The sequence below is a fragment of the Lethenteron reissneri genome, chromosome 14 (genome assembly GCF_015708825.2).
Source record: "Lethenteron reissneri isolate LAM-NWPU_2019-01 chromosome 14, ASM1570882v1, whole genome shotgun sequence".
Lineage (NCBI taxonomy): Eukaryota > Metazoa > Chordata > Hyperoartia > Petromyzontiformes > Petromyzontidae > Lethenteron > Lethenteron reissneri.
Window position 1 is genome coordinate 6,129,108 of NC_083792.1, and position 67,716 is coordinate 6,196,823.

Consider the following 67,716-nt stretch of genomic DNA (forward strand, 5'->3'; position numbering starts at 1 on the left):
AGGAGAGGGCGCGCGCTGGAGTCAAGAGTTGATACCGCCCCAGCGATCGCGTACCGCGCAGCCTCCTCTTCGCTTCGCGGATCAAAGGGAACGTCTCAGAGTGGGGGGTCACCGCGGTGCGGGGGGGGGAGCGGTGGCGCAGTGGTTAGCGCGCTGCACTGTGGATACGCCGACCTGAGCGGCGAGTAATAACGACCGATGCGGGGGTATGGGCGACTTCGCGCGGATGAATTATTACACGTTAGATTGATAATTAAACAATCTTCTCGGATGCCGCTAATAACATTATCATTATTATGGTAAGAAATATATCGGTGATCCATTTATAGATAGCCCGGTGATTTGTAATTACCCTCAATCTCTGATCGTCACAGTTGGCTACGTACGGAGCGAAAGAAGTTCAGCGTACAGCCGATTGAATCTCGGTGCCGTGCAAGCGACGGCTCCATCCGTTCCAGGGGAGAGTGGCGATGCTGTAATTAGTGTGCTAGGATTGACAGCAGACCCGTAGAAGCTTTCAAATAACGCGTTGTGTTGTTCTCTCCGTCATCCCTTCATCATGTCTATCAGTGGATCGCCCAACAACCGCCATGCACCGCACGGCGTGGTGACATCCATACAGCAGTGGATGTACAGAAAAAGTGCTGCGAATGCCTTCATCCGATTCTTGAGCCGGATTCGGCGTTATTATATTACCATCATCATAATCAGCCGCAGTCAATCCACTGCTGGATGAAGGGCGCCCCAAGCCACCACCACCACCGCGTCCAGCTCTCACCGTCCCTGCGATGTGAAAGTTCATCCACAACAAACAGCACTTGACTGCGGCAAGCGCAAACGCACCATAATATCTCTCTGATCTCGTCAAGGAGTAGAAACCATCACGCGCACTCCGATCATCCTCTCAGCAGCAGCAGCAGGGGCGGCTTTTGGATGGTCATCGAACAAAGACGGCCACTGCATCGCGCGCTTTCAGATGCGCTTCTGCGGCCGTTTGGAACGTTCTTTTTCCGATATTAGGAACACAGCAGGTTCTCATTTGAGGCTGAGTCGGCGTAAGGGAGGCCCAGGATTGATTCAGATAATCGGGACTGGAGTTGGGCAGTGAACGGGAATCGAACTGAGGTGGCCGGGTTCGTAGCGGAGCGCGCTAACCACTGCACTACCGCTCCCCACTACACGCACAGCTAATCTAAACGAGAATCCAGTCTTGTAAATTAGACGCAGCATTTGGTGATACTACTGCTGCTGCTGTGCCCAAGCACACATAACAACGCAGCACATATCAATAACAGTGTGGTCTTCAAAGTGGGGGGGGGGGGGGGGGGGGGGGGGGGGGTAGATATATATGATAGGTGACGTTTCGGGTAATGGCCCTTCTTCGTGGCTCCAAGTGCGCAGCAGCGCAAGTCTGATCCCACGCGTGAGGGCGGGCGAGCGAGCGGGCGGCCACCCAGCCGAGCGCTCGGGACGTGAGGGCGGCCCCCATCACCTTCAACCCATCAGCCGGACTCTCACCCGCGCTGGGTGGCTTTCTTCCAAGTGACCTGCTCCCAACAAAGGAGGGCCTGAAGACTCATTACTTAATCGCTGCCGCTGAGCACGTGGAATGGGCCTAATTAAATCAAAGGCTTATGATTAGGGCTGCCTCGGGGTCTAAATCTGCTCTCTTTAAAACACGCGCTGTGGCCCTGCGTGGCCGGTTGCGGCTGGGCTGAACACGGAGCCGTCGCTAACAGAAAGTTCCTCGTGCCTGTGAACATCATCGTCATCATCATCGTCGTCGTCGGGCAGTTCACCAGCACAAGCGAGCGAGCCTGATGAGACACTGAATGTTGAAGCCGGTCCAGAGTTTGCATGTCCTGAGCCAATGCAGCTGATAATATGCACTCCAGAAGGTGGTGCGGCTGATGGGTTGTGTTAACAAAAAGATGTGTATTCTCGCGGTGGAGACACGAATATGGGAAGGGTTGTTAATTTATTAATTTTGTTATTAAAATTTGCCACCCGCTCTCTGGATTGTATCCTCTCCTAATCCCCCCCCCCCCTCTTCCCGTAGCCACAAGACCGTCCGGTGAAGACCCCCCACCAACTCAAGCTGGTGGAGGGAGGCGAGGGAGGATGGGTGGGGTGTTCGAGACATTTCTGAAGGATTTCAGAGTGAAACTCCCTCCAAGTCTCTAAGACACCGATCGCGGAGCTGTCGTCACGACGACCGCCGCTGTACCGCCCCCGTGGCAATCCACTTGCGCATGAAGGAGGCCTCCCCAAAATGCTCCGTCGGTCACTGAGATTGTTTGACCATACTTCACCGCGCTGGTCAGTGCGGTTTGACAATGTGGGCGCCAGGGGGGTTGGAGACGAGACGACCCAAGACGGGCCGCTGATGTTAGCCCTGGCCGGGAGTTGAACTGGGCACTTGTGCCAGGCTCGGTGCGCTTTGAGGCCACGTTAAGTGCCGAAGCAAAGCTCGCTGGCTGGCAGGAGGTCACGGGGCAGGCCCACGTGCTCTGGGTGCGCTTGGCTGAGATGGCTCACAGATGCACCGCCCGCACTCCCCGCTGTGCCACCTCGTCGATTCGGAGCCACAAACCACAGACACACCGTCAACTAAGTACACAGCAACCACTCCACCAACGCCACGATCACCACCACACACTTACCGCACCATTACCCACGCACCACAACCACGCGACCCACAACCACCACCACCAACACACTTACCCCACCATTAACCACGCACCACAAGCACGGCACCCACCCCACAACCACCACCACCACCACCACACACTTATCCCACAACCACCCCATCAACCCCGGTGGTGACAGGAGTCAAATCGAGGCTGATGGGTTGTCACGAGGTCGCGCAGTGCGAGTGAGAATCTGGGACGCGCGGTGGGAGAGAGCGTGAGAGAGGGTGAGAGCGTGATAGAGGGTGAGAGAGAGAGAGGGGGTGAGAGAGGGTGAGAGAGAGAACGAGAGAGGGTGAGAGGGCGAGTGAATGCGTGCGAGCGTTCTAATCCAGCCGCAATGAGACGTTAATAGCGCGGCGTGGCCGAGACTCGCAGAGACAGCGGCGGTACGAGATTTAGAAGAGCTGCAGCATCTGCTATTCACTTTATTCTTTCTCGTCTTCAAACACGGATCACGCGGGATTTGTGGGAGCTTAAGAGGAGGCATTTGCGTCTGCTTTACCGCCTAATGATGACCGTTCGGGATTCGTGGTAAACAACGACATATTGCAAAGCCGCTCTCGCCGCCGACGAGTGAACGCAGACCGACCTCTGGCCGCTGACTGGATTTGCCAGGAGATTCCGGGGGGGGGGGAGGGCTGCACCTAGCCTGGTACTGACCCCCCCCCCCTCCCTCCACTATAAAGAACACCACCAGATTATACAACCACGTGAGAGTGTGACGGCGCACTGTTAATTGGTTCACGCGCCGCCTGTAGCCAACGCATCCGCAAGGAACCCGGTCTTGTTTCCATCGCGGAAGCTGAGCACGCTTGATACTGGGTGGTGCTTCGATGGGCGACTTACAGTGATGGGGACTTTTAAAAGATGAAGACCTCTCCGTGACGATGACATCTTCAGGATGAACACCTCGGGATGTTCAAAGCCCCCTTCGTGATGAGAACTCCATGCCGAAGACGCCGTCGTGATGAATACACCCTTCGACGTTGAACACTGATCCGTGGTGAAGATCCCTTACCGATGAAAACACCTCCGCGTCGAAGAAGACTTTACAATGTCGAAGACCTCCATCCCTACATGATGAAAACTCTTCAGCGGTGAAGACGCCGCTTCCAGATGCACCTCCGTCATTCCCGGCGCTCATCAGGACGCCGTTCTGCCACAACAACAGACAGCCCGCCCGCCCTCTCTCTCTCTCTCAAACGCCACTAATTGTCCACGCGCGCTGCCACGGAGGAATTACTGCACGCGCATAATTACATCCCCGGACGGCGCGCAATGATTGCAGATTTGGCTTATCTGTATTGAATATCCGGGAATGCCACGCCCGGTCCCTAGAGGGCCGCACAGATGGATTGTTTGGTGGCGAGAACGCCACCAGAAAAAAGATACAAAATGATGAAGGGGAGCGACGGTTAAACGACTACACGAGGGCGATTCCGTGAACAAGAAACAGCCACAGCGCACGCAGAGTACACCAACAGCCACTTGCAGCCCGGCCTGTCGATCCACTGCTGGACGAAGGCTTCCCCACCACCGCGTCGGTCATGCACGTTGCTTCTTGACCATACTTCACCACGCAAGTGGAGGAAGGGGGGCCGCTGGACCGGTTCTAATATCACTTGCGACTGATGCGGCCCGTGACCAGGGATTGAACCCAGGGCATTGGGGCTCACAACGCAGCCGCTGTGCCACGCTCCCTCTGTTGTAGTTGGTAAACGCGGTGAGAACTCGAGACAGCAAGCGTGGCCCGGTGCTCGTTGTCTGCTGCCAGTAGCGGACGACGGTGGCTGCTGTGTCATCCGAATGTGGCAAATGCGAACCCTGACGCTCGAACGCAAAGGGCCTACCCCAACATTGGGGGGTCTTTCACGTCCACATTGAAATGCGACAGTGCCTCATTGTGTTGCTATTACATCAGGGCTGCCTCTTGATTCGAACCGCGTGTGACCACCCGCTGCTTACTAAAGACACAACAGACGCGTACACCTACAGACCACGCGTGTCAATCCACAGCTGGGTTGAGGGCCTTCGCAAGCCGCGCGGGTCGTGGTGGGGGGGGGGGGGTATGTGGCAACGCTTCACCACGCTGGTCAATGCGAGTCGGTGAAGCCAGGGAGCGTAGTCGCTGGAGCAGAGTTCATCAGGACGTTGGATGTTTCTGCACTGCGTGGCATACACTGGAAGCCACGACCTGGACGCGTTCTATCAATAGACAATCGATTAATAATAGATCGATCATTGTACTCGACTTTTCTTTTATGGAAACTTTTACTCAGCTCCCTGTCAAAATAGCGGCCGCCCAACATCCTTCCGCACGAATCCGGGAAACCCCCAACGATCCACGCCCAGGATGACACGGGTGATTATGTGCAGATAACATAAGCACTATCCATCACCTCCCGTCCAGCGGCACGTGTGAGTGGAGCGATCGAAGCTACGTTTGCCTCTTCTCTTTACGAGTGTGCTCACCACATCTACGCCTCTATATGAGGAACGAAACAGGTGGACTTCTCCACAAATCTGGCTGTCGCCTGATGAAGCTAGTTGTAATTACTGGCGAAACGTCGTACTCAGATTGTAAATGTTGTGGCTTGGCTCTCCAACACACCTGTGTGCTGTGCTAGTGACGAATTGGCCACGTTCTGTTTACGTGACAACCCTTACTAGTTGGCTGTGTCGGGTGGTGGCGGGTTTTAACAACACATTTATATATTTACACGATCTAACCCAAAAAAACCCTCTTATGGATGATATTGGTCACGAAAGTCTCCGTGTTAAACTCTTAAGGAGTGTTCAGCAAGGAACGCCTGGCTCAAGACTCGTTTTTTTCGGAGCGTCCTGCCAGTAGGGGGCGAAGTCGCCGCGTATATTCCTGCTCGAGTAATCGTCGGGCAATGTTTCATCATTGGAACGTTTTAGACAATGCCAGTCGCATTGCGTGTGGTTTTGCTGAGCTGTGGGGGAATAAAACTGAAGAACCCGGAGGAAACCCATTCAGAACAGGCTGCCCTATCTGAGAATCGAACCGAGGTTCTTCTTGCTGTGAGTCACAAGGGTGACCACTGCGCCACCCGTATCGGTTGAGTAATCATCGATGACCTAAAGCACTCGCGCAGCCGGTCTCCTCCACTCATGACACCTGTGGGATAACTGCTCCTGATGCTGCTGCTGCTGCTGCTTTCAGATTTTGGCGCTGGTGTTCGGACCCGGCGGGGCCTGGCGGAACCTGGCGGAGATCTGACGGAGCCTGATGGGACCTGGTGGGACTTGGTGGGACCTGGTGGGACTCGGCGGGGACCTGGCGGAACCTGGTGGGACCCGGCGGAACCTGGTGGAACCTGGTGGGACCTGGTGGGTCCTGGTGGGTCCTGGCCGGGCCTGGTGGAACCTGGTGGGACTCGGCGGGACCTGGTGAGACCTGGCAGGAGCGCACACAGGAGGAGGAGGCTGCGCGCGCTCCCCGCATTATCAGGCCCCTTGTGGCGCCACTCTCCACGCGGCCCCCAAGACCTCCCAGGGACCGTCACTCCAACTCACAAAGCACCGCCGCCTAATGCCATAATTCGCAGCGCTCTACCCTACGTGGAGAGACGCCGCGCTCGCTCCAGGCTCGCCCGTGCATTTTAGTAACTAATCAGCCGCGGGCCAGATTTACGCTATCTCATAAACATGTTTTTTTTTTTGCATGGCATTTCCAGTACGAAGGTGAACGGCCCGAATATTGCGGATGTCAGGCAATTCGGGTTGCCCTTTGTGGATTTAGGGATTTAGCGGCGAGCATTCTTCCAGCACTCAGCGAACGATAATAAGGATTGTGCATATATGTCAACTCAAAATAAGAAGGCGAAGCGCCTGGCCATAAACACAGTTAATTCCCTATTTATCTGAATGTTACAATGGCCCAGCTTATCTTAATGTAGCAGGGTAAATGGAAAACATTTTCATTACACATTGTGAAATGAGCACATTTCTCGGACAGGCATGCATACATTACGATTTTAATAACTCTGCAAATGTCAGGCTGACAATAACTGTGTTAGAAACAAAGAGGGAGCCAACTAATGACTGACGTTAGAGTTTGAACAAAAAAAAACTATTCATCCAAATGACAGAGGGCAACACTCATTTGCATGTTTAATTTTAAAAAATGTGATTTCAAAACTTTATTGCCATGCCCAAGGTTGCCAGTTTGTTATTAAAATTGCAGCGATTATTTGAATAAATTCACGAGGGAGGAAGTTGCTCTGTTAATATGACTTCTACGAATTATCTTGACCGTCCGGTCAATGCTTAGATTAATAAATAATTATAATAATTCGCTATTTTAAGGAGACAAATACAAATTCCGCACGTTTTTTTTTCCATCGCAGCCTCGCCGCCATTGCTACGGCTGTGATTAAAAATAGCCGCAAACGTTTGCTTAGACAGAGCATAATCACAAAGTCTAACTGCGCCACCTTCATACAGAGTATAAATTTAGAATGGAAAGAGACTGTCTTTGGTTGTAAAGCAAAGGTTAGGGCACATCCGCTGCCTACCTATAGTGGATGATTTACACAAGAGTTGATCGCCGCTCACCCAGAAAACCGCGAGCCAAAAATAATTCGTGATGAGTCAAAGTTCACCGATCGGTCGGAACAAAAATAACTCCTCCCCTCAGCCCGTCACCGCAAGTCAACTTTGCTGCTCCAGTGCCACACACGCGAACCACTTTACACAAACTAAACATTCATAACCGTTCAGAAAACACGGCCACGGCTCTAATCCAGCAGCATTGAGAGGGAGTCATGTGGGCGGCGCGCGGGTGGCGTGACGTTTGATGGCTTTAAGTCCATTAGACGCGCACACTTTCCATGTTATTGTCTGGCTCCGCGGTCCCCGCAAACGGAGAGCCGGGGCCAGGTGTGTCCCTTTGATATGACGCGACTTCTATTTCAGTAAAAAAAAATAAAGACTGCACCACGGGAGGGAGCATGGCATAATCTCCAAAGTGCGTGTAGTTTTATTATTATTTTCTGTAAAGGTAGTCACGAGGGATTCCCGTTTGAACAATCGGTGGCCTGTCGTCCACCGCTATTGGAATACATCTTGTGTTTCTAATCCAGGAACGGGAATTAAATGTGCTGAAAGACAAAGCGAAAGGAAATCTTTGTTGTTAATTCTCAGAGAAAACACGAGAGGCTCGGGCCTACAGCTCCGTCCAGTCAAGGGCCCCGAGGCCCGGGCTACCGTCTCTGCCTAAACTCACACGGCCCGTCGTGACGGGGGCTGAAGTGGCCGTGGCTCGCAACAGCCTCGGCGCGGGGAATAGAGGGCTGTGTTTGTGCTGATCCCGTGTTTGAGTTTGGAGACTTCCTGCGAGGCTCTGCCAGTGACAACACGAGCGCGGGTCAGACAGGGCCCGTGAGGACACGTCTCCCTCAGCCGTGGCCTTCATCACCACCACCATCAGCAGCAGCAGCAGCTATGGTCAATCCACTGCTGGACGAAGGCCCTCCAAAGACCACCGACATCTCTCACGTCTCGCGATGCAAACGAGAAGATTTTATCGCTCCGTCTCTGCTTGTGGAAGCCCTCCCGGTAGCCTGGCGTGTTCGCTCTTTTGGCCGCCACTCAGTCATTAGTCTCGACCAGCTTGTCATCATCCATTCCATGGACTTGTCCCCTGTCTAAGACACGTACTTGTCTCGACGAACAATGTGATATCTCTCACCTTCACTTGCTCTCTAATCCACGCATTCCTCTTCCTGTTTCTCGGTGTAACTTAAAGCGCCTACTTCTCTATGCTTCTTTGCACATGTATTTACCCTTTGGATACAATGTATTTGTCAATGGCAATGGAGTTGCGCGACTTTAAATTGCAAACTAGGCTGAATCCCACGTGTGGCGGACGTGACGCGGCTTCGCAGATCCAAGACTCAAGACATCAGGGCTGATAATATGAATCCAATTTACGTCGAGCGCATGGTACCAGAGAATAGAGCACTCCGAGGATTTGCCACGCGTCGATGGCCGTGATTTGATTCGACAAGCGATTCGTTGTTGCCTCGTTGCAGGGTGAGTCAAACACGTGAGATCAAATTTTGATTTAAAGCTTTCGTGACTGCAGGGATTCATCTTCTTGGTTCTTTCGGTAAAGTCACGTAGAATGGAAATAATACAAATTAAACATAATAAAATATTTCTCAGAGACGTTTCGGCCACAACGCAAGCAGCCGTCCTCAGGTCTTCTCGACAGACTTGTTCGTCACCTGAGGACGGCTGCTTGCGTTGTGGCCGAAACGTCGTGAGAATTATTTTATTGTTTTATTTTTATTATTTTATTATTTCCATTCTACGTGACTTTACCGAAAAAACCAAAAACATGAGATTCAGTTGCATCAAACCAAGTTGCATGCAACCGGTCGTCCATGTGTGGACGATCGGTTGTGCGCGTCCCACGCGTTACGCGGTGTCGCGCGCAAGAGGCTCGCGGTTCAACCCCGGCCGGCCGCCCTGGTGAACACGGCCACGCAGTGAGTGGGACGTTAAAGATCCCGTGACGTCATCGGAAACGACTCAGGCCGTTTCGTGCCGGCGTCGCGGTTCCTAATTTTCCAGATTTTTTTTTCTCATTAAATTAAAGTGACCTGCAAGTTGGGATGACGCGTATGGCGACGTCACCGCCTCCCGTGGGAGCTACCGCGAGCCGCGTCTGTGTGAGACGCAGCGACACTGCCCTGCGGCAAACGCTACGAAATCCTCGCACTTTAGAAAGGCGCTACCTACAAAACAGTGCGACGTTTTGACTTTAATGGTTCCCCGGCAGTGACATCTGAACGCTTGGAAACTTTATTAACCCGCTCGCCGAGTAATCACTTTGCGAGAGACGTCATCGCACGTTCGGCACAAGCCATCGAGGTTGTGAAGAGCAGGGCGGCGAAGAAGGGTGGAGGGGGGGGGGGGCTTTTAAACCATAAAATATCGCTTGATCTTAGTGGATTCGGGCGGGATAACACGTGGTGTTTAGTCACTAACGCAACTAAATGTTCTCAAATGTGTCCTTTAAGCACCGCATCTCTAAGCGGATGCCGAAGAATTACATGTCCCCCCCACCCCCTCTCTCACCCGCAGACACCGCGATGATCCTGCAGTTAGGAATAGACTCAGATGAAAGCCATTCATCTTCTTCGATAAGCATCGAGAATGTGAAGATGAGCCCCACGGCTTAACATCCTTTCTCTGCAGTAACAACAACGACGCCGCCGCCGTGGCCTCGCGTCTCTCCCCGCACGCCTCGCCACCGCGAGGACATTGGGGGGCCCGGTCGCGTTGGGAGGGACGGGCATGGGGGGGGTGGGGGCGGGGTGGGGGGGCGAGGGGGGCGGTGGGTGGGGGTGGGGGGGCGAGGGGGACGGTTGGGGAGGGAGTGTGGGGGGGGCGAGGGGGGCGATGGGGGTTTGGGTTGGGGGGCGATGGGGGCGGTGGGGAGGTGCAGGGGGGGCGGTGGGGGAGGGGGGGTTGGGGTGAGGCGGCGAGGGGGGGGCGAGGGGGGGTATTAAGTGGATTTCTGGGCCCCCAAAAATAGCGATCGCGGCGGCGATGCGCGCTCGGAGTGCAGTGGCTGCTCCTCCCGCGTGATGCCCCACGGCCCCACGGCCCCGGGCCCTGGGGCATCACGCGGTCTATCTATCTCTGACATCTGGTGTCTATCCGGTATCTATCCCTGGTATCTGTATATACCTCTGGCATCTGGTGTCTATCTGGTATCTATCCCTGGTATCTGTATATATCGCTGGTATCTGGTGTCTATCTGGTATCTATATATATCTCTGCTATCTATCTCTGGCATCTGGTGTCTATCTGGTATCTATCCCTGGTATCTGTATATATCGCTGGTATCTGGTGTCTATCTGGTATCTATATATATCTCTGCTATCTATCTCTGGCATCTGGTGTCTATCTGGTATCTATCCCTGGTATCTGTATATACCTCTGGTATCTGGTGTCTATCTTGTATCTATATATATCTCCGCTATTTATTTCTGGTATCTGTATATATCTGTGGTATTTGGTGTCTATCCGGTATCTATCTCTGGTATCTGTATATATCTCTGGCATCTGGTGTCCCTCTGGTATCTATCCCTGCTATCTATTTCTGGCATCTGTATATATCTCTGGTATCTGGTGTCTATCCGGTATCTATCCCTGGTATGTATCTCTGGTATCTGTATGTATAGTATCAATCTATGGTATCTGTATCTATCTCTGGTATCTGCATCTATCTCTGGTATCAATCTCTGCTATCTATCTCCGGTGTCTGCATCTCTATCTGGCACCTGCTATCCTCTCCATGCCTCTCGGTCTCGAGGTGCCCGCTGTGTGCTCCCCACTGTTCACGGGGGCGTCGAGGCGCCTCTGCCAGGGGCCTCCCTCGCGCCGGGCACGGAGTGAGCCCCGGGGTCACGTGGCCGACTGCCCCGGGGTCACGTGGCCGACTGCCCCGGGGCTCCCCGGGCAGGCAACCACCCCACCTGCTGGCGGGGCAGCGGCAGCAGCGAGCACCGATGATCGATCAGAGCCCGAAATCACAGCGAGCATCGATGATCGATCAGAGCCCGAAATCACAGCGAGCAACGATGATCGATCAGAGCCCGAAATCACAGCGAGCATCGATGATCGATCAGAGCCCGAAATCACAGCGAGCAACGATTATCGATCAGAGCCCGAAATCACAGCGAGCATCGATGATCGATCAGAGCCCGAAATCACAGCGAGCAACGATGATCGATCGAGAGTCATCCGCACACAACGCTCTCGATGACATCGCTGTTGTGAATATTGGTGTTGTTGCCGCTGTTGTTGTTGCATTCATTCCTTCCGCTTGTTTGCCCGGGAAATCCTCACCGAGTCACATGACTCGTTTGCAGGAGGGGTCTTGCCACTCTCATCGCAGGAGGATGAGGAGGCGATGCTGCTGCTGCAATTCATCGCAATTAGTGGTGGGGGGGGGGGGGGGTGGTTCGTGCGCTGCGTTACGAACCCGTTGACCCGAGTTCAATTCCCGCTCACGGCCACCAACACCAGTGACGATTATCTGAACCGATCCTGGGCTTCCCCTAGGTTGACTCGGCTTCAAATTTTTGTACCTGGTGCGTTGTGTGAACATTTCCACTTAAGAAGACAAAGGCGGCCGGGAGTGGTGCTGGCCACCCACCCCCTCGTGTGCCGTTTCGGCCTTCAATAGGTGCTCGCTAACAGCACTTGCCCCTACAGTCTGTTGAGGCGGCTATACGGGGGGATCTTTGTCTTTTGTGAGACCAAACGAGCAAATGGAGGTATTTTGTAAGCACCGCGGCGTTCGGCAAATACCCGTCATTCCACGCGTGCTGTGTGCGTGTTAGCAGTGGGAGGAAACCGGACAACCCAGAGAACGTGCAAACTCCACCGAGAAAAGGCGCCCGTGTCGGGAATGGAACCCAGGTCCTTCTTGCTGTGAGGAGCAAGAGTGATCACTGCGCCAGACTGCGCCCCACTACGTAGGCTCTGTTGGTGTTGCTGGTACAGGGTGGACTGTCTACCCCGCGGCCAGTTCAACAGAGACTCATGGGACGACATTTGCTATGAACACTTCGTGACTTTACTCAATTGAGGCGACAGAACGCGAAACAGAGCATAATTCCGTCACAATTCAAACGGAATAATGGCATTAATTAACTATTTACGTGATAAATAAATGTTGCATTGTATAATTATTATTATGAGCATATGGCATGGTGTACAACCTGTACCACGCGAAGAGGAGTGGAGGCAGCAGCGGGAGCGGCGTCTGTTCTCACAGTGGGCGGGGCCAGGGGAGGGCATTCAGAGTGGGAGTGGCTATAGGAAAGTCACGTGACTTACGGGAGCCTTGTGCTGGTCTAGATAGAGATTCATACCTATCAGAAATAATTATAATCATCATCCATGGTTAATCCACTGCGTCCTATCGGACGCCTTCCATATAATATTTCAATAAGATATATTCGCAAATGCAATTTAAAATAAATAACAATTTTAACGAAAATACATTCCTGGGATAACTGGCGACAGCCTTTGCAGTGACAATCCAACCAAAATATAAAAGCGATGCGCCTACTGTGAGCACGCAGAACAAAGCGTTCCACTCTGAATGACAACAACGCTCGAGACGCGATAAGACCTGACCTGGATACCCCCAGAAAGGTTAAGATGCGTACAATTTTGCGATGTAACAAAAAAAAATCCAACACTAAATAAATAACGGATGAAACTCGCAAGGCCTGATCCTGTCACGGACCAGAGACTTTCACAAAGGAAGCATCGGATCCAATTAGCTGGCTTATCCAGACACCATCCTCCCCAGCCCGGGGTCGCCGGGCGGGTCCAATTAACAAAAGCGCCGGGCTCAGTGCGGCCGTCTGAAATAAATAAAAAATTAAAAGCCAAAAAAAAACCGAGCGGGAAAACACGGAAACACGCACAAGCTCGCGGTCATTATGCACCACGTTTGGCAGAATTCTACTGCGACTACAACAACGGCAACACTCCACCTGCCACTCTCTGCTCTCTCTTTAAGGCGCGGCACCGGCTGTAGCACGCGTACCACACACATGTCGGTGATGTGCACGTCTTCTTCGAACGCTGGGGAGCCGTAAAAGCCCTCTGTACCAGCGTGGACGGCACCCTCGTGTTCACCTTCTGAAGCGCTCGCTCGTCACCGTGGCGTGCGCGATGACCACCTCCACCACGTGACTTTTCTTTCGTGTTGTGCGCGGTGCATTTAGCGCCACAGCGCGTGGATTTATAGCGATTATTTCATTTGTTTGCTGGTGTCTGTGAATTTCATATCGGAATCGCCTCCAGTGCTGTTGCTGCTGGCGGCGGCAATAAAAGTTGTTAAAAAGTCAAAAGTCTCTCTCCACTCCCTCTCCACTCTCCCTTTACACTCTCTCTCGCGTGTCATCGCGCGCGGTACCTCCTCCAGAGCCGGTGGAGACGCGAGCATCAGGCGCGTGCACAGAAGTACCGTACAGTCTTCAGACTCTTTGGTTCTTTCGGTAAAGTCACGTAGGTAGAAAAATAAAATTAAACTAAAAATAATAATTTTTCTACCGACGTGACTTTTACCGAAAGAACCAAAGAGTATGGAATCCTGCAGTCACGAAAGCTTCAACTCAAGATTGTACAGTCTTGGTTTGTGCTGTGCCCAAGTGGCAGCTCCATGGCTCAAGCTCCCTCCTCCACCTCCTCCTCCACCCTGTCACAGCCGGAGCTGTCGTCTGCACTTCTTCGCTCGAGGGTCCGACTCCACCCCTCCCCCCTCTCGGAACGCCGTCCAGCGGCATCGTCCTTGTCTCGCCTCTTTCCCAACGTCCTCCTGCCTTGCAAATATTCCGTCATCGAGATGTCATTTCTGAGAATGAGCTCAATCCAGCAGCGTAGCTAGCGTGGGGGGCATGGGGTGCCTTATCCACGCTACCCCCCCCCGCTCACCCCCCGGTGGCCAAAGCTACGAGTTGTGGCCCCCTGGACCACCACCACGAGATTTGTTTCCCAACAGTTTTGGGGCCCCATCTGACCGACTGCCGCCACCCCCTGACCTGACACTACCAGTTGCGCCACTGGCTCAAATCCACAAGAATTTTGCCCTTTCTGGATTGTTCTCATGAGTCGTCGCACCTGCTGAACCTTGCTCCCGGGATTCCTCCTTTCTCTTGTCTCTCTCATCGACTTTCCCCCACTTCTCCGTCGGACCGACGTGCAGCCGGTCGCGCTCCGCTGGTGGCTCCGCGCGACTCGGCGAGCACCCCGCGCGGGTCGGAGGCGCCTCTCCCACGGCCGCCGCCGTTCCCGACTCGGTCTCATCAAAGCCGGTGTCTCTCGCCCTGCCTCTCCCACTCTGGCCCTGTCTCCCCTCGTCTCCCCGCCACTGACACCGTCTCACCATAACTCCCCCTGTCTCCCGCCGTCTCCCCCCTGTATCTCCGTCTCTGTCTCCCGCCGCCGACCATCTCTGGCCCCGTCATCCTTCCGACTCCTACTCCTCCTCCTCGTGAGCCAGCGCCGTTCATCCGCCCTTACCGACGCGAAACGTCTTCGTCCCAAGTCGCCGTGTCCGCCAGCAACCACGCGTGTTGGCTGCTGTTGTTGTTGCTGTTATTGGTGTTGCTGTTGCTGTTATTGGTGTTACTTTTGCTGGTGTTGTTGTTGTTGCTGTTCCTGGTGGTGCTACGACTGCGCAGGGCAAGCCGGTTGCGCTGCGCGGCTCTTTTCTCGTTGTACCGCGCGGCGTTCGGCCCGACAGTTGTGATGAGACCCAGGAAGGTCGAGGCCGAGCCAGGGACTGCTGCGCTCAGACACGCGGAGCTCTACAGCGATGATCTGGAAAGCCACGTGGCTGACTGAATACAAATAATAGAACGCGTTTCATGGCATGTGGAGAGACAGGTTTGCACTGCAGCGCATCCTGAATTGGTGTTTCTAGGGGACAATTAATTTCCTGACGAAGCTCCCAGCACACGGAGCGAAACGTCGGGCATCGTGCCAAACTACACGCGTTGCATCCTGGGATCGCTTTGGGCAGCTGTGCGTCACGGGCGGACCTCTCAGCAGCCTCGTGATTATTTATTGAATTCGTGTTTAGTTTTGTTTTGTCAGGAGAGGCACCGTGAGTAGTGGGATTCTTTATCAGGAGGGTCCTGCTGCTGCATTGAGTTTTTATCTGAAGCCCTTTTAGCCAATTAACGATGAATGTTTATTCTACAAGTGGGTGGATACACATTCGCGCGCGACGGAGCAACGCTCTATCTCCCGTGCACAGACCCTGCTGCCACCTCGCCTCGCAGCAGACACCGGGAGCACCCAATATGGATTCAACTTTCATGGCACAATACAAGTGACATAATAATAATAATAACAACAACAACCATATTAACGTGCAGCCTTCTGCCAATTCACAGCCGGATGAAGACATCCCCACGTGGTTCGGTTATGGGATTTGTTTGACCGTACTTCACCAGGCTGGTCAGTGTGCAGTATTTGGTGAGGGTCGCCGAACTGGTTCAGGTATCACTCATCACTGGTGTTACCCGTGGCCGGATCCGTAGCTCAGTGTGCTAACCACTACACCACAGCTCCCTACCCACCAACCCCCCCCCCCCCCATCAAAATTACACCCCGCCGCTCGCGAATATCTCTACAGAGGCGATCCCATCAAAGGCACCGCGGTAGTCGTTGGGGCCCTGGCTGCGCCTGGCGTGGCGACTCCAGGTGACACTGCCAAGCGAACTATCTGCTCCGCGGGTGGCCATGAACCCACGCACCATCGCAGTCGAAGGTGCGGCAGAGTAGACAAACAGAGCTTGGATAAAGTTACGGGACGGGAACGACGGGGCCATGGGTCATTGAAAAACACCAACCCGTGAATGGAATCGGCCAGACACCTCAATGTACGCGTGTTGAACTTATTTCGCAAACCACGTAGCCAACGGTGCTAACCGGAGGTGCGGGCAGGACACCTCGTGGAAACGTGCCGTGAGGCTCGGCGAAAGGCTCCTGAAGAAACCCCTGAAATAGAAAATGTAATGATCACGCGAACGGTGCCGCCGCATCGGTTGTTGTGGTCCTGCCACCGCGCTAGTCCGTGGAGACTGCGCGATGGAAGAATCTCGTGTTGCGGGGAGCCACGTGGGTTTGTGAGAGAAGACAACATCCGAGTGAAGCTTCAGAAGGTGACGAATAATAACAGAGACAAAACCCAACACCACGTCCGTCAATGACATACATGGCAAAACAATACCTATAACAGGTGACGTTTCGGGCAATCGCCCTTCTTCACCGCACATACAAAGGTCGGCCAGGGTTACGGAGTGGATACGAGTTGGAGACCGCTCTTAACACCAGGGAGGGCCCGATAAGAGGTCAGGGTTTTATTGCAAATTCTTTTGTCAAGGCGCTCTTCCCCCTCCAACCCAGCTTAAATATACGCTCCAAGCCTGGTGGTGTTTCATTCAGACGCTGTCTTTCCGACAGACCTGTTCTTCACCTGAGGACGGCTGCTTGGGTTGTGGCCGAAACGTCGTGAGAATTATTTTATTATGTTTTATGTTTTATTATTTTATTATTTCCCTTCTACGTGACTTTATCGAAAGAACCCAGAAGATGTCAGGGTTTTGTAAGAAAGAAACGTGCCCAGCAGTGGATGGCCGATGAAGACGATGCCGGTGACGAGCGCGGCCCCTCGCCGGGGGCACCGCCAGCGAGGGGAGAAGCCCTCGTCGAGTTTGCCACGCGGCAGCGTCGCACGCGGCATCTCGTCTGTAATGATAAAGCCGTAAACCGACTCGGGATTATTCCTAATCTTACAAATTCCGGGCGGGTGCTCGCAGCGGCCTCTAAAGTCCAAAACGATAGTCTGGGATCAGAGGAGCAAATGGAATCAATGAAGAGGATTTGAAAGGAGAGCATTACTCCAGTGGCCGATGGATCAATATAAAGATCCTCCGGTTAAAGCTGATGAGATTGGGCACAGTGGATTTATTGGATTTGGATTTTAATGAAACTCCGATATAAAATTCTGCATGATTATAGATAATCAGAAAAGGAGCTCTGAAGGGAAACAGTATTTAAATTGATTTAATGAATCTGCACCGGATTTATAAAAGGGTTATTCTAATTAGTCGTGGTCGGGCAACTCAAGTGCGACTATCTGCCCGAATCTAAGAGGCACGAGAAGAGGCGCCGTAATTGAGTGGAGGGAGAGCCCGACGCGCGGCGTGAGACTACGTGAGAGGGGCAGTGGGGATGGGGCGATGGAGAGAGGGGGAGAGCGAGGGATGGAGAGAGGTGAGAAAGAGCGAACGAAGGAGAGCGATTGAGTAACAGAGTAACAGCGTGCTTCAGCTGCACCGAACCTCACAAAAATAATATTCAGGGCCTACCTTGGCTCCTCCCACCCTCAACCAGTATATATACAAGGACTGTTTTCTTGGAATTTGTCTCACTTGATACAGCAGTCGTGCTGTGACGGTTCCACCTGAAGACGGAAGATTGTGTTGCCTCCGAAACGTCGTGATTTTTATTTTTATTTTTTATTTTACTTTTATTAATTTTCATTTTTTACCTACGTGACTTTACCGAAAAAAACCTAAGAATATGAATCCTTGCAGTCACGAAAGCTTCAAATCTAGAAATAATAACGAGGTTTGGGAGAGAGTTCAGGAGAGCGAGCGAGGGAGGAACGCAAAGGGAGAACGAGAGAGGGGATGATGGAAAGAGCGAGAGAACAAGAGCGAGAGCAGGAGAGACAGGCGGCCGTCTTGTGTACCCGAGTGTTTAATCCACAGCGCAGATTGCGGGGGGAGGAGGAGGAGGAACAACCGGGCACCTGGGACGAGAAGGGATGCGCTCGGAGATTCAATCAGCGAGGTCCCCGTGGCGCTAATCAGCTGGAAAATGACGCGCGCCCTCGACTCCCCGCGCCCGCCCGCACGGCCATTAGCGACACCGCGAGGCAACACGTGGGGTCATTAGCAGGACCCGCAGCAGGCGGAATTAGCGGCACCTGCAGACACCTGGCACACCTCGGGGCCGCGGCGTCGGGCGGGTGGCTCTGTCCTCTCCATCACCCCCCCCCCCCTCCACCAGCCCCGCCCCCCTCTTCTCCCCCCCAGTCCCTCCTCCTTCTCGCGCTGGGTGTCTGGAGGGGAGGTTACGGGAAGTGGCGAGGCATCCCGTGAGGTCGTCATCCCTGGAGGGTCGTCGTAGATGTACCTATCAATTATCCCGAGTGCGTCACGTTTGCCTGTCAGGTTCCATATCGTTCTGCAGCGTCACCGCCGCAATGCTGCGGTGCGCGCATGCAGCGTGCACGCAGGGCGATCGGTTGAGAACAGCGGTTCTGGACCTGGGGTGCATGCACAGCCTGCTGGTGCGAGATGCCCTTTCTGGGGGTGCGAGAAACGGCCACGTTTTGTTGGAAGGTAAATCATCGAAACACATACGATGCACGGGCACGTAAGTGCAACGAGTTAATCAGAGTTAAGTTTTTTGTTTGCATCATGACTGGTATTGTGGTCTATGAAAACATGACTCCTTGTAAAAAAAGATTTCAGTTTTGTTGCCAGATAAAAGGGTAAAAAACCAATTATCATATTATTTACTGGCAAATGAGGTTCCAATGGTGCAACGAGTTTGTTTCATAAAACCTATACTCTTTGGATCTCTCGGTAAAGTCACGTAGGTATTTTATTTTTGATTTAATACCTACGTGACTTTTCAGAAAGAACCAAAGAGTATGGATACCTGCAGTCACGAAAGCTTCAAATCAAGATTCATAGAAATAATAGGTGTGTTCCCCTTTTTTCTTGCAACAAAACTGAAACCTTTTGACAAGGATTCATATCTGCATTAACCACAATACTTGCAGTCAAAATGCAAACAAAAAACACACTGATAATATATTCATTGTCTTTGAAACTGATTGGTCCACACCAAAAAAAGTGGAACAACCCTATTATTATATTGTGGTACTGGCAAAGGAGGTCTAATGATGCAAGATTCATAAAACCTATTTATTTATTCATTCACATTCTGCATTTTTTATTTTTACGATTGAGAACCAAAGGGGTGCAAGAGGCTGCAGTGAAGGTAAAGAACCACTGGTGTGGAGTCCACGGGAACTGGTGTAGAGTCCACAGGAACTGGTGTAGAGTCCACGGGAACTGGTGTAGAGTCCACGGGAACTGGTGTAGAGTCCACGGGAACTGGTGTAGAGTCCACGGGAACTGGTGTAGAGTCCACGGGAACTGGTGTAGAGTCCACAGGAACTGGTGTGGAGTCCACGGGAACTGGTGTAGAGTCCACAGGAACTGGTGTAGAGTCCACGGGAACTGGTGTAGAGTCCACAGGAACTGGTGTAGAGTCCACAGGAACTGGTGTAGAGTCCACAGGAACTGGTGTAGAGTCCACAGGAACTGGTGTAGAGTCCACGGGAACTGGTGTAGAGTCCACGGAAACTGGTGTAGAGTCCACGGAAACTGGTGTAGAGTCCACGGAAACTGGTGTAGAGTCCACGGGAACTGGTGTAGAGTCCACGGGAACTGGTGTAGAGTCCACGGGAACTGGTGTAGAGTCCACGGGAACTGGTGTAGAGTCCACGGGAACTGGTGTAGAGTCCACGAGAACTGGTGTGGAGTCCATGGGAACTGGTGTAGAGTCCACGGGAACTGGTGTAGAGTCCACGAGAACTGGTGTGGAGTCCATGGGAACTGGTGTAGAGTCCACGGGAACTGGTGTAGAGTCCACGAGAACTGGTGTGGAGTCCATGGGAACTGGTGTAGAGTCCACGGGAACTGGTGTAGAGTCCACGGGAACTGGTGTAGAGTCCACGGGAACTGGTGTAGAGTCCACGGGAACTGGTGTAGAGTCCATGGGAACTGGTGTAGAGTCCACGGGAACTGGTGTAGAGTCCACGGGAACTGGTGTAGAGTCCACGGGAACTGGTGTAGAGTCCACGGGAACTGGTGTAGAGTCCACAGGAACTGGTGTAGAGTCCACGGGAACTGGTGTAGAGTCCACGGGAACTGGTGTGGAGAGAGCCAATCGTCGCTAACTCTTTACCCTGTGCTCAACAGGTGATTGAACATTGTGAAATCATCATCATCAAGCGTCATTGCAGAAAATGTTGATAACCAGATAATTAACGCATCCTTCCTTCCTTCCCATTGCTGCCTATCCACGTAACAAGCCCGACTCCACCGATGAGACAATGGATGTTCAAACCCGTCCAGAGTTTTCCTTGCATTGAACTAACGCTGCTGAGGGGGTCATCCAAAGTGGGGGTAGGGGGGTGCGGGGGCCCGGGGAAAACCCCACCGTGCGCCCCCCCCTCCCCCCGCATCGCGGGGCCCGGGGCGGTCGCACCGATTCGCCGTACCCGAGGGACGGCTCTAACTGCCGATGAGAAGTCTTCCCAGAGGACCGCGTGGAGCACAATTAGAAGAGAGTGTGTAGAGAGGAACGGGGAAAAGCTCGTGCTCGTAATTACACCGAGCGGGCCGGGGGAGGAACACGTGGATTAGGGGACATGCGCAAGTTGATATCACCATGGCACTTGTGCCCACCTCAAGTGGAGCAGAAGCGCCCCCCCCCCCCCTTGTCCAGGGACGGGTTGTGGTGAATAAAGACAGATTGCACGAGTCTGGCAGGTTGGGCTAATCAATGTAATCAATTAGGAATCCATTTAGCGTTAAAATCAAATATGTTTCCTGTCCTGTGACAAATGCACAGCTGATTGGATTTGAATGTTGAATTTAAAGAGATCAACTTTGGATCCATTTTATTTGCAAATAAACATTATTTCACTTTCAAGGGGCGATGCTTTCGTCGTGAAATGTTGCGAGTTCGAATCCTACTCAGGGATCAACTCAGCCCATCATGCCTCGCGCGAGTAGCCCCCCCCCCCCTTCACCCCCCCCTTGCGCCACAAGTCAACAGCAGTCGTCCTGTGGACACACCGACCTCGTCCACGGCAATGCGGGGAGTGAATTTGGGATGTTTGCAGGGCCCGATTCCCCCAAATCGCTGTCGTCACGTCTGGCCGTGAAAGTCGAATGCGCGAAGCTCCTTTTTGGCGTCGCTCTCGGGTCTAATGCCGGTGGTGAGGACATAACGGAGGCTGCAGCTCTGGTATAGGTTTCAATGACAATGCACACGTGGTTATTCTTATCAAAGCGTGCTTGTTTGCATGTTTCACCGCGCGCACGTGTGGTTAATGCATCATTGGTGCCTCGTGATAATAGATGTTTATTCGGTGTTTGAACATCTCAACACCTCCTGAATCATTGCCGGAGAGGGTGAAGACTATTCACGTGACATCATCCACCAATGCGTCTGGGTACACACTAAGCACACACTAAGCACACGCACACACGAAGCACACACGAAGCACACACCTGCGCCCGGGTGCATTCAGTAACGCCGCAGTGTCCGGGCGAGAGACGAGGCGCCCGCGAGCCCGCGGTGATTGTCCGAGTGAGATCGTTTGAAGATCGATGGGGGCTGTCACGCAGCGCTTGTCGCCACACTTCTTGTTTTTCTCGGCGGCGGAAAACGGCGGAGATTGCTGCTGCTGGTGGTGGTGCTGCTGCTGTTTCTGCTGGTGCTGTTGCTGCTGTTGCTGTTTCTGCTGCTGGTGCTGTTGCTGCTGTTGCTGCTGCTGCGGGTGCTGCTGCGGGTGCTGCTGCTGGTGCTGCTGTTGCGGGTGCTGCTGTTGCTGCTGTTGCTGCTGGTGCTGCTAGTGCTGGTGCTGTTGCTGTTGTTGCTGGTGGTGCTGCTGCTGTTGCTGCTGTTTCTGCTGCTGGTACTGCTGCGGGTGCTGCTGCTGGTGCTGCTGGCTGCTGCGGGTGCTGCTAGTGCTGTTGCTGCTGGTGCTGCTAGTGCTGGTGCTGCTGGTGCTGCTGGTGCTGTTGCTGCTGCTGCTGTTGCTGCTAGTGCTGCTGGTGCTGTTGCTGCTGCTGTTGCTGCTGCTGCTGTTGCTGCTGCTGCTGGTGCTGCTGCCGTTGCTACTGCCGCTGCTGCTGCTGTTAACTGCTGCTGCTGTTGCTGCTGGTGCTGCTGTTGCTGCTGCTATTGCTGCTGGTGGTGCTGCTGGTGCTGCTGGTGCTGCTGGTGGTGCTGTTGCTACTGCTGCCCATGCAGCTGCACAGTGCAGCTCGCGGCGCTTCACCGCCCTGCTGCCGACGCGCGTGACCCAACTCTGCAGCCCGCACCAAGAAACTCGCATCGAGTCCCTGGCTGCTCGAATCAGCAGCGCCTGTGGTCATCTTCCACTGACATACAGCCCTGCTGGGTTAGCAGTGGGAATTCTACATTTCCATGGCGGGGTGGGGGGGGAGACGTCTCTCCTTACGACATCTGACTTGCCAAGTACTCGTGTATCGACCCCGGAGAGATGATGGGCCGAGTCGAACCTCAATTACCGAGTAGCTGACTCGCGTGCGAGCCACCCGGCGGGATATTTGACATTGGCACTTTAACAAATCTTAACACCCCCACCGAGCAGTTTCATCCGAGTCACTCGCCATCACCGTCAATCAGGACGCTGAGGCTCACCGCGTGTGGAAAGGCTGAATAGATTTTATGACGGCCACAAAACATGTTTTGCGGTCATTTGTCAAATCAACATAAACATTTTAAATGTGAAAACAACTGAGAGAGAGAGAGAGAGAGCGCGCGCGTGGCGCCCAAGGCAACGATTAGCGCGGTTGGCAACGTACGGCTGTGAAAGAAGTTCAACATACAGTAAAACATGCAACGGTTTTCTCCCAGCATCGAATCCCATACCCAGCAAGGAGGTCCAGGGGGGGCTGCTGGGCGCGCCGAGAGCACGCGCCACCGTGCACACACACACACACGTGTCCCCACCGTGAGCGTGTCACCGTGCACACACACACACGTGTCCCCGCCGTGCACACACACGTGTCCCCGCCGTGCATACATACGTGTCCCCGCCGTGCACACACACGTGTCCCCGCCGTGCACACACACGTGTCCCCGCCGTGCACACACACACGTGTCCCCGCCATGCACACACACACACACGTGTCCCCGCCGTGCACACACACGTGTCCCCACCGTGCACACACACACAAGTGTCCCCACCGTGCACACACACACACGTGTCCCCACCGTGCACACACACACGTGTCCCCACCATGCACACACACACACGTGTCCCCACCGTGCACACACACACACGTGTCCCCACCGTGCACACACACACACGTGTCCCCACCGTGCACACACACACACGTGTCCCCGCCGTGCACACACACACACACGTGTCCCCGCCGTGCACACACACACACACGTGTCCCCGCCGTGCACACACACGTGTCCCCACCGTGCACACACACGTGTCCCCACCGTGCACACACACACACGTGTCCCCACTGTGCACACACACACACACGTGTACCCACCGTGCACACACACGTGTCCCCGCCGTGCACACACACACACACGTGTCCCCACCGTGCACACACACACACGTGTCCCCACTGTGCACACACACACACACACGTGTCCCCACCGTGCACACACACGTGTCCCCACCGTGCACACACACACACGTGTCCCCACCGTGCACACACACACGTGTCCCCACTGTGCACACACACACACACACGTGTCCCCACCGTGCACACACACGTGTCCCCACCGTGCACACACACACACGTGTCCCCACCGTGCACACACACGTGTCCCCACCGTGCACACACACACACACACGTGTTCCCACCGTGCACACACACACACGTGTCCCCACCGTGCACACACACACACACGTGTCCCCACCGTGCACACACACACGTGTCCCCACCGTGCACACACACACACGTGTCCCCGCCGTGCACACACACACACGTGTCCCCGCCCTGCACACACACACACACGTGTCCCCACCGTGCACACACACACACACACGTGTCCCCACCGTGCACACACACACACACACGTGTCTCCACCGTGCACACACACACACGTGTCCCCACCGTGCACACACACACACGTGTCCCCACCGTGCACACACACACACGTGTCCCCACCATGCACACACACACACGTGTCCCCACCGTGCACACACACACGCGTGTCCCCACCGTGCACACACACACACGTGTCCCCACCATGCACACACACACACGTGTCCCCACCGTGCACACACACACACGTGTCCCCGCCGCGCACACACACACACACGTGTCCCCACCGTGCACACACACACACACGTGTCCCCGCCGTGCACACACACACACGTGTCCCCGCCGTGCACACACACACACACGTCCCCGCCGTGCACACACACACACACGTGTCCCCACCGTGCACACACACACACGTGTCCCCACCGTGCACACACACACGTGTCCCCACCGTGCACACACGCACGTGTCCCCGCCGTGCACACACACACACGTGTCCCCACCGTGCACACACACACACACACGTGTCCCCACCGTGCACACACACGTGTCCCCACCGTGCACACACACGTGACCCCACCGTGCACACACACACACGTGTCCCCACCGTGCACACACACGTGTCCCCACCGTGCACACACACACGTGACCCCACCGTGCACACACACACACGTGTCCCCACCGTGCACACACACGTGACCCCACCGTGCACACACACACACACGTGTCCCCACCGTGCACACACACGTGTCCCCACCGTGCGCGAGTGGCATTTCATCGCTCCTTCATTTTTACTTTCCTAATTATGTTTAGGATGGCGGCCGGCACACACACACACACACACCACGTGATGCACACACACACACACCACGTGATGCACACACACACACACGCTCACCCCTCTCTATCAGTTCCCTTACGAATGCTGCTTTAAAAAGAAAAAAAACTTTTCTGAATCCATCGCAGGTGAAATATGTCATGCTTTGCCCCAGAAATAATATTCCAATTTCTCGTCACGGTTTGCGAATTTAATTCACGCTTTGCCTTGACCAATAATCTATGTTGAACTTCTTTCGCACCGCACGTAGCCAACCGTGCTAATCTGAGGTGCGGGGTCTCTTGCTGGTGTGGATTCCCGCATATCGGATTAGCACGGTTGGCAATGTAGGGTGCGAAAGAAGTTGAACATAGACACAAGGTGGCCATTACACGTTCTCTGTACTATTAAAAAAACTATACTTTTACAGTATATACAATTACATTATGTACACATGGTCATCGTGCTATTGTATTAAACACTTATACCCGTGTCATTGCTGTGCAAATATTTAATGGAGTTCAGCGAGGAGATGGAGCGATTAAATCAGCTCGTGTGTCGGTGCTGGGTGGATGGTGACTTCACACAATCGCGAGTTGGTGGCGGCTTTAGGAAGCATCCATCCAGCAGTGGATTGACCATGGCTGCCTACGCCGATGACGATGGTTGTTGTGGAATTATTTGGGTACCCAAGCTCAAGACCTCTCGACCCATCTATAGCTTGCAGAATGTGTCGCGGCAGTGTTCACGACTCATAAGTAGCTGGGGGGGGGGGGGGTCTAATATTGCTTTAATTCAAATACGCAGTGAGGTCTTGACGCTCATCTCCCCTTCATAGCCGTGAGCCGGTGGAAGAAATTCCACATTTCTAGGGCGGCTGCGAGTCGATCTATTCCAGAGGCCAACCACTGATATTTAGAAGCATGCGTTTACATGATTTGGAGTCACGTAGGTAAAACATTGAAATAAATTAAATCGAGACGTTTCGGGCGTTTCGACACACTTAAGCGGTGTGCTTTCGCTAAGTTGTCCACACCTGAAGAAGGACGCTTGTGTTGCGCCCGAAACGTCGTGATTTAATTTATTTAAATTTAATTTACCCCCCTACGTGACTTTACCGAAAAAACCAAAGGGTATGAATCCTTGCAGTCACGAAAACTTCAAATCTAGAATGATTTGGAGTATTTTGCTGCTGTAAATTTGGGCATGATAAGCCAGCCACTTCGTTGAGCTATCTGTTGTGACCAGGTCCAGGGCCGGATTAAAGGCACCGGGGGCTTTAGAGGCTGAAGCCCAGAGGCCTCCGTCAGCTGGAGGGCCTCCAGAGATTGAAGTGAAAAGTTATTTCATTTGTGAAAGCTGAATTGTATTTGTTGATAGCCTTGTAAAAATACATTTTATTTTTTCTTTAACTTTGTTTTCCTTTTGAAAACATTACTGGGGGCCCTCACAGTACCTGTAGCCCAGGGGCCTACACTATCTGAATACGGTCATGGTCAGGTCGTTTCTGAAAAAGAAGCGAAGGGCTCAGTGGGCTTTACCTGGTAAGATTAAAATAAAGTTGAGTTTTGGTTGTCACCTGATGATGCTAGTTGTAATTATGGCAACACGTCGTACTCGAATTGTAAATGTTGTGGGGTTACTCTCCAACACACCGGTGTGCTGTACTCGTAACGAATGTTCTTTTAACATGACAAATCTTACTAATTGCCTGTGTCGGGTGGTGGCGGGCTTAACGACACATTTATATTTATGCGATCTAACTCAAAAAACTCTATTTTAGTTCACTTCTATTTGTATACTTTAAGTGATTTGTTTACCTTTTGTATACTTTGTACTCCTATCGTGTTTGAGTATTGTTTGCTGTTGTAACGTCCTCATCAGCCCCTACTGGACACCTGTGAAAAAGAGCTTTCCAGCTCATCGGATTCCTCCAGCACAAATATTCCGCTTGTGATATCTCCCCCACAAAGTGGTCGCCCATCGTATCGACGTCGGAGGGATGATGTTCTTGACTCAATAACGACAACACGATTGCAGCCACCATGCTTTTGATGCAATTCGGCAGCGCAGCTTCGGAGCGATGTGACGTACGACGGACGATATAGAGGCGTGGGAGGCAATGTTCTAAGAGGTTGGCAAAAAGCGACGTCACCTCGACACCAACTCGCGTCTCGAGTCACGCAGTGGGCGAGCGCGCGTCCAGCGATGTCGAACAAGAAGAGATTTGAAGGCGGCTCGCTCTGTCCGCCGCGCCGCGCGCTGTTTGCTCGGCTCCATTTGCCCGTGCGATTAGCGACGTCGCGGCGCGCATTTGCATGCGAGGTGACCCGGGGTGCAGCGAGATGGGGGATGAGTGCAACCGGCTTGGCGGGGCCACCCTCAAGTCCGTGCGTGGGAGTGAGCCGTGAGTGTGCGCGTGTGCGTGTGCACGCGCACACTCACACGCGAGTGTCTGTACGGTCGATACCAGTGACGATTATCCGAACTGTTGCTGGACCTCTCCTGAACTTGACTCGGCCTCGAACGAGTTCCCTGGCGCGGTGTGGAAACATCGTCGTTAGGGAGACAAAGGCGGCCGGACGTAGTGCAAGCTACCCAGTCCCTGTCTTCGTAGGTGCTCGCTAACAGCACTTGCTCCTACAGTCATGTGGGATATTTACCTTTGTCTTTGTATGCATGTGTACCGCATGTGTTTGTGCAAGTTTAAGTGCCATGTGTGCCTACAAGTGTATGCATGCGACTCGAACGTAGCATGCGCGTGCGTGCGTGCGTGTAAGTGCACGTGTGCGCTCGCGTGTGTGCACTTGTTAGTGGAGAGAGCAGTGGCACATTGGTCGGCGCACTGAGCTACAAACCCGGCAGAGGCACCGGGTTCGATTACCGGCTCACGGCCACCAACACCAGCGACGATTTACCTGAACTGGCGCGCGCGCGACCCCTTTCCCCTAGGTCGACTCGGCCCTCAAATGCGCAACTGGTACGATGCGAATTACATCAAACCAAGGCAGGGCGTGTTGCTGCTGCTGCTCGCTATTAGCACTTGCCCCGGCAGCCCGTTGAAAGGCTACGCGGGGCACCTTTGCCTTTAGCGAGTTGCACGCCGCGAATCGCGTGTGCCGCTGGCGGTGTTTGCCTTCAAGGCCGGCTCGTGATGGGCTGCGCCTCTAATCCCAAGACAAATAATGTGGATGGCTGTCCCGGCCCCAAGCCCGTGGATTAACCGCCGCTGCCCACTCTCTTGTTGACAGTTAATATGTGAGACTGTAACCTTCCATAAGTCGCTGATGTATTGCCGACAGCTCGCCTCTGTGCCGGGGCTAGCGGGGGGGGGGGGGAAAGAAAGATAGCAAAAAAAAAAGAGAATGGGGAGAAAAAGGCACGGACGGATTTGGGAAGTGAAGATTTAAGCATAATGGAGAGTTAGGTATATGCATAAGCCACAAAATATGGGAATGAGGTGATGACTTAACGGCACTCTGCATAAATTGACACCGCTGAGGACGCCTCGCGCTGTCGCTGGCGCGGCGATACGGAGCTCACGGTGGGGGCCGCCACGCGCCCTCTCCAGCCCCCCCCCCCTCTCAACAGCCCCCCCGCCCCCACAGCCCCCCTTCCCCATAGTCCCCCCCACTCCCAACAGACCCCCCCCTCCCCATAGCCCTCAACCACTCCCAACAGCCCCCACCAAACAGCCACCCCCCCTCCCAACAGTCCCCCCCAACACCGCCCCCGCCCCCACAGCCCCCCCTCCCCATAGCCCCCCCCCACTCCCAACAGCCCCCCCACCCCGCCTCCAACAGCCCCCCTCCCCGGGTTTGGCGCATAGAGCGATCCATTTACAGATACTCCACAGATTTCGAGGTTTCAGGCCGAGGTTTTATTTTGGCCGCAGGTAAAACCGACTGCGGCAAGGAATGCTCAGTTTCGACGGGGGACCTTGGTTACAGCAGCAACAGCAGCAACAACAACGACAACAGGATGGACAAAATCATCCGCAAACACCTGTACACACGGGCAAGTTCCGAACGGTAGGGATTGAATAAAAAAATATATCCATCTGGAATATCACTCGAGAGGTTCCATCTCGCTGCCGCAAGACGGAACACATCTGACTGAGGAGCAGAGCGGTGGCGCCGCTGCGTTATCGGAGACTGGACGGGAGACACGGGAGGGCTTCGGGAACCGAGCGTTGTGTTTTCGCTACAATTCATCGCTGCTATCCGAGTGCGGTGTCTACAAGTGGATCGCCGTGTCCCACGCGGTTATCGCGACGCGCGCCAGCTCCCCCGCCGGCTCGTTGAAGGCCGCACCTCGGCATCATCCGTCGTGCACCGCTCGGGCCGTCGGAACGATCAACGCGAGTTCTGCGAGAAAGCCACTCCCAGGATCACGCAACTGAGCGGCGTTTAGGAACTCGGCTCGCGGAGAGGTGAACATCTTTGGGAGACTCCGGTCTCGAAACCAACAACAGATGCAGCGAGCACACTCTCGTGCCGTGCTCGCGAGCTGTACACGTCGAGCGGGACATCTGCCGCTCAGACTGCAGCTCTACAAGGGACTGGCTCAAGCCACTGTGGGCTCAAAGGCCAGCGGAGGCTCTAGAGTAGAGAAATAACAAGAGTCATCTCCCCCTTTATCCAGGCAAGCCACACCGAGTCGTCGAAGGACTCTTTCAGGGGGCTCCTGCTGCACCGGGCTTTCATTTTGAAGATGTTTTCAGCCGAGTAAAGATGACCGTTCATACAGAGTGCAACGGGGAGGTCAAGACAGCCCCTCGAGAGGGCATTCGACCTCCTCTCCCACGCTGGCCTGACATCAAGGAAGAGGTGGGGGGAGTAGCTACAGCTTACCCCACCACGGGCGCGACCTGCCGATCGAATCGTGGCGGTGCACCCGCTCGGGCTGCCGGCAGGACGGGAGGCGGAGATTTAGCCGTGCGGGGGATCTCCGGGAGTCGAACCGGGAACTCCGGATTGCGCGTCGAGCCACGTGACCCTCGCCGCTGTGGCAGCAGCGTCCCTCGTGTCGCGACAGAGACGTCGTTCGCTCCTTGGCGCCGGATTTATCGCTCGCCATTTGGCACCTCGACAGTCATAGGTATCCGTCCATATGGTTTTTTTGGGTGAGATCGCGCAAATATAAATGTGTCGTTATTTAATACCGAAACAGGAAGATTTCTCCACAACTCTGGCTGTTGCCTGATGATGCTGGTTGTAAAAGTTAGTGGGTTTACTCTCCAACACACCGGTGTGCTGTACTAGTAACAAATTGGCACGTTTAGTTTACGTGACAAACCTTACATATTGCCTGTGTCGGGTGGTGGCGGGTTTAACGACACATTTATATTTATGCGATCTAACTCAAAAACCTATATCGTGGATATTAGTCACGAAAGCCTACGTGTTAAACAGCCATAGGTATGCCTCGATGTATATATACACACATCTTATTAGTCCCCATAATTGATTTTAAATTGCTAGTTTCTGTAGGCCAAGTGCTAAAGTATTGTGCAAATGAGGTTGGGGCAATGCTGTTTATAATATTCTATTAGCACTTAATCTCATTTGCCTGCAGGATATCGAGAAGACATTTAACGTTGGGAGATGTTTGCCTAATGGCGCGTTCGGTGGAGTTTCTCTTGTGTGAATCGGAGAGATTACGCTCGTTGTGATATTGCCAAATTAGACACGGCGCCTTGGGCCCTGCGACGGGCCTCCGCTAATTTCCGCCGCGACGCGAGTCATTCAAACGCGAGGTGCGCCGCTCAAAAGTTATCGGCGCCCTCTTTCATTCGCCTCATTAGCGGGGGGAGGGGGGGGGGAAGAGTAATTTTAACCCCCGCGTTCTACAAACGCTGCCGTGGGAACCGTGGGAATCGTGGGAATCTTGGGAATTGGCTCGCGACGCAGAGCGCGGATCGCCCGGGGTTTGGAGAGCCACCGAGCGGAGGATAGATGAAGGTGGCTGTGGAGACCGGGAGAAGGATTTCGGAAGAGAGGGAAACAGCATCGGTTTCCTCCTACAGTCTAAGTAAACATTCTGATTCTGAGGCCACGGCTGGATGGGAGCTGCTGGGGGAGGGATGGAGGTAAGCTTAAAAGGCCTTTTGGTCAGCAACGGGACGTTAATTAGACTCTAACGATGAGACCCATAAGGTGGAAACCGCGATGGCGTTTGCTTTCTGAAACAAATGTAGCTTTTTAATGTTGGTCTGGAAAGCCAATAGGTTGATTGACTAAAGATAATAATTTTTTCATGTGTGGAAAATGGAAATGTGCTCACATATATAATTTCATGTAAGAGCAGCTCAACCGAGTCGTACACCCGTGATGCCCGCGTCGATGCGTGCGCGTGAGAAATCGTTATTCTATAGTCATCTACAGCGGGCGGAACGGTGGCGCAGCGGCTGCGACGGCATCTCGGCCTCGCACGAGCGCCACGTCGCCGAGATTACGCTGCTCTTGTGTGCCGTGCGCCCCTCTGCGGAGGAGTTCTTTGAAGGAGGTCTGCGTTGTATAAATAACGAGCTTCGGAGGTGTGCTGCTGCTGCTGCTCACGGAGGGGGCAGGAAGGCACCTCTCCCATCCGTGTGTCTTCCGTGCCCGTCACGTGACCACCGCACCGCACGCACGATGCTCTCGGCCTTGTCGAAACCGCCGGATCAAAAGAGCTGACCGTGCAGTCGCATTGCTGTGCAGGCCACCGACTCAAAGCCGTTGATGTGCCGTTGGCCGCCACCGACTCCAATCGACTTTCCGCGTGAGCCGCGCTTGCGTTGACTGCCGCGGTGGTGTGGTCTCACCACTAGGGGCCAGTATCGGCTCATCGGCAAATCTGCGGTTGGACACGACTTCGAACGCGTCCGTTTCCCAGTGCAAAGGCCACAGTGGTTTACAAAAAATATAAATTCTGGACAAAAAAGATAAAATTCCCAGTTATATCCCCACGGCACTTTCGGTGTCACGTTACGAGACGAATAAATCCGTCCAGATCTCTCGCACAGCAGTGCAACCCTCCACGTGAGAGAGAGAGAGAGCGGCCCGTGGAAGCGGATATCACGGACTCACTTCCTCAAGAGCCCTTCAAGTGACCTCGATTCCGCACCGGCAGCAGGGGGTGGCGCCACCCGCCCCCTGCCCTCGGGTAGAGCCGCGACAGTGCCCACCGACAGAGACGTCTGCACCACCGAACGTCCCCACCGACGCAGCGGACCGAGTGTAGCGGTCCGTACGAGTGGGTCGATCATCATGGCTACGCGGACCCTCCCGCTCCTCCTCCTGCTCCTCCTCCTAGTGCCATCGCCGCCCCGCGCCGCAGCCGTGCCAGCTCTTCGGCCAGGTGCCTTGCCAGCTGCCGCACCGACTCCAGCTGCAGGTCCTGCTGGCCCCGCTCCGCCACCGCCCCCTCTACGTAGCGGCGTAAGTGAGCGACGGCTTCCCGCAGCAGGCGCTCGGCTGGCACGGCGTGCGGCGCCGCCTGCCCCGCCCCCCCGACGCGCAGAAGGCGCTCGCACGCCAGCGCGAAGTTCTTGTGCCAGTTGAGGGGCAGCGGCTGCTCCTCGCCGGACACCAGCGGCTGGTAGAGCTGGAGCCATCGCCGGCGGGAGGTGGGCGGAGAGGGGGAGAGGAGACGACACGGGCTCAGTGTTCCACCCACGCGGGCATCGCGCGCTCCCGACGTGTTTCCGCGTCACATCACGTGCCGTTCGGAGCGAGGTCCGACGTTTCAGTCAACGTGCCGGGAGCTTCGTCGGTTCGGCTCTCGAAGGAGCGAGGGCACGTTCCCTCCTTTGGCTGCCACTCCGTCGTTAGTCTCGACCACCGGCCATCGTCCCTTCAATTAAAAATCCCTGCCCAAGCCCGCATACTTTAATTAAACTATCAATCCGGTGCCTCTAATCTGTGACAATTATTCTCTGTTCCACGAGCTCATCTGGTCGTCTCTCAGGCTCGTACCACTCCATGTTGCTTTGCGCAATTTTAAACATTTAGTTCCGTTTCACTTTACGCTCCTGAAGTCCAAATTGTGTTCCATCTCCACAAAAACGGCCCTACCGGCTCCTCCCGCAGGAGGCCACTTTAGTGTGGCGAGCGCGCGCTGAGGTGCGGGGTGAGGGGTTCGACACCTGGTAGCTGAGAGCGTAGAGGGCGACCCTCGTCTCCCTGGGCAGTCGCTCATCCTCGGCCACCTCGAACAGGTAGAACGGCGTCTTGATCCTGCTCCGCAAAGAGACATGGCCGCGTGAGGCATGTTGTATGTATTTTGTGCGAATGTTGAACTTCTTTCGCACAGTACGGAGCCAACCGTGCTAATTGGGAGATGCAGTGAAGGATAACAAACTAAACACAAAAAAAAAATTAGTTTTCAATCTAGATGATTTAAAAGTGGATAGCTCCGGTGGCTTCCTAATATGGGAATGAAGAGCGTTCCAGACGGCCGTCCTCGCGACCCCCCTTCATCCATTTGCTTGCTGGCTCACGCAACCGGGTGGATCTCAGGGAAGGGTTTCGCCCGTTATGGCACAAACCAGGGGTGGGGAACCTCTGGCCCACTGGCCAGGCTCGGCCCGTGGCCACAGGAGGCTTCTCTCACTTCAATAACGGACCCTAAGCGATGTCCATCTGTCACTGCATTGCTACCACCGGACAAAGCTGAGGTATGTGTGTAGGTGCCGTAGTGTAGCGGGGTTAGCGTGCCGCGCTACGAATTCAGCAATCTGAGTTCAATTTCCGCTCAAAGCCAACCAACACGAGTGACGATTATCTGAACCGGTCCTGGGCTTCCCCTAGGTCCACTCAGCATCAAATGAGTACCTGGGAGACAAAAGGGCAGCAGGGCGTGGTGCTGGCCACCCACCCTCTCGTGTGCCATGCCTGCCTTCATTAATGCTCGCTAACAGCACTTGCCCCAGCAGTCCGTAAATGCTACACGGGGGAGATTTTTGTCTTTGTGGCACTCGGTAGGGGAAAGTTTCCCTACCCCTGGAATAAACAATGCACCGTTATTTTGTGAAAGAAAAAAATAACTGATGTGCAAACACTGTTACCGTAAAGGGAAAAACCACAGGAACATCTGGCCAGACGGCGCTCCGAGACTTCTGCGTAATTCACAGCATGTGTTCACCGATTCTCTGTACGGCGTCTACAGATGCCGTGGCATCACTTAAACGTGATTCAAATACGAATAGCGATCGTGAATGTCGGCTGCATCTCACCACCGGCTGCCTCTTAGCGTGTGCCTGCAGGACACCGCTCTTCCCGTTCAACGTTAAGCCATTAAACCAGAACACCACTTGCCTCGCTTGCCACATCTCTTCATTGGCCACGTGGTCCCAAGAGGTGGGGTCAAACCTGCGACACAAAACGCACATTCCCCGAGTGAGTGCCACCTGCTTCTGTGACGCATGCACACGGGGGACAAAGCTCCCCCGTATAGCCTTCACAGGCTGTAGGAGCAAGTGCTGTAAGCGAGCACCTACAAAGGCAGGCAGGGCATGCGAGGGGGTAGCTGGCCAACACCACGCCAGGCCGCCTTTGTCTCCTCGGCGGTCGATGTGTACACACCGCACCGGGTACTCATTTGAGGCTGGGTCGACCTTAGGGAGATCCAGGATCGGTTTAGATAATCACTGGTATTGGCCGTGAGCAGGAATCAACCTCGGGTGGCCGGGTTCATAGCGCAACTGTTACACTATCGCTCCCAACACACACACACACACAAAAGACAAATATGCCCCGTATAGCCTGAACAAACAAGCACACACGCGCAAACACCCACGCACGCATGCACACATTTACACACGTGCACGCATACTACACGCACACGCACGCACGCACGCACACATGCACGCATTTACACACATGCACAATACTACACACACACGCACAAACACCCCCGCACGCATGCACACATTTACACACGTGCACACATACTACACACACGCACGCACGTACCCGTGGTAGGGGAGCGTCCAGTTGTAGAGCCCCGTCGTGGCCTCGGCCAGCTCGTGTGCCCGCAGCGGCGTCCCGACGGGCACCAGCTGCTCGCAGACACCCCAGGGGCGGCGCTCAAAGGCGTCGCGCCACGAGGACTCCTCCTCGGGGAGCCCGATGCAGGAGAACACCGGTCGCCTGCCGCGGGGACAACGGCATCGGCACGCTGCTCGGCCCATCTCAATCCGCCAACGGGGCGACGGCCGCCCCCCCCCCACCCGCCGCGCGCGCCACGTGCAGTGAGCGCAACTACCCACGTGGGCTTCCCCTGACCATACTTCACCACGCCGGTTCGTGCGGGTTTGGTGAAAGCGAGAGGGGTAGGAGCGGCTCCGATGTCACCTGCGACTGAGTGGAGGCGTGGCCTGGAACCAATAGAGCGGTGTGCTAACCGCTGTACCGCCGGTGCACTTATAGCACAAGGCTCTCAGGAAGGCACTCGAATTGTAAATGTTGTGAGTTTTACTCTCTAACACACCGGTGAGCTGAGCTAGTAACTCATTGGCACTTTTTGTTAAGGTGACAAACCTTACTAATTGGCTGTGTCGGGCGAGTCTAATGACACATTTATATTTACGTGAAATAACCCCCCCCAAAAAAAAAACTGTATTATGAAAGGCGCTATGTTTCACAGACAGGTATAGTCAGGGGCAAAGTTGCCCTTTGGTTTTACCAAATCTAGCCACGGAGTAAAAGTGCGAGAGTAACTTAAAAAATGTGACGCCGCCGCAAGTGGCCTGCCGTCTACCGCTCGTGTCGCCGGATCGCGAAACTCCTCCGTGCAGCGGGCTGCGCGTGTTCGCGGTCAATACACCTGCAGTGCCATCATCATCATTATCGTCATCAGCCATGGCCTATCCCATGGACATTACTCTAATATGCAGAGTGGGTGGGAAATCGCCTTCCCCGCCGTGTTGAACAGAGCTCACTTGAAGTGATCTCAGATGTAACTCCGTGATACCCGCTTCTGCGGGCCGTCCTCTAGCACGAAGGCACGCCACTGCCGTGCGAGTGATCCAAATCTCAATGCTACACCCAGCGATTGATATCGCCTTGATTTTTTTTCTCGTCATTGTACTCTAACATTCCGATAAACATGCGCATAGGATTATAGGCTTATAGGTACAATGTCAGAATATTATTATTGATAGGAGCCGGAGCCAGGCCTGCTTCACAGCCTGGCATTGGGTGACGGTGTGGGGGGGGTGGCGGTGGGGGGAGTGGCGGTGTGGGGGGGGGAGCGTACCCCCGGTTCTCCTCCAGGAAACTCCTCATGCTGAAGGCGAGCGTCCCGTCAGGGTGCAGGCCCTCCGCAGGATGCCAGCGGTCGCCAGGGAAGTGCACGCCGGGCAGGTGGCGGCCCAGCTTGCGCACGTACCACGGGTACGTCAGAAGCTGCGTGCAACAACCACACACGCACGAAATGGTGCTGTTTGCGAGCACCTATTCAGCTCAGCACCACGTCCGGCCGACGGCTCTGGCTCCCCAGTAGCGATGTTTACACAGCGAACCAGCCACTTGTTTATTTTAGGCTGAGCTGAGCTAGGGGAGGCCCAGGGTCAGTTCAGATGTTGGCCGTTAATGGAAATGGAACTCGAGTCGCTGGGTTCATAGCGTAAGTGCGCTAACCACTGTGCCGCCACTGCCTGCATAAGTGCGCACACGCACAAACACTCACATAGGCGCGATAAAATAATACAACACACAGCGTCTAAATGCAATGGCATCTCAAGAACGTTGTCATATTTAACGGGGAGAGAGGGCAGTCACTGGCAGGACATCGCCCGTGGAGATGGAAGCGGAGGAGTCGGCTCGCGCGTGGGCACTGCATGGATCGTGACATCGCAGGATCGCGGCAGCCCCAACGTCGACACTAAGCAACGAACAATTTTCACACTTGATACCGGACACCAACATTCACCGATTCACGATTCGCCATCGACAGGCGTTATTATTTGGGTTTTCTTCGCGGACGTATTTACCGAACGCGTCAAAATCCCGGCGGCAGAAAGCCTCCGCTGCTCGCGCCGCAAGCGACTCTTGTGCATGCGTGCGTGTATTTTTAAACCCCGAATTCAGGAGCAGACATGAGCACGAAACATTGTCAGCCCAACTCTGAGCAACGCGTCGGGCAAAACCAACGTGTAAGTCCCGGCGCGGCCGGCTGCGTTCGGCACGCCGCTCGTATCGCGGCGAGCGCCGCTCGGCGGTTATCGCCCCACGGCAGGCGCTCCTCGTTTCTAAACGCGTTTCACAAACGCTCCGTCAATCAGCCGCGAGTTATTTAAACGAGCAGTCATACCGGCCGCCTAACACCCACTCCAGCGGCGCCAATCAGTTGTCAGACGCCCTGAAAAGCAGCTCATTTCCCTCCTTTTCTTCTGCACGTTAATCCTCCTGGAGAGGAAGCCGCCGCAGGAGCTCGCCGCGTCTTGGCAGCCGACAGGGCCCGAGCGGGCCGTGGAGGAGCAATCGCGCCGAAGCTACGGCAATTAACCCTCACCCCACCCCACCCAGCAACCCACCCACACACTCACTCATCCACCCCCACCACCCTCCCATCGCGGCGGTCGCCAGCATTGACCGTGACCTGACAACCTCCGCGATGGATCGGCTCGTACGCCGGTGCCAGGCGGAATGCGACATCGCGGGATCCATCGTTAGGGGTGGCGGTGGACTGGGATTGCCTTCGTCCAGCAGTGGAAGGACCATGGCTGGTGATGGTGAACCTACAACGGGGCACTCGCGACGGCCACTTGGCGTGCGCCTGCCAGTCGCAAAACTGAAAACTGCAAAAGGTGCCCTGAATTTCTAATCGTTCGGAATAGATCAGAGTATAGATTTATGATGGATAGAGATTGCCTTCATTTAATAGGCAAATAAAAAAATGTTAAAATAAAACCTTAGCCTGCGTTTATTAAAGCGCGACATTTTGCGTCACTTGGTGGTGGGGTAGAAACTAAAATGACCAATTAAATGTCATCATCGCGCTGCATTCAAATGATTAAAATCATGTTTGCGATCTCCTTTCGGGGTGGCGCACGACGCGGCACTTTCGCGAAACGCGAGCGCCGGCAAAGCGCCGGTGAAGCGCCAGTGAAGCGGCGGCGAAGCGCCGGCGAAGCGGCGGGGAAGCGCCGAGACTAATCGCGGGGCCCACGCGGACCGTTTCCCCGACGCTCGCGGGTTAATTCCCCGCGCTGGCGTTAACGCAAACGTCAATAAACAGAGCGGATCCCTTTCACGTGGAGAGGTTGCCGAGGGTTCCTGAGTGTGACCCGCGCCGCGGCCGCCGCCGCACAATGAGACGTTAAGCCGAAGCCAGCCCCCGCTCGCGCACGTCACCCGCCCGGGAGACCGGCGCTGACGCTCGCGGAACGGCGCTCCGTCACAGCCCCATCAACGGCGCGAGCTCTTGGTGGGAAGAGAGTAAATGTGTGCATGCGTGCGGGGGTGTTTGTGCGGGTGTGTGTAGTATTTTTGCGCCTTTTCCTCATATCGGAAGGAAGAAAAAAAAACCTCTCAGCCTCAGCCCCGCGTGGCTTATCTCCAGCGCGCAGCGATCCACCAAGCTGTGGCCTCGCGCGCGAGGCAATTGGGAACGCGTGCCAACCGCAGTCAGCCCTTCCAACCGAATCACAAGGCCGAAATTAAGCAATTATGCATGCGCAGATGTACAATGCGGGGCATTAACACGGGGGGCGGGCGACAGGAATTCCGGACCCCCGAGCGGCAGAGCACGGCGAGGAGCGACGCCGCGGGCACGCTCGCCGTGACGTCGCGGCGAGCGTGGACCCGCGAGCGGAGCGGGGAGGCAAGCACGCGCACGCCACGGCGATCAACTCCTGCGCGGTGAAGTTTGTAAATGAAGAGCCCGCGGATCAAGCTGCTGCTGCGTATCAACAAGCCGCAACACGCCCCCCCACCTCCACCACCACCCGCTAATTTCTTGTTATTAAGTATTTTCTTGTTCGTAAGCATTTTCTGCGCTTAATCACTCTCACAATTACGCAAGCACATTCCACCACCACCAACCCACCCCCAGCCACCGACGGTGCATGCACACTCGAGAATTGGTGTGGGGAGAATGGGGGTGAGTGTGGAATCCTGGGTGTGGGAGAGTGTGGGTGGGTGTGGGTGAGTGTGGGAGAGTGTGGGTGAGTGTGGGTAAGTGTGGGTGAGTGTGGGGAGTCTGGGTGAGTGTGGGCGAGTGTGGGTGAGGGTCGGAGAGTGTGAGAGAGTGTGGGTGAGTGTGGGATCCTGGGTGTGGGAGAGTGTGGGTGAGCGTGGATGAGTGTGAGAGAGCATGGGTGAGTGGGGGATCCTGGGTGTTGGAGGGTGTAGGTGGGTGTGGGTGGGTGTGGGTGGGTGTGGGTTAGGGTGGGTGAGTGTGGGAGAGTGTGGGTGAGTGGGGGATCCTGGGTGTGGGAGAGTGTGGGTGGGTGTGGGTTAGGGTGGGTGAGTGTGGGAGAGTGTGGGTGGGTGTGGAAGAGTGTGGGTGAGTGTGAGAGAGTGTGGGTGAGTGTGGGAGAGTGTGAGAGAGTGTGGGTGAGTGTGGGTGAGTGTGGGTGAGTGTGGGTGAGGATGGGAGAGTGTGAGAGTGTGGGTCAGTGTGGGATCCTGGATGTGGATGAGTGTGGGTGAGTATGAGAGAGTGTGGGTGAGTGTGAGAGAGGGTGAGAGAATGTGGGTGAGTGTGGGAGAGTGCGGGAGGCACCCATCTCGTTGTGGATTGACTATAGGCTCTCAAGTTAATATTCATCATCATCAGCCATGGTCAATCCACTGCTGGATTAAGACCTCCCCGAGCCGCCACTGCCGTCGATATCTCTCACGATCCCACAATATAACAATCCACTCTGCCCCGGCACACGGACCGGTTTTTGTCACTCCATCTACACGACGGACGCGTCCCGTCCCTTGGCCGTCACTCCATCGCGAGTCGCGTGCGTGCGTCCGCCGGTGGCCAAAGCCTCACCTCCTGGTCCACGAGGGCCACGTCGGGCCTCTGGTGCTCGCAGTAGTGGAAGTAGCGCAGCGCGTTTCCCGGCAGGTCGCCCCGCGTCAGCACCAGTGCGCCGCGTGGCAGCGATCGCAAAATGTTGGCCCCAAACTGCTCCACCACCACGTTGGAGCTCTGGTCGCACACGCTGACACAGCAACAACGCAGCAACAACAACAACGACGACGACGTGATTCCCTGCTCCAAGGACACCAGTATCAGAGCAATGTGTATGTACGACCACCCATGAGATGGAGCGACAGCTTCAGCGCGGGCCCGCGAGAGATGGCGACGGCTCGCGAAGGCCTTTGTCCGGCGGCGGATTGACCGCAGGCCGACGACAACGATTACGACATCGCCGGTGCCCCACGAAGGGCGACGTCGCCGGCCTCACCTGTAGTTGCGCCGTAGCTGCAGCAGGACGCAGCAGGCCACGAGCAGCCACTCGCAAGCGGCCAGCGGCCTCCCGTGGCCCAGCAGGGCGCGCGCGAGGGCGCCGAGGCGAGCGGCGGCCATGCCGGCCAGCACGCAGACCACGAGGTTGCTCTGCAGCCAGAAGCGCTCCACCTGCAACAACAACAACACACAGGAGCCTCGTACGCATGCATGTTGAACTGTTATCGCACCGTACGTAACCAACCGTGGCTAATCCGAGGTGTGCGGGAAGGATGACGCACTAAACACAAAAAGCGGTTATAAGAAATTACTTTTCGATCTAGATTTTAAAGTGCATAGCTCCAGTGGACTACTCAACAGGCGCTGGCGGCAAGCGCTGTTAGCGAGCACAGCGCCCGAGATCATCATGTGGCCTGCACCACGTGTGGTTGCCTCTGTCTCCCCAGTTCTGATGACTACACACACTGCACCAGGTACCTATTTAAGGGCGAGTCACCCTAGGAAAGGTCACAGGTTCAGGTATCACGGTCCACTGGTGACTGCTTTGTAGGTAGGGTTGGTGGACCACATCAAGATTATTGCACCGGTGAGACGTTCATCCTGCAGAGCTATGGGGTGGGGAGAAGGCGGTATGAGATGGCAGTACAGAAAGTAGGTAGCTAACCAATCGCTATGGATTCCGGGCACTCTGGTTGTCTCCCACATGCCAACTGATCAGTGAGGAATCATCCAAGCTTCCACGTGCTGGACCTATCATGTCAGACGAGATGAGAAAAGTTTTGCTGGCTGGTGCGGGCAGGGAAGTGTGCAGTGGTGACGTCACTGCATACATCTGCTGGGTTCGTGTGTTGCGTCGCCACCCCCTCACCCTCCCTCACCGTCCCCAACCCTCCACCTAGGCCGTGGGTCCCACGAAAAATGCACAGTGCTCTTGTGAAATACTAAAACCAAAAAATCTGCAAGCCTTTCATAGATAAACAAAGGGTACTATTATTGTTGTTGTCTGTAAGATAACATTTACAGAGCCCCAACTACTTACATACGGAGTCCAAGAGGCTCGTTCTAAATTGTTGAGTAAACATGTTTGACTGGTTAAGCCAACAGGCTGAGCTATTTGCCAACAAAACACAAAGCGGGGGGCATGCAAATACAACTAAAGTATTGCCATGTCTGAACACGGGGTAGTGTCGCAGTTAGCACGCTGCACTACGAACCCGGCGACCCGGGTTCGATTCCCGCTCACGGTGACGATAATCTGAACCAATCCTGGGCCTCCCCTAGATCGACTCAGCCTCAAATTAGTATCTGGTGCGGTGTGTAAACATCGTCAGTCTGTTCCAGCTACAAGGGGGATCATTGTGCTCACAGATATGCAAGTGACATCCAGACTGCTGATACATCTTTAACAAGTTGAAAAGTGCACAAAAATAAGCATGGCGAGACACGCGCTTGGAATTACAACGAGACAGAAAAAGGCTTCAAATTGAACCGACAATCACGACCGTCAGTGGGCTTGGACAGGACGCGTCGCGGCTAGAAGGGGCAATGGCCGGTGGTCGAGACTAACGACGGAGTGGCAGCCAATGGAGGGAACGCGTCCGAGAGGATGGACAGCACGGTATAATGAGCTCTGTGCGATCATCGTGGATCATCGTGGAGTGCTGCATCGCGATTCCATCGCTGGGTCTGGCGAGCGTTCTCTCCTCTGGCTGCCGCTCCGTCGTGAGTCTCGACCGTCGACCGACGTCTCCTTTCTTCGCGCGAGCGTCTCTCTCACCACGCCCAGGAGCAGCGGCGTCGAGACGTCCAGGTTGGCCCTCCAGGCGAACACCAGCGAGTAGACGGCGAGCATGAGCGCCAGCAGCAGGGGCGGCAACGCGTCTCGCTCGCGGCTCCTTGAGGAGGGGGGGGGAGGGAGGGGAGAGGTTTTTGTGTCCCGAAAGGCGGCGGGTCGTCGCTCCGACACCACGACGGTGTCACCGGCGCGGCGAGCGAGGAAGGTGAAGTCCTATTCTTAGGTTTTTTTTCGGGTAAAGTCACGTAGGTAAAACATTTTAATCAAAGTTAAAATTAATAAAAGTAAAATAAAAGGTGAAGTCCGCCCAGCGTGAATTGACCGTGGCCACGCGGGGGTTGACTAGGCTCGTCATCCCTCCGGGGTCGATGGAATGATTCTAATCGCTGAATCTATCTGGAATGTTCTGGAAAATAGGTAAATTTCAAAACATCACTGTCCTGGTCACAAAAGCATAGTTTGTGGGGAATAATAACAATTTTCTGTACTTTTGAGGCATAAGCAATTAGGAAATAAGACTTACTACAAAAATAATTGTTACACAGTGTTATCGCTGTGGGAAGGTCCGACGGTGGCTGTCCCGTCCGTAAGCTCGGGAACGAGGAATTTCTCACCGCTGGCTCAGGGCTGCATCGAGGCGAGGAGCGCCGCCTCGACGCTCGCCCGAGCTGGACATCTCCGTGTCTCTCGCGGCTTTGTTATTTTCAGAGGAGAGAGGCACCGGGGGTCAGGCCCGGCGCGAACGACATCTGGGTGTGATCCAGCAGCGTTCGCTTAACAAGGCCTGACGCTGCCCACGAGACCCGGAAGGCCAAAAAACCCGGCCCAGAGTTTGCTCGCTGAAACTCATGCTGCTCCATAACGTGGGTGTGGAAATCCCGCCGGTGGGGGGGGGGGAAGCCACCCACCCCCCCCACATGAACACTGCCTTGACCCCCCAACGGAGACACACACATGCACTGCCTCTCTCGGTACCTGTCTAGGGACCTGTCTTGATACCTGTGGTAGCGCACATCCTGGTACCCGTGTTGGTACGCGTGGTCGGTGCCCGTGTTGGTACCTGTGTTTAACGAGCAGGGGGAAGAGCGCTGCAGCCAGCAGGGGTCCCACGCCCAGAAGCTCGCGGTGCATGTGTGCAGCCTGCACGCTGCGCAACACACGCGGGCAGCATCCCCTCATACCGCCGTCTCAACACTCGGCCATCCCTCGCGACCCTGTCCCTCGCGACCCCTTCCATCGCGACCCCATCCCTCGCGACCTCGCGACCCCATCCTTCGCGACCCCATCCCTCATGACCCCACCCCTCGTGACCCCATATCTCGCGACCCCGGCCTTCGCGACCTCATGACCCTGTCCCTCGAGACTGCATCCCTCACGACCTCACAACCCCATCCATCGCGACCTCATGACTATTACACATTTACGCCCTAAATGTTGCCTATAATATACATGCTTTTTTCCTTTTAGGGCCCCGGTGTTATCGAGGGATGAGTTGAGTTTTTGTGCCCCACTGCCGACGCAGAACCACGGCGGCGCTCGCCGTACCTCAGCATCGTCAGCATCCCCGAGCCCGACCCGGACTTGGCCTGCAGCACAGAACGGAGCGGAGACGCCAAGGGGTAAACACTCGAGAGCCGCGGCCATCCACCGCCGGACGAAGGCCTCAGCACGCTGGTCAGCGAGGGCTGGAGGCGGCGAAGAGCACGGACGTTGGAGCATAACACAGCACAATGACTGAGTGTGCTGCGCTGCACACTCCGCCATTGTTTGCATGTCGTGGTGCTCGCACGTCTAAGCGCTGGCCAGGGCTCAACCCTGCTTAACTTCCGAGACGTGGCGAGATCACGCGCACTGCGGGCGATTTGGGGTTGGCCGCATGACGTGTGGTCAAGCGACGTTCTCCCTTGCCGTGTCGTGTAAAGCAGTGCGAGTGAGGGCACGTTCCACATCAGGGATTAGCTGCAACTGGCCAATGGTCACGGGCAATCATATTGATTTGTTCCATTGACGCTCGTTTACCCAGGAGAGCCTCGCTGAGTCTCAAGGCTCACTCTCAGGAGGGTCCTGCCAGGTGTTCACAGCAGGAGGCGATGTTGCTGCCGCTACTGCTGTGTGATCCCAAACGAGTGATTGTCAGGTAATCTTTTTCAGCAATGGAATTTGTGGCCAATTCCGGTTACACTGTTTCATTCATGACGATGTAATAAAATAACTAATTGGGGGAAAATGGAGAGAAAAGAAGGGAAGAAGTTACATAACAATGTTTAGTTTTACATCGTAGTCAATGTTTAGTTTTAAATCGTAGTCAATCTTTAATTTAACATCGTAGTCAATGTATAGTTTTACATCGTAGTCAATGTTCCTGCCAATTGCTTCTCTCACAATGCCCCGAGGAGCCTCAGGCACCAGGCAGCAGCAGCTGGCGCTACCAAAAATTCCCCAAACTCTGTGGTTCTCCACATATTGAGATGTTACTGCCCAATCATGAGTTGTGTGCCCGGAGAGAACCCACGCATGCGAGGGGTCAACACTCTATCCCATACAGATCAGGGGTCAACACTATCCCAAACAGAACAGGGGTCAACATTGTATCCCATACAGAACAGGTGACATTAGTCCACATTTGCCGTCCTGCCTTCTCCTGGCGAGCGCCTAGAAACGTCTCTCCTCCTCGACGCCCACGGGGGAAGGGAGTTTCACAGCCCATCCGTGTGCGATCCACCAATCCTCGCTGCTGCCGCCTCTACGTCGCCGGGTTCCAGGCAGCCACGTGCAGCAGCAGCAGCAGCATAGCCACCGGGTGAGGAGGGAGCGCTCGCTCACCAGGCTGAACGTCCCGTACTCCTGGCGCAGCAGGTGCGTCAGGAACCCGTGCAGGGACGACTGGTCGCCCCAGGTCCAGCGCGCGAGGCCCAGGTGTGACGACACGGGCAGGTAGAGGTGGGGCAGCAGCCCGGCGGCCGAGCAGGCCGCGAGGCGCAGCAGCGGCGCGGCCCCCAGCTCCTGGGCGAGCGAGCGGCAGGGTCGGGGGTCGGGGGTCGGGGGTCAGCTCGCGAGCCGACGGAGCGCGGGGTCCACGTCAAAATCCTGAACGCCGTGAGCCAAGGGGATTAGCTGGCTACCACCTGGGGCGACAAAAAATGCTGTTCTATTCCTGCGAACGGCACTACGTTCAAGAGGTCCTCCACGGGCAAAGTCCACCGTGGCCAGTGTCCACCACGGGCAGTGTACACGAGTTGGAATGTCAGCGTACGCACCGCCTGATGCTCCCACGCCCGAACACATGACGGGACAGTTCACATTTTTGTTGTACAAAGCTACCACGGCGCCCTTGCTATCGTACACATTTGTGATGTAGAGATAAAATATTTCAATAAAATCCTTGTTAGCATTTGCCACACCCGGCTGGTACCAATAAAGCCATATTCTGACAGTGGCTTCAGCACTATTAATTACTGGGATTCCAGCTCTCGGCTCTCAATGGTGCCAGCTTAGTGATCTGGAGGCTGAGCCGCGCGGTCGCTTCCACGCGTGCGAGCTTAAGGGTCCCGATGCGGCGCTTGCGTCAAGACCATCCGGTCCGGACCGCTCTCATCTCGCTCTGCTCATCTCCGGGATGATTCGCACGCTCGCACTGCCGGAGCACCGCAGCGGCGCCGTGCGTGCGTGCGTGTGTGCGTGCGACCTCCCACACCACCTTGCGCTTGAGAAGAGCGTGCAGCGCCCAGGGCACCAGGCACGCCACGTAGAGCGACGCCGTGTGCTGGTTGCTGAGGCTCAGGCCGCACACGAACGCTCCGGCCTTGGCGAACTGCGGAGACAACGGGCGAGGACACTGAAAGCGACGCGTTTCTTCCCCCGTCGGCGCGAGCTCTGCCGGTGTCGTCGTCCTTCGGATTCCTGCCCGCGTAGCCAGCAAGGCCTCGCCGAGTCTCGCAAATCTTTTGGTTTTGTTTCAGGAGGGTCCTGCCAAGTTTTCGCAGCAGCAGGAGAAGCTGCTGCCGTGCATGATCCCAAGTGAGTAATTCGCAGGTAGTTTTTGAGAGATTTGTTTGGCCAATACCAGTTACACGGTGTGTGTGTGTGAGTTTTAGCTCTGGGAGGAAATCGGAGAACCTGGAAACCTGTGCAGAACAGGGGGAGAGAACATGCAAACTCCACACAGGAGACCCGAGTCGGGAATTGAACTGATGTTCTTCTCGCTGTGCAGCATGGGAGCTACCACGACAGCGCCCAGCTGGCATTCGGAGGAAAAAAAAAACAGCTGACATCTGCAAGGTGAAGGTCAAGAGGTCGTCACTGCCAAAGCTGTTGCTGCCACCGCTCTCTTCTGAGACTTCCTGCAGCTGCTGGGGCGAATGACCCCTGACCTCCAAGCATCACCGCCCAGCCTCGTGATCATCGGCACCGTCTGGCTCGAGGTCTTCCCTGGGGTCACGGACCTCTGGGCGTCACTGCGATGCCCGTCTGGGTCACCTGCCCTCCTCCTCAACCCTGCAAGCCACGCATCCCGCCCATCGCGACCTCCTCGTCCTGACGACGTGCCAAACGCTCTGCCTGCCACCTTCTGTTCGCCGATGACAAGTCGCTGGCCCTGTCCCTTCCTTGAAATCCCGAGCGTCCGGATTGCTCCTGACAGAAACCACGAGGAGCATCTCTCGCCAAAAATACATCAATGTAAAGTGTCTTCACGATACAAACTGAAACACGCGTGTGTTGTGCGTGCGTTGCGCGTGCGTTGTGCGTACACTGCATAGACGCATACAGACAACGTTCCCCCGTACAGCCTTGGAGACTATTGGGTAAAGTTCTGTTAGCGAGCTCCTGTTTAGGCCAGTGTGGCGTGCAATGGCACTATCTGTCCAGAACCACACCCGGCCGCCTTTGTCTCCCCAGTACTGATGTGTACACGCCGCACCAAGTCCTCATTTAAGGCCGAGTCAACCTATGGGTCGCCGAGACCACTCGCCACCAAAGTTATCCGTGGCCAGGCATACAATGTTAGTAGCACTGTGCGCTAATCACTGCGCCAGCACTCCTTACTTACAAACATCCCCTGTAGAGCCTTCAACAGGCCGGCACGGATAACGAGGAGGGGGTACCGTGGCCATTACCATGCGCGGGGATTCGGATGTTTTTTTCGCTCACGACGCCAGATGCTGCTTTAAGGTTGAGTTAACCTACGGGAGGCCCAGACCCGGTTCAGATAATCACCACCCACTTGCAGACATACGCACACGCGCACACACCCACATAGTACAGACACCGCAGACCAGGAATAATCTGCCAGTAGGTGTAACGTCTAATACGCGGAATGCAATTGCGATCTCCATAACCCAATGCACATCTGCGCGCAATTTTAAGTCAAGAATAGGTATTACACCTTCACGGAGACTCGCGCTCCGTTTGAAGTCGTCGAGGGCCACTCTCGCCGCTGACCTGCAAGGGAATCTGCGCTAAGGCGGCCGAGCTTAACCGCGCGCGAGGAGCCGCGATTCAAAGGCAACACTCAGGGTGGCCGAAAACCCCGCGCATTTCACAACGCACGCTGCAGAACTATCGCAAGCCCACACGGCCATTCGACAGCGAGCGGCGCGTTGTGTGCCACACTGGGCTGGGATGACGAGGCAACGTTGATACGACATGTCGCCCGAGAGAGGGGAAACAGAGACGGATAGCGGACGAGCGAGACGTTGGCACACGCGCACGCACCCACACACACGCACACACACGCACACACACGCGCGCGGTTTTATTTTGCAACGTACGATCCCCCAGTGGCAGCGCAGTTGTTCTAGGATTAGCACGGGAAGATTTGGGTTTAAGTTTGCCCGACATTCTATTGAGCGGTGGTGCAGTGGTTAGCTCACCGAGCAATGAACCCGCCCACCTCAGGTTCTATTTTCGGCTACAGCCAACACCGGTGGTGAGTCGAGATCTGAAGTGGGCCTGCACGCACCCTCCCCCATCAGCCCTCACCGACCCGGTGCTGAAGTGTGCTCAAACAACCCCTGACAGGGCCCTCATCCAGCAGTGGATTGAACAAGGGCTGAGTATTGTCCACACAAAAAAATTCTCTCTGACAAAAACAATTTAAATAATTTCGTGTAAAAGCTGAATGTTATAAATGTTCAGCGGTGCCTGCAAGTGTACCTGTAAGATCATACTACAAGGGTAAACAACACTCGCCACGGAGATGGAGCGATGAATTCAGCTTGTGCGCAGGCACTAGAGGAAGCATTACATCGCAGGACCATGAGAGATGGCGACGGACTGGGGAGGCTTGAGTCCAGCAGTGGAGAGATCATGGCCAATAATGATGATGAAATGCAAAAGCACTCAAGAGGTCAGCCATCAAGATCATGACCACAAACGAAATGGGGCGGGGGGTGATGAAGCCATGAAGATCAGGCCGTGAAGGTCAGGCTGTGAAGGTCAGACAGTGAAGGTCAGGCTGTGAAAGTCAGGCTGAGAAGGTCAGGCTATGAAGGTCAGGCTATGAAGGTCAGGCTATGAAGGTCAGGCCGTGAAGGTCAGGCTGTGAAGGTCAGGCTGTGAAGGTCAGGCCGTGAGAGTCAGGCCGTGAAGGTCAGGCCGTGAAGGTCAGGCCGTGAAGGTCAGGCCTGTGAAGGTCAGACTGTAAAGGTCAGGCTGTGAAGGTCAGGCTGTGAAGGTCAGGTTGAGAAGGTCAGGTTGTGAAGGTCAGGCTCTGAAGGTCAGTTTGTGAAGGTCAGGCTGTGAAGGTCAGGCTGTGAAGGTCAGGCTGAGAAGGTCAGGCTGTGAAGGTCAGGCTGTGAAGGTCAGGTTGAGAAGGTCAGGTTGTGAAGGTCAGGCTCTGAAGGTCAATTTTTGAAGGTCAGGCTGTGAAGGTCAGGCTGAGAAGGTCAGGCTGAGAAGGTCAGGCTGTGAAGGTCAGGCTGTGAAGGTCAGGTTGTGAAGGTCAGGCTGTGAAGGTCAGGCTGTGAAGGTCAGGTTGAGAAGGTCAGGTTGTGAAGGTCAGGCTGTGGTCAGTTTGTGAAGGTCAGGCTGTGAAGGTCAGGCTGTGAAGGTCAGGCTGTGAAGGTCAGGCTGTGAAGGTCAGGCCGTGAGGGTCAGGCTGTGAAGGTCAGGCTGTGAAGGTCAGGCTGTGAAGGTCAGGCTGAGGTCAAGTTGTGAAGGTCAGGCTGTGAAGGTCAGGTTGTGAAGGTCAGGCCATGAGGGTCAGGCTGTGAAGGTCAGGTTGTGAAGGTCAGGCTGTTAAGGTCAGGCTGAGGTCAGGTTGTAAAGGTCAGGCTGTGAAGGTCAGGCTGTGAAGGTCAGGCCGTGAGGGTCAGGTTGTGAAGGTCAGGCTGTGAAGGTCAGGTTGTGAAGGTCAGGCTGTGACGGTCAGGCTGAGAAGGTCAGGCTGTGAAGGTCAGGCTGTGAAGGTCAAGCTGAGAAGGTCAGGCCGTGAGGGTCAGGCTGTGAAGGTCAGGCTGTGAAGGTCAGGCTGAGAAGATCAGGCTGTGAAGGTCAGGCTGTGAAGGTCAGGCCGTGAGGGTCAGGCTGTGAAGGTCAGGCTGTGAAGGTCAGGCCGTGAGGGTCAGGCTGTGAAGGTCAGGCCGTGAAGGTCAGGTTGTGAAGGTCAGGCTGTGAAGGTCAGGCTGAGAAGGTCAGGCCGTGAGGGTCAGGCTGTGAAGGTCAGGTTGAGAAGGTCAGGCTGAGGTCAGGCTGTGAAGGTCAGATTGTGAAGGTCAGGCTGTGAAGGTCAGGTGTCCACAAGGCTCCAGCTGTGAGATCCAGCGGGAGGGAGGAAGCCGTGGGGCATTGTGGGGGCTTCATCAACTTGCACCTCCGAGTTTGCTTAATCATTAATCACCAGCATTATCTGCGATGACCCGTTGACCTTGACATGTGCACGATTATGGAAGCAGCAACAACATGTGTGTGAGTGGGGATCGGCGGTGCAGTCGTTAGTCACCTACAATCCTGCCCACTTTAGGTTCAATTCCCTGCCGGGGTTAACGTCCATGGGTCGGCACGTCTGCCCTTTGAGGCCACGTGAAGTGTTGCCGGGTCGCTGACAGAAGGTCACGGGACAGAGAACGGGACAGAGCACGGGTGCCGCGGGTTGACTGACCGAGACGACTGGCAAGATGCAGTTGTGGCAACTCGCGCGCACACACACGCACACACAGAGGCACGCACACACGAGGCACAGCCGGTACTCACCTTGCACCGCGATGGCGCGTCCGGCGCCGCGCCGAAACAGGCCGCCAGCAGGACGAGCAGCGCCACCAGGAGGTTGTTGAGGCTGAACACCTCCGCGGCGACCGCCCAGTGCCAGGTGAGGCGCGAGAAGGCGAAGAGGCCCGCGGCGAGAACGCCGGCCGGCACGGAGCCGGAGGCCCTGCACGCCCGCACGCCGGCAGCGTCCGGTGTGACGTTCAGACGTGGACCGGAGAGACGTCGGGTCCGCGTTTTCCCCGCGGGGAGTAGCGAATGTTTAATGGAATCATCGCGCGCGCGCTCCGCTCGTCTTTGACTGGTTCAGATAATTACCCTCAAGTGGGGGGGGGAGGGGGGGTCGGGGGGTGGGGGCATTAACTTTACGGATCCGATGTCACCGAGATCCCTTCAATAGCGGGACGCCGCCAACTTCCACGGCGTGGCAGCGGCACCTCATGAAACCCTCAACCACGAAGCGAGCCATCGTGTTGTGGCTGCCGCTGCCGCCGCCGCCGCTGTGAAAGCTGCGATTGGCGGTGCCAGGTCTGTAGCTTCTGACCACCGGCGAACGCGATCGGGGCAAACAAAAAAAAAAATAAGTCACTTGACAGCGATTTCGCTCGTAAAGCTTGGATCGAGTTATTTAAACAGCGAGCGACATTAAGCGCGATCTTGCCGGCCGCCGTCAACGCACAGGTACACGGGGCTTACGCCCGGAGCGCATTCAAGGCGATCGAGCGGACTTGTCGCTAAATTCGTAAACACAACGAGCGGCGCAGCTGTATTGCAAGCCGGCCCTCCATATGCTTCCCGATCGGCCGCGAGAAAAAAAAAAAAGGTTAAGCAGGAGGTTAATGGTAATCTACGAAAGCGGCACTACAAACCGTTAGCTACGTTTCACAAGTTTAGCGAGCGGCAACAATAACTTTGCAAATCCCGCCATTGAAATGGTAATGCATCTCGCGGTGGAGAGCTAATCCCCGCCGCCGCAGAACGCCCGACGGGATGAGCCGACCCCTGACCCGGGCTTGTCAGCTCCTCTGTGTGACGGGCGCGTCAGAGGGTGGCGGCCCCTACGCCCGCCCCCCCGCTCTCCTCCCCGTCGCATCGGCCCCGACGGCGGAGCGACGTCCACGGATTAGCGCCCCGTTTTAATCTCCCGCGCCCGGATTAGAAGCTCATCGCGCACGCCGCGCCGTATCGGAGGGGTGGCAGGCGCCTGCCCCAGCTGTGCCCACCCATTCTCCCGTCGCCGGGACTCCCTTCGCACAAACAGCCGCGCGCCCGCGGGGGGCTGGGCACGACGGGACGCGGAGGGAGGAGGAGGAGGGGGGGGGGCCTGCAATTCATTAAAGTTATACCCGGCCTTCACCACGGCAAGCCCAAGGAGGGCTTGACACACTTTAAATTGCACATTCTTATTATACTCCAAACGTTTTATTCACCCGTCACTCATAATCGGCTCCCGCCGCCGTAAGCTGCGTGCCAATCATTAGGGGTATTGAGATTTCTCATTTCAAACTTGGGAGAACCATATCCACATTAATTCTGACTTATGCACAACTTCGGTTTTACATTATTTCATGAGGCTGCTTAAACGGCTGGACTATTCGACGCAGGGCTGCATGTACCTGCGGGCGTACAGGCTGAGCAACGGCGTCGTCACTACAAGGGAATTAAAAGGCGTGTCCGGGTCGGCACGCGCCCCCCCCCCCCCCCCCCCATCGACAGCGACGTCAAAAATTAATCGCGGGATTTTTTTTTACGTGATTTTGTTTTAATGAATCAATCGCCGAGCCCACCCCCAACATCAACAATGGTCGGCAATATTTTTTCATGGAACAGATGACGATTTGTCCTTTATTTATTACAGCATTTATTTATTACAACATTTCTTTACTTATTTATTACAGTAGTTAACCGGCAAAATCCCTCGAGATAAAACCGTCTCAAATGCAAACGGGTGTCCAGGGTGTCGATTGATACTCGTCGGTGGAGCGGCGGCGCAACGGTTAGCGCATTGCACTAAGAACTCGGAGACCTGAGTTCGATTGCCAGTCACGGCTGGCGAGTGAAAACTGCACCGGTCCTGCACGGCCCTTGCCCACGACCCACAAGGACAACACAATGTCGTTTATACACTCTGGGAAGACTCGGCGATTCTCGAGGCTGGTTTTCGTGAGGGTCCTGCTAAGACTCACAGTAGGGTGCGATGGTTCTGTGTTTTTCCAATTTGCGTGTATAACTTTAAAAATTTGGTGAAGTATGGTCAAACGACCCGCATAACCGAAGCGGCGCAAACTACAACGTCGCCTGCTTGGTTCTTTCGGTAAAGTCACGTAGAATGGAAATAATAAAATAATACAAATAAAACATAATAAAATAATTCTCACGACAGTTTCAGCCACAACGCAAGCAGCCAGTCCGGGGGGGGGGCCCGCAATTCATTAAAGTTATACCGGCTGTTTGCGTTGTGGCTGAAACGTGAGAATTATTTAATTATGTTTTATTTTTATTATTTTATTATTTCCATTCTACGTGACTTGACCGAAAGAACCAAGAAGATGAATCCCTGCAGTCACGAAAGCTTTAAATCGAAAAATACAACGTCGTCGTCACCCGAGGCCCCCTGGCACACCAGGAAGGCCGTGTGGAGGGTGCCACGGGCAGCCAGCTGCGTCACCTGACACACGCGCCACGGGCGTCACCTGACGCACGTGCCACGGGAGGCACCTGCGGCCCTGCTCACGGCGTCCTCTGCTCACCGGGTGAGAGCCCTCTCACCAGATTCATTACACCCTGCAAACACTTTGGCTTTGGACGCTGAATTCCCATTACGATCAAACATCACAACAGCAAGAATAATAATTACTGGGGAGAGTTCTGCTTCTGGATGTTTGGCCGTTTCCCCATCGAGTATTTTTTTTTTTACCGAATTGACAAAGGCTCCCGGCATACGGAGCGAAACGTCGGACGTGGCGCGGAACGGCACGCGGCACAACCTGGAACGCGCCGGAGGACCGCGTGGCAGCAGCGGCGGCAGCAGCAGCAGCAGCACCACCAACGCCGCCTGCGCAGTGACCCTCGCGACGCGTGGGGTCACTGCGGTAAACCGGCGCGAGGACGAGCGGTACCGGTGGACGGCGGCGTGGAGGAGCGCAGCGGCGCCGGCGGCGCAGGCGGCGGTGAGGAGGTTGACGCGGAAGGCGGGCGAGCCGGACGAAGTGAGCGACATCGCGAGCTTCGCGAGCAGCGTGAAGAGTGGGTAACCTGGAGGGTGAGCCACCTGCCAGATCGACACAAAGACCCCCCACCATGTAGTTTTAACAGACTGTTGGGGCAAGTGCTGTTTAAGAGCACCTATGAAGGCCGGCACCACGCCCGACTACCTTTGTCTCCCTAGTGGCAATGTTTACACACCGCACCAGGTACTAATTTGAGGCTGAGTCGACCTAGGGGAGGCCCAGGACACACACACGCGCGCACACACGTGCACGCATGCACACATGACCGCTCGGATGCAGCGATGGACTGCAATGCAGTTTGGTTTGGATCAAGTGACATCCACAGCGGGCCAAGATGCGCTCGCTCACATTGACATGCCATCTAAATCCAGATTATATACATCTGATGGCGTCTCAAGGCGCCATGTATAAAAATGTTTCTTCACAATGTTTACTCATTTAAAACATGTTATTCCGATCTGCCGTTGCATGCAATGCAGACACTTGGTCACGAATGTGTGTAAAGAAACGTGGAGGGACGCACGTTTGGAATTACACTAAGAGACCGGAAGAGAAACACGCGAACTATGGAACACACGCGGGTTAATGACTTAATTCAAACGGTCAACGAAAGTAGGTGGGGCATGGGCGGGACGTGCCGTGGCTCAAAGGGACGGTGGCAGACGGTCGAGACTCGCGACGGAGTGGCAGCCAAATGTGGGAACACGGCGAGGAGAGAAACCGCCGCGGAGATGAAGCGAAGAGGGCAGCCCCCAGGCAGGAGCAAGGTGGACCTTGGCATCACAAGGTCACGAGGGATAGCGTTGACGTAGCGGGAGGCATTCGTGAAAAACCGGCGAGCGAAGTTTAACTCTAGATTTGAAGCTTTCGTGACTGCAAGGATTCATACTCTTAGGTTTTTTCGGTAAAGTCACGTTGGTAAAAATAAATAAAAATATTACAGCTGAATTTACTGTATTAAGTAATATTAAGTAATACAGTAAATTCAGCTGTGACGGTCCCACCTGATGACGGAGACTTGTGTTGCCTCCGAAACGTCATGATTTATTATTTTATTTATATTATTATTTCTATTATATTTTTATTTATTTTTACCTACGTGACCTTACCGAAAAAACCTATGAGCGAAGTTTAACTCTGCGCTTCGCTGCACTTTGCGAACGCGCTGCGTGTTTTCGCGGCAGGTCAACCGTCGCTCTGCGACGCGGTCCCGGGTCGTGCAGGGCGCTGTCCGGCATGACGCCCGACGTTTCGCCCCACAGGGAACACCAAGAGGCTGCGCCAACGTGGAGGAAAACGTCGGACGTCGGTTGCGTCGCCCGGGCGGGCACAGACGCGAGAACGAGCGCGGCGGGGGCGCCAGCGGCGATCACTCACCCCGAGCTCGTGCGCCGCTGTGATCAGCTCACCTGCGAAGGCACGGAGAGCACGGCGATTAGAAGAAGAAGAAAAAAAACACAACCCAGGGACCCGCAGTGTATTGTACAGAGTTGGTATAAAATTCCAAATGAAAATGCCGAATACCCACTGGGCAAGATTATGGGGTCGTGTTTTGCTTAATAAAGTACTGTAATGAGCTTTTATATGGCTTTAAGAAATAATAACGCACACATTTGGCAGAGCGGTTAGGAATTACTGTATTTTTTTTTAATACCCCGTATAATCTGCCACACCACCAAAACACGAACTTCGCCTATGGTTGGCGCTGTTGCTCACGACGCAACAATTTGGCAATTAATTTTTTTTGTTCGTTATTGCACGACAAAAATTCAACTGCGCAGGTTGCCACGGCAGCAGCGTGGCCACGACAGGAACGGAATTCCGTCGTTGTTGTAGGGGTCGCTCGACCAGTGCCCATGGCTCAGTGGTCGGCGACCTGTGGCTCCAGAGCCGCATGCGGTGGCTCTTTAAGGACCGCTTCGTGACACGTGACTTATTAAGGACTGCCACCGTCTCGTATATTCACCATGGCTCTTGAAATATTTAGTTTTTTTTACCGAATTCGGAAAAAAATGTCTCTTCTCGTTATTTTGGTAGCTGACCCCAGCTATTGCTCAAGCGATGCCTGGGTCATTTAGAGCAGCAGAGCCACGTGACCCAACACGAGAATGCCAAGCCAATGACACTACAGCTCCAAGTTGCAACATCATCGCCATCATCACAAGCCGTGGTCGATCCACCGCTGGATGTAGGGTCCCCCCCCCCAAGCCGCCGCGCCATAATAATCTACCGAGAGCAAGTGCACACAAACTCATTTCATCGCCCCGTCTCCTTGGTGGACATGCTGTCCTCTCAAACCAAGCGCTGTTAGTGAGGAGCATCTAATGAAGACCAGAACGGCACACGAGGGGGGTCGGTGACCAGCACCACGTCCGGCCGCCCCTGGCTCCCCAGTGGCGATGTTTACGCACCACACCAGGTACTTATTTGAGGCCGAGTCGACCTAGGCCCAGAACCAGTTCAAATATACGGCACTGTTGTTGGTCGCGAGCGGGGGGCGAACCGGTGCCGCCAGCTCTGAAGCGCGATGCGCTCACCACTACGCCGCGGCTCCTCGTTATCATCGTCTGTGTCACGAGCGCGCCCCTGTCAGTAGCAGCAGCAGCAGCCACATCGTCACAGACACCACCACAATGGGGCGGCCTCTCTCCCTCTCACGCTCGAACACGGACGACGCACCAGCTTTGCCAGCAGGTGGCGCCGCGCAGGCGACGTCGCGACTTGTTTGAATTTCTCCATCAACACGAAAATGTCGTCAAGTTGACCGGCCACAAACCTAGGCACTTTCTGAGCGAGGCCATGATGCAGAGCTGTGTGTGTGTGTCCAGGTGTGTGTGTGTCCATAGTGGGGAGCGGTAGTGTAGCGGTTTGCACGCTGCGCTACGAACCTGGCAACCCGGGTTCGACTCCCGCTCGCGGTCAACACTAGTGACGATTATCTGAACTAGTCCTGGGCCTCCCCTAGGTCGACTCAACCTCAAATGAGTACCTAGTTCGATGTGTAAACATTGCCACTAGGGAGACAAAGGCAGCCGGGCGAGGTGTTGGCCACCCACCCCCTCGTGTACCGTTCCGGCCTTCATAGGTGCTCACTAACAGCACTTACCACTACAGTCTGTTAAGGCTATACGGGGGATCTTTGTCTTGTGTGTATAGATCCTGTATTGGTGTATTCTGTGCTGATACGTGATCATTTTGTGATAATTTCACTGTGTAACAAAAAAAAATTGTTCCTGGGTAGTGTTATTTATTAATTTCTTATACCTCAAAAGTACAGAAAATGGCTATTATTCCCCACAAACTTTGCTTTTGTGACCAGGACAGTGATATTTAGAAATTTACCTATTTTCAATGAGAAAACGGGCGAATGTGTCTTTTCGTTCACATAAAGTCAGATTAAAACAACGTAGGAATCCAAATTTATATTTATTTATACTAAAGTAATACAAAAATTACTACAAAAGATTTAGACACCAAGGCGCACTACCACAGGCGGGACTGGCCACAGCGGACCGAGTTCTGCGTGGGGAGGAACAACGTCAAGTGGGAGCCACTGGTAGACCCCCAGAAGGTGCTGATGCCAACACTGCACATCCAATTGGACATTGTGAAACAATTTGTTAGAGCTGTAGATAAGGAGTCGGCAGCCTTCAAGTACTTTCAAGACTTCTTCCCTAAACTGTCTGAGGCCAAGGTCAAAGTCGGTGTCTTCGTCGGACCACAGATGAAGAAAATCCTGGAGTGCAATTAATTCCCCAAGAATGCTCACTTGTAAGGAGAAAGTGGCTTGGGACAGCTTTGTCGCAGTGGTTCGTGGCTTCCTGGGCAATCACAAGGTCGAAAACTACGTGGAGCTGGTTGAGAATGGTGAAAAACAATGGCACAATGGGCTGTAGGATGTCCCTCAAAGTCCTTATCCTTGATGCTCATCAAGGACATGGGAGCGTACACGGAGGAGCAAGGCGAGCGCTTCCACCAGGATAGACTGGACTTTGAACGCCGCTACCAAGGACAGTATAACGAGAACATGATGGGAGACTACATTTGGGGGCTGATTCGTGAAAGTGATTTACAGTATAATCGTAAATCTCGAAAAACTACTCACTTCTAAATCTTTTGTAGTCTTTTTGTTATTACTTTAGTACAAATACACGTTAATTTAGATTCATGTTATTTTTTTCTGACTTTATGTGAACGAAAAGACACAAATTCGCCCGTTTTCTCATTGAAAATAGGTACATTTCTAAATATCACTGTCCTGGTCACAAAAGCAATGTTTGTGGGGAATAATAGCCTTTTTCTATACTTTTTAGACATAAGCAATTACGAACTAACACTTACTACCCAGGAACACAAAATTACGTTACGTAGTGTTTCCACCACTCGAGTTCTATCTCGAATCGAGAACCGGTAGTGCAATGGATGACTTGAGTCATCGCATGTGATCTGCTGTGAAAGAGTCACCAAGTACCAGAGTCTCCACCGGGCAATGAAGGGTGCAGGGTTCGCCAATAGACTCCCAGGACCAGGACTCCAACGAGCAGGGAGCCAGTCCAGCCCGAGCCGAGGAGACCCGCTCCGGTCCACGTGGCTCCCCTTGGGTCGACGGTGCGAGGAGAGGGCCCTGGTGGGGGTCCCTGGCCCATCATCTCCACCGGCCACGTCAACTCTCACTCCTCCTCTTCATCCTCACGCACCCGTCTTCACCTGCTGGGCTGGGCGACGATGATGATTGATGATTTTATTTCGATTTAAAGCTTTCGTGACCGCAGGGATTCATCTTCTTGGTTCTTTTCGGTAAAGTCACGTAGAAGGGAAATAATACAATAATAATAAAACATAATGAAATACAATTCTCACGACGTTTCCTTTGTCAAGGCGCCCTTCCTACCCTAACCCAGCTTAAATATACGCTGCCAAGCCTGGTGGTGTTCATTCAGACGCTGTCTTTCCGACAGACCTGTTCTTCACCTGAGGACGGCTGCTTGCGTTGTGGCCGAAACGTCGTGAGAATTGTATTTTATTATGTTTTATTTTTATTATTTTATTATTTCCCTTCTACGTGACATTACCGAAAGAACCAAGAAGATGATGATGATGATGCGATGAGATGAATGGCACTAGTGGTGGACGATGGCTGATAGATGAGTTGATGGGATGGTCGATGTTCTGATGGTGGGATGGTTGCTCATGGGATGTACCTAAGAACAGCACAAAACACACACGAACAGTTCAGTTGCCACTTTGGAACATTCCAGCTTCTGTGGATGGAAATGATGAGATGGGTGATGTGGTCGATGATGATGATGATGATTATTATTGAACGGACGAAATGAGGGGAAGGATGACGAGATGATGATGGAATGGATGAGATGAAATGTAATTGATGAGCTCATGGGATAGATGATGATGACGATGATGGTTGAATTAAAGAAACGATTATATCGGCGAGACCGATCGCAGACCAGGGAATTGGCACTAGCGGTGGACAAAGATGTAATGGATGATGATGAGATAGATGATGATTATAACGGCGAGATGATGGGTTAGAATCGCTGGATGATGATGATGATAAGTGAGATGATGATGGGTGAGAATCGATAGATGATTATGATTATTACAGCGAGATGATGATGGGTGAGAATCGATCAACGATGATTATAACAGCGAGATGATGAGTAGAATCGTTAGATGATTATAACAGCGAGATGATGATGATGGGTAGAATCGATAGATGATGATTATAACAGCGAGATGATGGGTGAGAATCGATAGATGATTATAACAGCGAGATGATGATGGGTAGAATCGATAGATGATGATTATAACAGCGAGATGATGGGTGAGAATCGATAGATGATTATAACAGCGAGTTGATGAGTAGAATCGATAGATGATGATGATTATAAGTGAGATGATGGGTGAGAATCGATAGATGATTATAACAGCGAGATGATGATGGGTGAGAATCGATAGATGATGATTACAACAGCGAGATGATGATGATAACGGCTAGATGATGATGGGTTAGAATCGCTAATTGATTATGATAACAGCGAGATGATTATGGGTTAGAATCGATAGATGATGATGATGATGATTATAACGGCGAGATGACGATGATGATGAGAACAGAGCGTGTACAGACGGCCGCGAGTGGTGGGATGACGATATTACCGCATGACGAGGAGGAGGAGAAGGCGATGAGGGTGGTGGTGATGATGATGATGGAGAGACGGGAACCGATGCGGACAGAACTCTTCCGCGCGTACATTCATCCCTCGTGACCCGGCAGCGATCCACGCGGTGCCCTTCCGCTCGCATCACCCACGACGCAAAGGTCCCCCAGGTAGCCTGCACAGGCTGCTTGGGGCAAGTGCTCTTAGCGAGCGCCGCTGAACGCTGGCTGGCACGAGCGGCTAAGGGTGGTTATGGTGCGGTCAGAATCACGCCCGCACGCCTTTTGTATCCCCGATGCGTCGCTCATGGCGAGGGGGAGCGGGACCCGGGACCGGCTAACATGTTAGCCGTGGCCGGGGATGGAACTCAGGTCTGTTTCGTTGGTCGTGTATTGAGTCGGGCTCAACACGAACACGTGTTAAAGAGACACGGAGACACAAACGCAGCACGTGCTCGCAGCTCGCAGCTGTTCACAATGAGCCGACAACGCTGGGAGCCCCAGATTCGAATCCGGGGTTGTGACCCCCCCCCCCCCGTGATTGAACTGGAACTGTGCGTGTGGCGGAGGAGTTCCTGCTCAGGCCCCCCACACACTCACAGGGACACGCGGAGACACACACAGAGAGACACACAGAGAGACACAGAGACACACACAGAGACACAGAGACACACACATACACAGAGAGACACACACGCAGAGACACAAAGACACACACAGAGACACAGACAAAGATCCCCCATATAGCCTTAACAGACTGTAGGGGCAAGTTCTGTTAGCGAGCACCTATGAAAGCCGCAACGGTACACGAGGGGGTGGGTGGCCAGCACCACGCCCGACCGCCTTTGTCTCCCTAGTGGTGATGTTTACACACCGCACCAGGTGACTCATTTGAGGCTGAGTCGACCTAGGGGAGGCCCAGGACCGGTTCAGATAATCGTCACCGGTGTTGGCCGTGAGCGGGAATCGAACTCGGGTCGCCGGGATTCATAGCGCAGCGTAGCGCTAACCGCTACACAATCGCTCCCACACTAACAGTGAGACACACACACAGAGAGACACAGACACGAACACAGAGACAGACACCCGCTCTTGTGCCCGTGTGTGTGCAGGACACGTGGTGGCACAGCGCCTCCTGCTGGCGAGCTTGGTTATGGCCGCGCTGGACCGCGTTGTGTTGTGTGTGTTGTGTGTGTTGTGTTCGTGGTGTGTGTGCGGTGTGTGTGTTGTGTGTTGAGTTGTGTGTGTGTTGTGTATGCGTTATGTGTGTGTGTATGCGTTGTGTGTGTAGTGTGTGTGTTGTGTGTGAGTTGTGTGTTGTGTGTGTTGTGTATTGAGTTGTGTGTGTGTTGTGTGTGTTGTGTATGCGTTATGTGTGTAGTGTGTGTGTTGTGTGTGTTGTGTGTGTGTTGTGTGTGTGTTGTGTGCGAGTTGTGTGTTGTGTGTGTGTCGTGTATTGAGTTGTGTGTGTAGTGTGTGTGTTGTGTGTGTGTGTTTATGTGTGTGTGTATGTGTGTAGTATGTGTATGTGTGTTGTGTGTGTGGTGTGTGTGTTGTGTGTGTCTAGTGTTTGTATGTGTGTATGTGTGTGTGTTGTGTGTGTGTAGTGTGTGTATGTGTGTTGTGTGTGTGGTGTGTGTGTATGTGTGTAGTGTGTGTAGGTATGTGTTGAGTTGTGTGCGCGCGTTCGATCCGCGGCACCGCGTCGTGATAGTGAGACGCGTGCCGCTGTCATCACAGATCTTGTCACCAACACGGACGCGAGTACCCATTGCGGGGCAAGGGGCCGTCCATAAATGACGTGACGCACCAAGGGGGGGGGGGTCAAGTTTTGACAGATTTTTTGCGCACCCACTAAATGGGTGGCCCCTGACCGCTACACTACCGCACACACATTCACAAACACACACATTCACAAACACACACATTCACACAACAACAACAACAACCGCCATTCGCCACTAAGTGGCGGTGACGTCACCACGATGCTTGTGCCAGGCCAAGTGCACCTTGAGGCCACGTGAAGTGTCGAACGCCCGCTGGCAGGAGGTCACGGGGCAGACCCAGCAGGTGCCACGGGTCGTCTGACTGAGATGACCGAGATGACTGGCTGATGCACCACCTGTGCCCCCTACTGTGCCAACTTGCTGTGCTTTAGCCACCCGGCGCTCCGCTCGTTGTTGTGAGCGTCGCTCCTCCGCCCTCCGTTGTTGTTGGAGGGCGACTGCCTCCAACTGCCCAGTAGCGTCCTTCACGAGCCTCCTCCACTGAGGCCGATCTTGACACCGCTGGTACCAGTCATCGGCAAGTCCACTCAGCTCCACGTCCTCCTGTACCTCACATTCACACACACATTCACACACACATTCACAAACACACACATTCACAAACACACACATTCACACACACACAGTCACACACACATACACACAGTCACACACACACAGTCACATACACACACACAGTCACACACACACAGTCACAGACACAGTCACACACACACAGTCACGTACACGAGCGTGCCGCGTTCTCCAGTTCTACTTTACATCACAGGAGCGACGCTTGCGTCCAATCATCCAGAGGATGAGGTTCGTGTTTCACCCGGTGCCCGTTAATTGCCGCAGAGGGGCGATTGAACTCCATTTAGATTAAACATTTCGATTTAAAGCTTTCGTGACTGCAGGGATTCATCTTCTTGGTTCTTTCGGTAAAGTCACGTAAAAGCTTATTCAATGCTAAATTCTTCTGTTTGATATGTAAACTCCTTTGTCAAGGCGCTCGTCTCCTCCCACCCAGATTAAAATACGCTGCCAAGCTTAGCAGTGTTCATTGAAACGCTGTCTTTAAGACAGCTCTGTCTTCACCTGAGGGCGGCTGCTTGTGTTGTGGCCGAAACGTCGTGAGAATTTTATTTTATTATGTTTTATTATTATTATTTTATTATTTCCCTTCTACGTGACTTTACCGAAAGAACCAAGAAGATACATTTTAAATGTCACCGGCTATATGGGAAGTGGCCAGGAGATGGCAGTACACCAATGGATTCTTAAATCTATCTGTGCGGAGGCAAGGGTGTTCCCGGACAGGTCAAAGGCTTCACGTGAATAGGATCTCGACTAAAACATGCGGTAGATTCTATGTTGAAGCTGGCCACTCCGAGGGTTGTTAGGGTTATCGTAATCCTAACCAAAGCATCATTGTCCCAATGACCATTCGGCAGGTGCCATCTCCAGTAACGTTTTCCTAAAATGACACTTTAGGTATGAAATTAAGGAGACAGTGGCTAGCCAGCCTACCTCTCCGACCCCTCTGTGTGCTCTGAAGAAGGGCGTTTGCCCGAAACGTTGCCTTTTGCGTACAGTATTATTTAAGGCCACGGCGTTATTATTGGCGAATGTGTTGAGTTGATGTTGTTGTTGTCTGTGTTTGTGCACCATCGCTGCCAACGCAGCAGCATCATCATCACCACCACCACCAGATAATCTGTTGACTATTGAAGGTCCGTACAGTGCTGGCACTCATCATGACCGAGCTGCATTCCGTTTAGCCGCGTCTGAGATCTCACGAGATCGGTGCGCGTCGAGGTGGGAGGAAAATGTGCGGATGGAACTTCGTGTCAATCACAGTCCGATCACAACCACGCACCGAAGAGCCACCCCTGGTCGGACATTTCAGAAGCGATTTGTTTTAGTTCGTCTAACAAATAAAAAATATTTATTCGAACAATTATCGCCCCTGTATCTGCCGCTGCGTGCCAGTACAGGATGCTCTGCGCACTTGAAGGCAGAGCAGACGAGGGGGGAGGTGGGGGGGGGCACGGGGGTGGGGGGGGGGGCTGTGGAGATGGGGGGGGCATGGTGGGTGGGGGAGGTGGGGGGGGGCACGGGGGGGGTGGGGGGGGCTGTGGAGATGGGGGGGCACGGGGGGGTGGGGGGGGGCTGTGGAGGTGGGGGGGGGCACGGGGGTGGGGGGGGGGCTGTGGAGATGGGGGGGGGGGCACGGGGGGTGAGTGGAGAGGGCTGTGGAGGTGGGGGGGGGCATGGGGGGTGGGGGGGGCTGTGGAGATGGGGGCAACAGGGAGGTGGGGGGGGCTGTGGAGTTGGGGGGCACGGTAGGTGGGGGCTGTGGAGGTGGGAGGGGGGCACGGGGGGTGGGGGGGGGGCTGTTAAGGTGGGGGGGCACGGGGGGTGAGTGGAGAGGGCTGTGGAGGTGGGGGGGCACGGGGGGTGGGGGGGGGGCTGTGGAGATGGGGGGCAACGGGGGGGTGGGGGGGCTGTGGAGGTGGGGGGGGGACGGGGGGTAGGTGGGGGGGAGTCACGGGGGGGTGGCTGTGGAGGTGGGTTGGGGGTGGTGTACGCATCGTGAGCCGTCCACGAGCCTGGACCGGCCAGGAATGTTGGGGACGCCGCGTGCCCCGAGCCTCCAAACATCTCCGGCCCCGCGGGCGCCGTGGCTGCGGCCTCACCGCGAGGCCCGTGGGGGCCGCGCTGGGAGACGCGCTTCTGCTGCTCCTCTTGCCCCTCGCCGCAGTGGGCAGCAAGCGGTCGCAATGAAGAGGCGCGGCGCGGAATACATTCCCCCACCTGTGAGTAGCACTGCTGCCACCGCTCGCTCGCCTGTCACCGACAAGGTCTCACTCTGCCACCACTATTCTTGCTGATTTAAATTCACGGTTTGGCAGATGTCGCGCGCAATTTGAGAGCAAAAAAAAATGTTAACCTTAGCTGCTGTCCCAGACTTTTGGAACCACCCAGTTTCGTCTTTATCGGCATCTCCATGCTGCGATCTATGTCCTCATTTAAACTGGCTCTCTAAGAATCACGAAAGTTGAAGTGTGAATTTGTATCCGTAATTGTGGAATGCGTTGATGTTGTTTATCGATCGAGTCGCCCTTGAAAAAAAGCTTCGAAGCTCGATTGGCTTTATTCGGAAAATAAAGTTGTGATTTTCATTTATTGTCGTAATAATCCTCATCAGCCATGATAAATATACCAGCTGGATGAAAGCCTGCTCGTGCCATGTTGGTCATGAGTGTTGTTTGACTTCACTTCACACTGGTTCGTGTGGATTGAAATGAGGGCCAGGACCGGGTCAGACATCACTTGTCAATGATGTTAGCTGTCAACGGGATTCGAACTCAGGTCACCGGGTTCGTAACAGATTTCACTCACCGCTGTGCCACCGCTCCACCCGTGTTAAGTCTTTTCATTTATCCGAGCCAACTGGCGGCACACTGAATGTATCTTTTATCATTTACATTGTGCAACATTTTCAATTTCTCACGTGGTGACACCGTTGTTTTTGTGCTGATTTCTCTTTGCCTCATTGCTGTACTTTATTCTATTAGTTTTTGACCCGGGTCACCACTCTTGCAAATGACACTCCTCTATCCTGGTTTCTGGAGTTCTGACCTGGTTCAACAAATAAACTTGAATCTTGAAATCTTCGTGCTAATATTCAGGACTTCTGTTTGATGTTCCCTAAAGCAGGACGATGGTGATGAGGAGGAATCTGAGGGTCCACTGGTAAGCACCAAACAAATATTCCCCCGTGTAGCCTTCACAGGTTATTGGGGCAAGTGCTGTTAGTGAGCACCTATGAAGGCCGACATTGCACACGAAGGGGTGGGTGACCAGTACCATGCCCGGCTGCCTTCATGTCCCAAGTGTCGATGTTTATACACTGCATCAGGTAATAATTTGAGGCTCAGTCGACTGAGGGGAGGTCCAGGTCCAGTTCAGATAAACTGGGGTTGCCAGGTTTGTAGAGCACTACCGCGTCCCACTCTGGTAAGCACACATACACGAGACAGAACATTTACATATTTCAAAGTATGTGTGTATATACATGTACGTGTCATTACGTGTGTTTGTGTTGTGTGTGAGTCCATTAACACCGTGGCCTCGCTTGCGAAAGAGATGTTCCATCTCGAGAGATCATCCAGGTGGAATATTTTAACTGATAAATACATTGTCCAGACGCTTGTGTTGCGCCCGAAAGCGTCGTGATTTATTTAATTTTATACCTACGTGACTTTACCGAAAAAACCAAAGAGTATGAATTCCTGCAGTCACGAAAGCTTCAAATCTACATTTTGCATGTGCCAGAAGGGCATTTTTCAATATGCTGTCAATTCACTCTTGTTTTGACCTCCTCTCCACACTTCAATCTTCACGCTAAATTGTTACCGCTTGCGCCCCAATGCTTGTAATGTTGTGATACAATAACATTGTTTAATTACCAATGAGGGGTTCTATCGCGGTGCAATGGTTAGCACACTTCGATGCCATCTGCCGGTGTGGCAGCTAAAACAATGGCCCCGTTGTTTTCTTTACTCCCCTGCCATCGCCTCTATCCTCACAGCGGTGTACACCAGTCAGTCTAGCAGCAGACCACGTGTGCTGGGGATAAAATGTGGGCACCCCTGCCTAGTTCAAGATGTCTGACCAGGGTGGAAGAGTAGGCCAAAACCACCCTGTAGAGTTCCCTCGAATGGAGGCCCGCCTGGCAGCAGTGGCTTTGAGCAAGAAATTGCAGGGCTGCGCTTGATGTCTAATGAGCACTTGAGAGAAGGCGAACGGGAGGCACGCCAAAGCAATGTTCGGCGTTAACCTGAGCCAGCGCTGCGGTTGAGCCTCGTCGGGGTAGAGACGTGGAGCGGACGTTGTCTCTTACAGCGGCTGCCCTTTGCTGGGAGGATAAAGACCGGCATCAGACCTGGCATGCGGATCCTGGTGACTGCCATCGTTTCCAAGCGTCCCAAGAGGTATTCCGGTCAACATAAAAACTAAAGTCCGTGTCAACGTAACAACTCCATTGTGAATGTCGAGACTCATTGAGATGCCGCAGCCACCTCGTGTCCTCACGGTGTACCGTACTGACGTCGCGCGCAACGAACGAGTCATTAGCACCGCTCATGGCCCTGCTTGGCCCCGAGTCCGAATCAGACATCTTGTGAGACCGGAGCATCACGGTTTGGTTCCGACTCAGCTTGGTATTTAAAAAAAAACAATGGAAAACCACCCATACCGCGAGGGTCGCGCACTGGCTCGGCTCGGATGTGGCAGTGGAAAAGCAGTATTTGCGAGTCCGGTGGTGGTTGTGTGTGTGTGTTTTCCCCACATTTCTCGTGCGCCGTCTTCTCCCCCGACAGCTTTGCCATCGAGCTGGCGTGCGGCTCGGAGGAGGGCGCCGACGTGGCGCTGAGGCTCGAGGTGCAGTTCCCCGGCCGCACCATCGCGCGCAACGCCATGCTCGGTGGGCAGTGGGGCGCGGACGAGACGAGCGTGCCCTACTTCCCCTTCACCCCCGGGCAGCCCTTCAAGGCGAGTGCTGAGCCTCGGGCGCGGTTCACCCTCGGCTGGCGCGCGTACGGATCGACGGCACGCATCCGCCAGTGGATAGCGGCGTCGCGAGCAGCTTGTGTTTTTTTGTTTGTTTGTTAAGTGTGTTACGGGACGTTCCAAAATGATCCGTTATCGATCGTACGATTGTGTCACTACCCCGATGTTCGGCTGGAGAGGACTGGATTGGCTAAAGGGGTTCACACGAGGATAGGAGGCAGTTTTGGCTCCAGTTGTTAACGGTTAAGGGAAATGTTCCAGAGCTAGGAGGGTTTGTGAGATGATTGTGAGATCTCCGTGCGGGGTAGACTGCTGGTGATGGACGCTGTGAAGTAAGTGCGGGTTCAAGCCGGCCTTCACCGAGCGAACTCGCGTTTGCTGGGCTCTTCTACCACAGCGTTGCTCTTTACGTCACCGAATTGTCAATGATCGCTTGCGAGGCGTGTGGCGAGTGTGGAAGAGGAGACCGGACTGCGTCTCCTGAGGCTGAAGCTCCTTCCGCCAGTAGTGGAGCTAGTGAGCAACTTCGGCCACTCAATCTTTAATGTTGGAATTAATCACGTTACGTATTCATCTC

At 54.3% G+C, this 67,716-nt stretch overlaps 2 protein-coding genes across 5 annotated transcripts in view; one reads left to right on the plus strand and one right to left on the minus strand.

The window, feature by feature from the left end:
• Nucleotides 1–28,872: 28,872 nt before the first annotated feature.
• Nucleotides 28,873–60,214, minus strand: TMEM260 (transmembrane protein 260). 4 transcript variants are annotated; one of them, XM_061551350.1, is made up of 17 exons: nt 59,891–60,214; nt 58,090–58,819; nt 54,996–55,027; nt 53,508–53,659; nt 50,377–50,554; nt 45,884–45,997; nt 45,010–45,189; nt 43,732–43,772; nt 43,247–43,333; nt 42,169–42,286; nt 40,390–40,562; nt 39,972–40,143; nt 36,240–36,388; nt 34,955–35,131; nt 34,298–34,351; nt 33,127–33,217; nt 28,873–32,585 (listed from the first exon to the last, which is right to left on the minus strand). In XM_061551350.1, the coding sequence occupies exons 2-17, from the start codon at nt 58,265–58,267 to the stop codon at nt 32,253–32,255; spliced, it is 2,229 nt and encodes a 742-aa protein (XP_061407334.1). In that variant the 5' UTR covers nt 58,268–58,819; nt 59,891–60,214; the 3' UTR covers nt 28,873–32,252. The 4 variants fall into 4 exon arrangements, with proteins under 4 accessions (XP_061407334.1, XP_061407335.1, XP_061407333.1 ...); XM_061551351.1 differs by having other exon boundaries at nt 59,796–59,895; XM_061551349.1 differs by lacking the exon at nt 59,891–60,214 and having other exon boundaries at nt 58,090–59,300.
• A 5,074-nt stretch (nt 60,215–65,288) lies between these two features.
• LOC133342312 (galectin-related protein-like) overlaps nt 65,289–67,716 on the plus strand; it is a 3,817-nt gene continuing 1,389 nt past the window's right edge. The window contains exons 1-3 of the mRNA XM_061551400.1: nt 65,289–65,321; nt 66,474–66,562; nt 66,950–67,121. Of these exons, the coding sequence (XP_061407384.1) occupies nt 66,519–66,562; nt 66,950–67,121 (216 nt within the window). The 5' untranslated portion in view covers nt 65,289–65,321; nt 66,474–66,518. The remainder of the gene's footprint in view (nt 65,322–66,473; nt 66,563–66,949; nt 67,122–67,716) is intronic.

Excerpts from the sequence above, each read along its gene's own strand:
- TMEM260 (XM_061551350.1), bottom strand. The coding sequence starts at position 58,267 with ATGATGGGCCAGGGACCCCCACCAGGGCCCTCTCCTCGCACCGTCGAC. Across the intron at positions 36,389-39,971 it reads TGGCCCTCGTGGACCAGGAG|CTTCTGACGTACCCGTGGTA; the intron begins GTGAGGCTTTGG and ends TGTTGCACGCAG. Across the intron at positions 34,352-34,954 it reads TGGACGCTCCCCTACCACGG|GTTTGACCCCACCTCTTGGG; the intron begins GTACGTGCGTGC and ends TTTGTGTCGCAG.